The sequence below is a fragment of the Arachis hypogaea genome, chromosome 4 (assembly GCF_003086295.3).
Source record: "Arachis hypogaea cultivar Tifrunner chromosome 4, arahy.Tifrunner.gnm2.J5K5, whole genome shotgun sequence".
Taxonomy (NCBI): Eukaryota; Viridiplantae; Streptophyta; class Magnoliopsida; order Fabales; family Fabaceae; genus Arachis; species Arachis hypogaea.
The window spans coordinates 103,403,912-103,476,000 of record NC_092039.1 but is presented as its reverse complement, the minus strand read 5'-3'; the positions used below and the strand labels follow the sequence as shown (position 1 = coordinate 103,476,000).

General features: G+C 34.5%; 1 protein-coding gene and 1 non-coding gene across 3 annotated transcripts; both read left to right on the top strand.

The window, feature by feature from the left end:
• Window positions 1-6,471: 6,471 nt before the first annotated feature.
• On the top strand, window positions 6,472-6,579 carry LOC112798463 (small nucleolar RNA R71). Its single transcript, XR_003200074.1, has one exon. It is a non-coding gene; the product is annotated as a small nucleolar RNA R71 (small nucleolar RNA).
• A 56,396-nt stretch (window positions 6,580-62,975) lies between these two features.
• On the top strand, window positions 62,976-67,343 carry LOC112797107 (uncharacterized). 2 transcript variants are annotated; one of them, XM_025839868.2, is made up of 6 exons: window positions 62,976-63,448; window positions 64,090-64,272; window positions 64,365-64,499; window positions 64,853-64,972; window positions 65,287-65,391; window positions 66,992-67,343. In XM_025839868.2, the coding sequence occupies exons 2-6, from the start codon at window positions 64,123-64,125 to the stop codon at window positions 67,154-67,156; spliced, it is 675 nt and encodes a 224-aa protein (XP_025695653.1). In that variant the 5' UTR covers window positions 62,976-63,448; window positions 64,090-64,122; the 3' UTR covers window positions 67,157-67,343. The 2 variants fall into 2 exon arrangements, with proteins under 2 accessions (XP_025695653.1, XP_025695654.1); XM_025839869.3 differs by having other exon boundaries at window positions 62,994-63,448; window positions 64,101-64,272.
• The last annotated feature ends 4,746 nt before the right edge of the window (window positions 67,344-72,089 follow it).

Here is a 72,089-nt window from a genome sequence, read left to right as displayed (position 1 = left end):
AATAAATACTAAAAATAGAATCAACAACAGTAGAAGAAAAAGCACACCCTAGAGGAAGGGCTTACTGGCGTTTAAATGCCAGTAAGGAGCATCTGACTGGCGTTCAACGCCAGAACAGAGCATGGATCTGGTGTTGAACGCCAGAAACAAGCAGCATCCTAGCGTTTAAATGCTAGAAATACACCCTGAGGAGAGCTGGCGCTGAACGCCAGAAACAAGCATGGAACCGGCATTCAACGCCAGAATCATGCTATAAATGGGCGTTGAACGCCCCAACCAAGCATGAAGCTGGCATTCAACGCCAGAAACAAGCATCAATCTGGCGTTAAACGCCAGGATTGCATGCAGAAGGCGTTTTACACGCCTCATTGGTGCAGGGATGATAATCTTTGACACCTCAGAATCTGTGGACCCCATAGGATCCCCACCTACCTCAACTCACCTTCTCTCCTCTTCACACAATCCAATAACACTCTTCCTCAAACACCCTTCACCAATCACCTCAATCTCTCTTCCCCATCACTTATTCACCGCTCATCAATACCACAGACAAGGTTTAGACTTTTCGAATCTCAAGAATTCTTCCAATGGATTCTAGCTTATACAACGAAGACTCTGATCTCAGAGAATGGGAGGCTCTGTTGTCAGGCGAGGCAACCATACATCGTGGGTTAGGAATCCAAGAGATACACACTCTAGCTTTCGCAGGTAGAACGGAAGTATTTGTCAGGCACACGTTCATAAGTGAGAATAGTGATGAGTGTCACGGATCATCACATTCATCAGGTTGAAGTGCGAGTGAATATCTTAGAATAAGAATAAGTATGAATTGAATAGAAGAACAATAGTACTTTGCATTAATACTCGGGGTACAGCAGAGCTCCACACCTTAATCTATGGTGTGTAGAAACTCCACCGTTGAAAATACATAAGTGATAAAGGTCCAGGCATGGCCGAATGGCCAGCCCCCAAATGTGATCAAGAGATTAAAAGATAATCCAAAGATGTCTAATACAATAGTAAAAAGTTCTATTTATACTAGACTAGTTACTAGGGTTTACAGAAATAAGTCTAAGTGCAGAAATCCACTTTCGGGGCCCACTTTGGTGTGTGCTTAGGCTGAGCTTGAGCTTTACACGTACAGAGGCTTCTCTTGAGGTTAAATGCCAAGTTGTAACGTGTTTTTGGTGTTTAACTCTGGTTTGTGACATGTTTCTAGTGTTTTACTCCAGAATGCAGCACGGAGCTGGCATTGAACGCCAGTTTACATCATCTAAACTCGAATAAAGTATGAACTATTATATATTGCTGGAAATCCCTGGATGTCTACTTTTCAACGCAATTGAGAGCGCGCCATTTGGAGTTCTGTAGCTCCAAAAAATCTATTTCGAGTGCAGGGAGGTCAGAATCCAACAGCATCTGTAGTCCTTTTTCAGCCTCCTATCAGATTTTTGCTCAGGTCCCTCAATTTCAGCCAGAAAATATCTGAAATCACAGAAAAACACACAAACTCATAGTAAAGTCCAGAAATGTGAATTTTGCATAAGAACTAATAAAAACATCCCTAAAAGTAGCTAGATCCTACTAAAAACTACCTAAAAACAATGCCAAAAAGCATATAAATTATCCGTTCATCACAACACCAAACTTAAATTGTTGCTTGTCCCAAGCAATTGAAAATCAAATAGGATAAAAAGAAGAAAATATACTATAAATCCCAAAATATCAATGAATATTAATTCTAATTAGATGAGCGGGACTTGTAACTTTTTGCTTCTGAACAGTTTTGGCATCTCACTTTATCCTTAGAAGTTTAAAATGATTGGCATCCATAGGAACTCAGAGTTTAGATAGTGTTATTGATTCTCCTAGTTAAGTATGTTGTTTCTTGAACACAGCTACTTTTATGAGTCTTGGCCGTGGCCCTAAGCACTTTGTTTTCCAGTATTACCACCGGATACATAAATGCCACAGACACATGACTGGGTGAACATTTTCAGATTGTGACTCAGCTTTGCTAAAGTCCCCAGTTAGAGGTGTCCAGAGCTCTTAAGCACACTCTTTTTACTTTGGATCACGACTTTAACCACTCAGTCTCAAGCTTTTCACTTGGACCTTCATGACACAAGCACATGGTTAGGAACAGCTTGATTTAGCCACTTAGGCCTGGATTTTATTTCCTTGGGCCCTCCTAGCCATTGATTCTCAAAGCCTTGGATCCTTTTTTACCCTTGCCTTTTAGTTTTAAGGGCTATTGGCTTTTTCTGCTTCCTTTTTTCGCAAGCTTCTTCTTTTTCACTGCTTTTTCTTGCTTCAAGAATCAATTTCATGATTTTTTGGATTATTAATAACATTTCTCTTTGTTCATCATTTTTTCTAGAGCCAACAATTTTAACATTCATAAACAACAAGATAAAAAATATGCACTGTTTAAGCATTCATTCAGAAAACAAAAAGTATTGTCACCACATCAATATAATTAAACTAATTTCAAGGATGAATTCGAAACTCATGTACTTCTTGTTTTTTTGTATTAAAAACATTTTTCATTTAAGAAAGGTGAAGGATTCATGGAATTATTCATAGACTTAAGACATAGTTACTAAATACTAATGATCATGTAGTAAAGACTCAAAACATAGACAAACATATAACATAAAATCGAAAAATGAGATAAGAAACAGGAAGTTAAGGAATGAGTCCACCTTAATGAGGGTGGCGTCTTCTTCTTGAAGGACCAATGGTGTCTTTGAGCTCCTCTATGTCTCTTCTTTGCCTTTGTTGCTCCTCCCTCATAGCTCTTTGATCTTCTCTAATCTCATTGAGAATGATGAAGTGCTCTTGGTGTTTCACCCTTAATTGGTTCATGTTATGACTTAATCCTTCTAGAAAAGTGTTGAGTTGTTCCCAATAGTTGTTTGGAGGAAAATGCATCCCTTGAGGCATCTCAGGGATTTCTTGATGATGAGCTTTCTCATGCGTCTCTTGAGATCCATGAATGGGCTCTCTTGTTTGCTCCATCCTCTTCTTAGTGATGGGCTTGTCCTCTTCAATGGGGATGTCTCCTTCTATGACAACTCCAGCTAAGTTGCATAGATGGAAAATGTGATGAGGAAAAGCTAGCCTTGCCAAGGTGGAGGGCTTTTCGGCTACTTTGTAGAGTTCTAGAGGGATGACTTCATGAACTTCTACTTCCTTTCTAATCATGATGCTGTGGATCATGATGGCCCGATCCACAGTTACTTCGGATCGGTTGCTAGTGGGGATGATGGAGCGTTGGATGAACTCCAACCATCCTCTAGCCACAGGCTTAAGGTCCAGTCTTCTCAATTGAACTGGCTTGCCTTTTGAGTCTTTTTTCCATTGAGCTCCTTCTACACATATGTCCATGAGGACTTGGTCCAACCTTTGATCAAAGTTGACCCTTCTAGTGTAGGGGCGTGCATCTTCTTGCATCATAGGCAAGTTGAACGCCAACCTTACGTTCTCCGGACTGAAATCTAAGCAGTTTCCCCGAACCATTGTAAGCCAATTCTTTGGGTTTGGGTTGATGCTTTGATCATGGTTCCTTGTGATCCATGTGTTTGCATAGAACTCTTGAACCATTAAGATTCTGACTTGTTGAATGGGATTGGAGAGAACTTTCCATCCTCTTCTTACAATTTCTTGTCGGATCTCTGGATATTCGCCCTTTTTGAGCTTAAAAGGGACCTCAGGGATCACCTTTTTCTTGACCACAACTTCATAGAAGTGGTCTTGATGGGCTTTTAAGATGAATCTCTCCATCTCCCATGAATCAGAGGTGAAAGCAATTACCTTCCCTTTTCTCTTTCTTGAGGTTTCTCTGGCCTTAGGTGCCATCAATGGTTATGGAAAAACAAAAAAGCTATGCTTTTACCACACCAAACTTAGAATGTTGCTTGCCCTCGAGCAAAAGAAGAAAGAATAGAAGAAGAAGAAGAAGAAGAAGATGTGGAGGAGAGGAGAGAGGTGTGGGTTTCGGCCAAGGGGGAGAAGAGAAGGTAGTGTTGTGTGAAAATGAAGAAGGATGGAGAGGTTTATATAGTGGAGGTAGAGGGGTTCGAGTTCGGCATTTAGAGTGGGTTTGGGTGGGAAAGAGATTTTGAATTTGAAGGTAGGTGGGGTTTATGGGAAAGAGTGGATGGATGTGATTGGTGAAGGGGTAATTGGGAAGAGAGATTGAGGTGATTGGTTATTGGATTGTGTGAAGAAGAGAGAAGTGGGGTAGGTGGGGATCCTGTGGGGTCCACAGATCCTGAGGTTATCCTGTGGAGTCCACAGATCTTGAGGTGTCAAGGATTTCTCATCCTTGCATCTTTTAGGCGTGTAAAATGCCCTCTGTATGCAATTCTGGCATTTAACGCCAGGCTGCAGCTTGTTTCTGGCGTTAAACGCCCAAATATAGCCTGTTTCTAGCATTTAACGCTAGCCTGATGCTTGTTTCTGGCGTTAAACGCCAGCTTGGTGCTTGTTTCTGGCATTAAACACTAGACAGATGCTTGTTTCTGGCGTTAAATGACAGACAAATGCTTGTTTTTGGCATTTAAATGCCAGACATCTCTTCCTCCAGGGTGTGCTTTTTCTTCTGCTATTTTTTATTCTGTTTTTAATTTTTGCAATTATTTTGTGACACCACATGATCATAAACCTAATAAAACATAAAAGAACAATAGAAATATAGATAAATAAAAATTGGGTTACCTCCCAATAAGCGCTTCTTTAATGTCAATAGCTTGACAGTGAGCTCTCATGGAGCTTCACAGGTGTTCAGAGCATTGTTGGGACCTCCCAACACCAAACTTAGAGTTTGAATGTGGGGGCTTCTCAACACCAAACTTAGAGTTTGGTTGTAGCCTCCCAACACCAAACTTAGAGTTTGATTGTGGGGGCTTTGTTTGACTTTGTATTGAGAGAAGCTTTTCATGCTTCCTCTCATGGTTGCAGAGGAAGATCCTTGAGCTTTAAACACAAGGTAGTCCCCATTCAATTGAAGGACTAGCTCTCCTCTATCAACATCAATCACAGCTCCTGCTGTGGCTAAGAAGGGTCTTCCAAGGATGAAGCATTCATCTGTATCCTTCCCAGTGTCTAGGATTATAAAATCAGCAGGGATGTAAAGGCTTTTAACCTTCACTAACACGTCCTCTACCAATCCATAAGCTTGTTTTATTGACTTGTCTGCCATCTCTAATAGATTCTTACAGCTTGTACCTAAAAGATCCCCAGTTTCTCCATTACAGAGAGTGGCATAAGATTTATACTTGACCCCAGGTCACACAGAGCCTTCTCAAAGGTCATGGTGCCTATGATACAGGGTATTAAGAATTTACCAGGGTCTTGTTTCTTTTGAGGTAGAGTTTGCTAAACCCATGTATTTAGTTCACTAATGAGCAAGGGAGGTTCATCTTCCCACGTTTCATTACCAAACAACTTGGCATTCAGCTTTATGATGGCTCCTAGATATTGAGCAACTTGCTCTTCAGTTACATCTTCATCCTCTTCAGAGGAAGAATAGTTCTCAGAGCTCATGAATGGTAGAAGAAAGTTTAATGGAATCTCTATGGTCTCTATATGAGCCTCAGATTCCTTTAGGTCCTCAATAGGGAACTCCTTTCTATCTGGAGGGCGTCCCATGAGGTCTTCCTCATTGGGATTCACGTCCTCCCCTTCCTCTTTGGATTCGGCCATTTTGATTATATCAATGGCCTTGCACTCTCTTTTTGGATTTTCTTCTGTATTGCTTGGGAGAGTACTAGGAGGAGTTTCAGTGATTTTCTTACTCAGCTGGCCCACTTGTGCCTCCAAATTTCTAATGGAGGACCTTGTTTCATTCATGAAACTTAAAGTGGCCTTAGATAGATCAGAGACTATATTTGCTAAGCTAGAGGGGCTTTGCTCAAAATTCTCTGTTTGTTGCTGAGAAGATGATGAAAAAGGCTTGCTATTGCTAAACCTGTTTCTACCACCATTATTAAAGCCTTGTTGGGGCTTTTGTTGATCCTTCCATGAGAAATTTGGATGATTTCTCTATGAGGGATTATAGGTGTTTCCATAGGGTTCACCCATGTAATTCACCTCTGCCATTGCAGGGTTCTCAGGATCATAAGCTTCTTCTTCAGAAGATGCTTCTCTAGTACTGTTGGATGCATTTTGTAATCCATTCAGACTCTGAGAAATCATGTTGACTTGCTGAGTCAACATTTTGTTCTAAGCCAATATGGCATTCAAAGCATCAATTTCAAGAACTCCCTTCTTCTGAGGCATCCCATTACTCACATGATTCCTCTCAGAGGTGTACATGAATTGGTTATATGCAACCATGTCAATGAGTTCTTGAGCTTCTACAAGCGTTTTCTTTAGGTGAATGGATCCACTTACAGAATGGTCCAGTGACATCTTAGAGAACTCAGATAGACCATCATAGAATATATCCAAAATGGTCCACTCTGAAAGCATGTTAGAAGGACACTTTTTGGTCAACTGCTTGTATCTTTCCCAAGCTTCATAGAGGGATTCACCATCTTTTTGCTTGAAGGTCTGAATATCCACTCTAAGCTTGCTCAGCTTTTGAGGAGGAACGAACTTGGCCAAGAAGGCCGTGACCAGCTTATCCCAAGAGTCCAGGCTATCTTTAGGTTGTGAGTCCAACCATATTCTAGCTCTGTCTCTTACAGCAAAAGGAAAAAGCATGAGCCTATAGACTTCAGGATCTACTCCATTAGTTTTAACAGTATCACAGATCTGCAAGAACTCTGTTAAAAACTGATAGGGATCTTCTGATGGAAGTCCATGAAACTTGCAGTTCTGTTGCATTAGAGCAACTAGTTGAGGCTTCAGCTCAAAATTGTTTGCTCCAATGGCAGGGATTGAGATGCTTCTTCCATAAAAATTGGAAGTAGGTGTAGTATAATCACCAAGCATCCTCCTTGCATTGTTGTTGGGCTCGGCCATGTCTCTTTCTTTTTCAAGATTCTCTGCAAGATTTTCTCTGGATTGTTGTGCTTTAGCTTATCTTAGCTTCTTCTTTAAAGTCCTTTAAGGTTCAGGATCTGCTTCAACAAGAATGTCCTTGTTCTTGCTCCTGCTCATATGAAAAAGAAGAGAACAGAAAAGAAGAGGAATCCTCTATGTCACAGAATAGAGATTCCTTTATGTGAGTAGAAGAAAAGAAGAATAGAAGAATGAGAAGAGAAAAATTTGAACACAGAGAAAAAGAGAGGGTTCAAATTTTTAAGATGAAGAGAAGAGTGTTAGTAATTAAATAAATAAATAGAAGAAGATGAGAGGGAGAGAAATTCGAAAATTGTTTTTGAAAAACGGTTAGTGATTTTCGAAAATTAAGAGAAGAAATAAAATTAAAATTAAAATTTGAAACAATTAGTTAATTAAAAAGAATTTTGAAAAAGGGCGAGGAATTTTCGAAAATTAGAGAGAGAAAAGTAGTTAGGTGGTTTTGAAAAAGATAAGAAACAACCAAAAAGTCAATTAGTTAGTTGAAAAAGATTTGAAAATCAATTTTGGAAAGATAAGAAGTTAGAAAAGATTTTTTAAACTGATTTTGAAAAATATATGATTAAAAAGATATAATTGAAAAAGATTTGAAAAGGAAATTAAAAAGATTTGATTTTTAAAATTAAAATTAATTACTTGACTAACAAGAAACTAAAAGATATGATTTTAGAATTTAAAGATTGAACCTTTCTTAACAAGAAAGTAACAAACTTTATATTTTTGAATCAATCACATTAATTGTTAGTAAAGTTTTCGAAAATCATGAAATAAAGATAAGAAAAAGATTTTGAAAATCAATTTTAAAAAATTTTCGAAAATAACAAAAGGAAAAAAAGAAAAGATTTGATTTTGAAAAAGATTTTGAAAAGATAAGATTTTTAAAATTGAAATCTTGACTTGACTAACAAGAAACGACTTATTTTAAAAATGTTTGACTAATTCAACCCCAAGATTTCAAAATTTATGAGTAAAATGAGAAAAAGATATATTTTTTATTTTTGAATTTTTAATGAGGAGAGAGAAAAACACAAAAATGACTCACAACATGAAAAATTAAGATCAAAACAAAGAAAACATGCAAGAACACTATGAATGTCAAGGTGAACACTAAGAACACTTTGAAGATCAAGATGAACATCAAGACTTATTTTTGAAAAATTTTCAAAAGAGGAAAACATGCAAGACACTAAACTTAGAAATTTTCAATGTTTAGACACTATGGATTAAAAAATACATATGAAAAACAACAAAAGACACAAAACAAAAAAATTTAAAGATCAAACAAGAAGACTTATCAAGAACAACTTGAAGATCATGAAGAATGCAATGCATAAATTTTTAAAAACATGCAATTGACACCAAACTTAAAAATTGACACTAGACTCAAACAAGAAACACAAAATTTTTGGTTTTTATGATTTTATTAATTTTTTTTGGATTTTTTGAAAAAAAAATTTTGGAAAAACGAAAACAAATAAAAAATTTTTGAAAGATTTTTGAAAACTTTTTGAAAAGAAAATTACCTAATCTGAGCAACAAGATGAACCGTCAGTTGTCCAAACTCAAACAATCTCCGGCAACGGCGCCAAAAACTTGGTGCACAAAATTGTGATCTCAATAGCGCCAACAACTTGGTACGCACAATTGTAATATCACTCTTTTCACAACTTCGCACAACTAACTAGCAAGTGCACTGGGTCGTCCAAGTAATAAACCTTACGTGAGTAAGGGTCGATCCCACGGAGATTGTCGGTATGAAGCAAGCTATGGTCATCTTGTAAATCTCAGTCAGGCAGATTCTAATGGTTATAATGGTTTTCGAATGTAAAGATAAATAAACCATAAAATAGAGATAGAGATACTTATGTAATTTATTGGTGGAAATTTTAGATAAGCGCATGAAGATACTGTGTTCCTTCTGCATCTCTGCTTTCTTACTGCTTTCATCCAATCATTCTTACTCCTTTCCATGGCAAGCTGTATGTAGGGCGTCACCGTTGTCAATGGCTACTTCCCATCCTCTCAGTGAAAATAGTCTAAATGCGCTATCACAGCACGGCTAATCATCTGTCGGTTCTCAATCATGTTGGAATAGGATCCATTGATCCTTTTGCGCCTACCACTACACCCAACACTCACGAGTTTGAAGCTCGTCACAGGCATCCCATCCCAGATCCTACTCGGAATACCACAAACAAAGTTTAGACTTTCCGGATCTCAAGAATGCTGCCAATGGATTCTAGCTTATACCACGAAGACTCTGATCTCACAAAATGGGAGGCTCGGTTGTCAGGCGAGGCATCCATGCGTCGTGGGTCAGGAATCCAAGAGATACACACTCTAGCTTTCGCAGGTAGAACGGAAGTGTTTGTCAGGCACGCGTTCATAAGTGAGAATAGTGATGAGTGTCACGGATCATCACATTCATCAGGTTGAAGTACGAGTGAATATCTTAGAATAAGAATAAGCATGAATTGAATAGAAGAACAATAGTACTTTGCATTAATACTCGAGGTACAGCAGAGCTCCACACCTTAATCTATGGTGTGTAGAAACTCCACCGTTGAAAATACATAAGTGATAAAGGTCCAGGCATGGCCAAATGGCCAGCCCCCAAACGTGATCAAGAGATTAAAAGATAATCCAAAGATGTCTAATACAATAGTAAAAAGTTCTATTTATAATAGACTAGTTACTAAGGTTTACAGAAATAAGTCTAAGTGCAGAAATCCACTTCCGGGGCCCACTTTGGTGTATGCTTGGGCTGAGCTTGAGCTTTACACGTGTAGAGGCTTCTCTTGAGGTTAAACGCCAAGTTGTAACGTGTTTTTGGCGTTTAACTCTGGTTTGTGACGTGTTTCTGGCGTTTTACTCCAGAATGCAGCATGGAGATGGCGTTGAATGCCAGTTTGCGTCATCTAAACTCAAATAAAGTATAGACTATTATATATTGCTGGAAAGCCTTGGATGTCTACTTTTTAACGTAATTGAGAGCGCGCCATTTGGAGTTCTGTAGCGCCAGAAAATCCATTTCGAGTGAAGAGAGGTCAGAATCTAACAGCATCTGTAGTCCTTTTTCAGCCTCCTATTAGATTTTTGCTCAGGTCCCTCAATTTCAGCCAGAAAATACCTAAAATCACAGAAAAATATACAAACTCATAGTAAAGTCTAGAAATGTGAATTTTGCATAAGAACTAATAAAAACATCCCTAAAAGTAGCTAGATCCTACTAAAAACTACCTAAAACAATGCCAAAAAGCGTATAAATTATCCGCTCATCAAGCGTCACCTCTGCTAGTATAAGGGATCTCTCAATTGCAAAGACATATAAGACAGGTACAGAAAATATAGATATGATGCAATTGCAGCAAGTAGGACAAATAGTAGATAGGCATGGCTAATCAATTAGGCAAACCAAAGTAATTCACACTCAAGCAAAATATTTTACATGATGTATGTCTACCCTATGGCCGATGAATCTCATCTGTCGGTTATCCAGTCAAACTCAACATGTTTGGTAGCTAACCTTGGACAGTGCCTGCGTGCAATCCCCAAGCTCAAAATTTTAATCATTCAATATATATATCCATGGGGGAGAGTTCATCCAGAAAGGTATAAGTGTCTGGCCACACTTATGACACAGGGTCAAAAGAATGAGATGCAATTAATTTATAATTTCTATTCTGGAGCAAGTGGGGCGACCTTCAACCCTTGTTACTATCCAAGAAGCTCAAATCATCATAATCTGGAGCAAGTGGGGCGAACCACACCCTTATATCTACCCGAGAAGCCTCAATACTAACCAACCTAGAGCAAGTGGAACGAAACCACAACCCTTGCGTCTAACTAGGAGGTACGTTCTCATATGTTAAGGAGGAACAAAGGAGGGGATCCTAACCTTCCACATCTCGCTGGAGGCAATTTTACAATACCAGGAGGAACAAAGAAGGGGATCCTCACCTTCTACCATCTCCTGGGATCGCACTTTCAAGAAAGAGTGCTCAGATGAAACAGTTATTTCTTTAAAAATCAGTTTCATAATATTAGAAATATATTTATGCAACCCTATCTTTTCTATACTTTGATATGTTCTCCTTAATCTACTTAATACACCCCACAGACCCACTCTGGTTAATCTACCCACAATACTCTGTAACCCTAAGTCATTAGCTCTAAACTATAATAGAAAATACTTCTTTTATTTTACCAGTACACTTTCACTTATCCCAAAAGTCTAAACACTATCTAGGAAAACTCAAATGATAGTTACAGAGGTTTGAAAAGTTTAAGGAATGGTTTAAAGCTTAAAAACACCATTTTCAACCAAAACAGGATTCCGTGTATGCATACCCTCTACGTACGTGGGACATCTAGGCAAAGCCCAGGGTCTCTGTTGCATGGTACATGTTCACGTACGCACACCTCCAATTTGATAGGTCTGTGTACACACGACCATACCGTGTACACGAGATCACAAAATAGTGGGAAATCCTCATGTCACGTGGCATGTCGCATACGCATGCACCCTTTTTTTCTCAAAAAGCTACTAAGTCTCAGAAATCATATTTTTGTACCAAACTTCGAACATACATAACTTTTTTATTAAAAATTATTTTTAGACCATTCTTTGAACATCATAAACTTCACAAACTCAATTTTTATTCTAAACAAATTGCACAAAATTCAGGGATCCGGAAGCCAAGTTATGGCTTGCCGAAGTTTGTCAAAAGGTCAGTTTTTACCAAAAGTTCAAAACCTCATTCTTTCCAAAACCTCAATTCAAAATCATTTGCTCGACAACGAAAATAGCACCAATCCTATCCAAACCACATTTCTCACACTCTCCATTCATGCTACAATATATTAACATACAATTTCTTCAATCTATTCCACAATTTCTTTCATGATTTCTAACCAACTTCAATATTAAACATTAACAAATCACATTATATACACATACTATTTTCTAATCAACCAAACCAACTTCAACATTAAACATTAACAAATCACATTATGTACACATACCATTTTCTAATCATTCAAACCTATCCTAAGGCAATTAGCCTAAATTTTCACGCAACATTATACATTAACTATGAGAAACCAAAATCATACATTGGCCGATTTTTTCCTAAGCCAAAAGTGCCTTAAAAGTCCTCTCCTCCACAAGCTCCAAGTCTCCAACTCCACATGAAACAAAATTCTCAGCTTCCGAGGCTCACTTCAAGCATCTAACATCCACCAATTTGATTCCGATTGCTCTAATTTTTGCCAATTCAACTCCAAGTCAATACATTATCAATCTAATTCATATAATTCCTCAAGATTAGTACTAGGGCACACAAAATTAGACAAACCACAAGGGTTTAGAATTTTCTTATCTTACCCATTAATGATTGGAGTAAAATTCAACAATTATCCAATGTTAGATTGTACCTAAACCACTAAAATAATCAAAATTACTCAAAACTCATACTAAAACGCAAATCCAGAAATGGGAAAGAAATTGGGCACAAATTACAAAATTTCTTACCACTTTTTTTGGATAAAAATGAAATTAGGGTTTGAAGCAAAGCTTCTCTTCCCAACGTGAAATGAAGTTCTTGGGGAGGGGGGAGAAGAGGCTGAACTTTATATATATATATATATATATATATATATATATATATATATATATTGGGTCTTGGGTCCAATGTGGGTTCAGTTCAATTGGTTTGGTTTATTGGCTCAATTTGAACCAAAATCTTTAAAATTAGTGTTGAAATTTGTATTTTAAATATTTCTACTCCTCTAAACTACAAAATTTAATTTTTTAATTTTTTTGAATAATAATTAATTTATTGACTAATTATTTATTAATTTCGCGAGGTTTACAGAAGAACAAAGCAACAAGACAAGTGTTTGCAAATTAGAGAAGTCACTATACGGTTTGAAACAAGTTAACAGGAAATGAAATACAAAATTGGCAGCAACACTCAAGGATTGTAGATTCTCTTAATCAAAGTCATACTACTCTTTATTCACCAAATGCTTGGAGAGCTCATTCACAACCATTATAACATATGTTGATGACTTAGTCTTGGTGGGTGATGATATCGAAGAAATTCAAAGAATAAAAAGGGTGCTAGATGACAAATTTTGAATTAAGGATTTGGGAGATTTGAGATATTTTTTAGGCTTTGAAGTTACTTGAGATGAGAAGGGTATCACAATGAACCAAAAAAAATATGCTTTGGACCTCATAAATGAATACCACATACTTTATGCAAAACCTTCCATCACCCCAATGGATTACAGTAGCAAATTATCAAGAGACTCGGGCACTCCCTTAGTAAATTCATCAGCCTATAGAAGAGTGATTGGTAGGTTAGTTTACCTGACAAACACTCGCCTGAACATTACCTTTGTGGTAGAAAAACTAAGTCAATACCTTGAACATCCAACTGACTTGCACATGAAGGCAGCTCTTAGAGTTCTCAGGTACCTAAAGGCATCACCAGCTTCTGTACTTTTCTTTTCTTCCCAGCTGCAAATAGTGAGCAAACTTTGGCAAGATATGCAGATGCTGATTGGGCACAACTGCACAATGTCCAGATTCACAAAGACTAACCACTGGTCTTTGTTTTATTTTTGGGGGACTGCACTGATTATCTAGAAGAGTAAGAAATAAAACATAGTGCCTAGCTCATCATCAGAAGTAGAGTATAGAGCTCTTGTCAAGGCTACTTGAGAAGCACAATGGCTTCGTAATCTTCTTACTGATTTAAATCTCCTCCCATCCCAACCAGTAACAATCTACTGTGACAGTCGCTCAGCTCTTCACGTTGCTACAAATCTGGTATTCCACAGCAAACAAAACATATAGAGATAGACTGTCATGTTATACATGATAAGGTGCTAGAAGGAGTCACTCATCTCCTCCCTGTATCCTCAACAGAACAAGTAACAGATTTCTTAACGAAGGCTTTAGTGCCAGGCCCTTTTCAGTCTTGTGTTAGCAAGCTTAGAATGCTTAACTCCCACAAACCGAGCAATTCTGACTTGAAGGGGCATATTGAATGATAGATTGTCTTCTGTTTTTTAGAGTTCAAGCCATACTGGCTTGAGGGGGCATGTCAAATATGCCGCGTGAGTTAGTTAGCTCTAGGTGAAAATTAGTTAGGCAACCCAACTTAAACCTAATGTATATAAGAAAAATTCAGTTAGTGTTAGTAGTGCATTTGAGCATTTTGTTTCTCCAGAAGCATCTCAGCTTCTTTCCACCTCAAGCTGCTTCTTCCTTATCTCTCTCACTTTCTCTTGTATCTCTCCTCTTCTTGATCTTGTAACTTGTTATACACTTTTATATTAGTGAATCAATACACCAGAATCACACCATTAATTTTGGTTTATCATCTTTACTTTGTCTTTCTCTTAATCTCCTTGCATCAACTATCGTTTAAGAACTTCACACTTAGTTCAATTGCAACTAATCAAATGATTAGAGTTGTTTGAATTGTAAAATTATTTATGATAAATAATTTATAAGATGTCTATAATATGCTACAACTAAAATGAAAAAAGCTTCTTTAAGAGGATCGCATAGCGCATAGCATTTTAATTTGGTAGTATCTGTGGTTATAATAGCTAAATAACATTAATAATACTTTTTAAATAATACTAAAATTAATTTTATATTTGATAATATTTAATTTTTATTTTTAAATTAAAAATTTACTAAATAGTAAAAAAATATTATTTAAATTTAATAATAATTTTAAAACATTGTTAAAATTAAATAGTCACCGTGACCATAACACATGCACCTTTTAATTTTATCCTAAAAGTAAAAAAATAAGTATTTTGGTGTTTCACATATGAATTTTGCCAATTATATTAGGTAACTAATTAGAATATCAACCAATAATAACCAATTATTAATTGGACTGCAAACAAGTTAATAAAAATATCCAAAATTAAATGAAAAAATACTTAAAATTAAAAAAATATATTCTAAAAATAAATAAAAACAAACATTTAAAATTATTGTAAAAAAATATCTAAAATCTAACAAAATAAATATCTGATGTAACAAAAAGAAATATAAAAAATCATTATAAATGATTATCTAAAATCTAATAAAAAAATCTAAAATTTGAACAAAATAAAACTATTTTAATTATGATAAAAAAGAACGCATACATTTTTGGATATTTCTTATATTTAAATTTCAAATGTTTAAATTGCAGAAATTTCAGTTTTTTTAGAATGTAAAATAAAAAATAAATAAATAAATTATTAAAAAAGACGACATCATTTTGGATGTTTCTTATATCCGAATTTTAGATATTTAAATTTTAAAAGTATCGGATATTTTTTTAAGAATGTATAATTAAAAGTAAATGAAAGTAAACTATTAAAAACGAAGATATCATTTCGGATGTTTTTTATACTTACGTTTCGGATGTTTAAATTTTGGAGGTTTCAATGTGTTTCTAATAATGTATTCATCGTCGTCATCATCACGTTTGTAGATATGGTAGCAAATGGGTCGAAATCTGCAGAGTCGACCTGCGTAACCCGCCAAAAAAGACAGACTAAATCGCTAAAGTTAAAAAGTCTGTCTAACCCGCACTGCCTAATCCGTGAGATTTGGCGGGGCGAAGCGGACTTTTCCAGTGGGCTAGACATTTTTTTTTTGTCAGAGCCATTTTTTTACAAATTTCTATGATGTTATTGATCTACAAGAGGATGAAGATGATAATTGAAGATGTTCTAAGTTATATTTTGGATTATATTTTATGTTTGATTGATTATAAACTTGAATATGTGTAATTATATATTTTGGATAATGTTTTTCTTTTGACAATGTTAGTTTTATTATTTTGTTTTAAAAAACTTGGTTTATGATTATCTTTATTACATATTTATAATTATAAAGACTTTAATGTTTGTAAATTTAGAAATTATATTTTTTTATGTCTTTAGAAATTATAAATTTATTGAAATGCTTGTGAAATTATATATATTTAATATTTAATGTTTATAAAAAAAATTTGGCAGGCTTGGCCCACAAGCCCGCTGTTAGACGGGGTGGGGGAGGAATTCAGAACCATCTCACTAGGCGGGCCAAATGGTGGACTTTTGGTGGGGCGGGGCGGGACGAACTTCCTCGTTTATCACCCCAATCTGCAGGTGTCTTGCCATCCGTCGTCATCCCTTTATTTATCTTGCTGTTTAAAAGAAACGTCCAACAAATCACAAAGAGAAACCCCAAAATTATTATAAAAAAACATCTAAAATCTAATAAAGAAAAATATTTGAAATTTAATAAAAAAACATCTAAAATATTAAAAAAATTCAAAGCCAAACAAAATAAAAATTCAAAATTATTAAAAAAATCCAAAACTTAATAAAAGGAAACATCAGAAACTTTACAAAAAAAGAAATATTTAAAATTATTTTAAAAACATTCAAAATATAATAAAATGAGACATCTAAAATTATTAGGAAAAAAATATCCAAAATATATGTAATAAAAGAAAACATTTAAAATATACTAAAAAAAACATACGAAAACTAAGAAAAACATCTAAAATCATTAAAAGATATCTTCCAAAATTTATAAAAAAGACACATCTAAAATTTTGAAAAAAAATTTTAAACTATTAAAAATAATCATCTGAAGCTCAACAAGAGAAAGAAAAGAAAAGGAGTGTACAAAAGCTACTTCAAAAAAAAAAGAAGAGAAGTGGAAAAAGAAGACAAAGAATAGTAGTAGCAAGCAGCGTAAAATGTTAAAATTTTTACGTTTTTTAGAAGGAGATGAAGGAAAATGAGAGTGGTGCGTATTTTTTGAAATTTTAAAATAAGAATTTTTTTAAAAAATTATCTGCTATATTATTTTTAAATAATGATACACATATATTTAGTGACGGAGTTTGAATGAAACTTTTGAAAAGGCCAAAAATTTTAACAAAAAAAATTATATAATAATATTTATATTAAAATAAAATTTATATATATAATTATTTTTAAATTTATTATTAATATGTAAGACTGCATAAAGTTAAAGTTAACTGAAAAACTAAACTTGATTTTGGTTAACAACAAATTTAGTTTAGGTTAATAAATAAACTAAACTAATTTTAAATAATAAAATTAACTATTAACCGATTATAAAATTAATAAATTAATTTTAAAATAAAAATTAATTTTTAAAAAATAACTAATTTTTGTATGAAAAAATCGATTTTTCACATAAAAATTATTTTTTAATCTAAAAAACTATTATTTAAAAAAAAGCAGGTTTTTTTAAATTATACAAAATTAATTATAATTTATAAATTAATTTTTGATATTTTAAACAATTAATTTTATCTTTAATTATATCTATCTCTCAAAAATCTCAAGATTATTTATTTTTGTTGTTATTTTTGTTATAATCAAATAATATATTATTATAACAAAATAAAATCTTAACTTATAGCAAATAAAATATCTAAATTCATTAATGTACATAATGCTAATACTTCAATGACATATTTAACTATTAATATTGATTTAAAAATAAAATAAAATAATAATTTTTTATTAACAACTAGTATTTCTACTAGTTATATTATTATTGGTTTAAAATTAAAATAATACATGAAATAAAACTGTATAAGAAAACATAATATCAGAGAAAATCTTTTTATTTCAATATCAACACACAAAAACAAGTGAAGGGTGAAGGTGAGTATTGAATACGAATAAACAAGATGAGAAAACAACAATTTAACTAAATGAGTTAACTTTATTTTCTTTAGACAAGAACTACTAATATTTTTATAAAATTTTTGGCGATCATAAATCCTCATTGTCTACACAAAGCTAAACTAAATACAACAAAGTTAAACAAAAAATGAAGTAATGTATTTATAACTAATTTTTGTTGATTTATATCAATTTAATTAAATTTAATTAACAAATATATTTAAATATATAATATTAATTTAATAATAAATTGACTATATATATATATATATATATATATATATATATATATATATATATATATATATGGATTTGGATCTTCTAAAGTTTGAATTTTATTTTAGAGAGTAAAATATGATCTCTTACTATTTATTTCATATGTGTGAGACTAAGAATAAATATGAAAAAAAAAACTATTTAAGGATAGAAAAATGTGAAATTCAAATTTTAGAAAATTTAAATCCTATATATATATATATATATATATATATATATAAGAGAGAGAGAGTTTTCTATATTTTCGGGTTCTGTTATCTGCTCCTGTAGTTCATTTCTATGTTGCAAGTTCAACGGCACCACCATCCACCACTAATCCACTATATACATGCCTACAGCCCTATAGTAGTACTGTAGTAGGAATTGAAACTTGAAAGCACCAACAATTTGCTTTGATCGAACATCACTCATAAGTCCAAAATTAAATAAATAAATAAATAAAACTCTCCAAATAAATGATAGTTTTTGGGATTTATCCCTTTCACTTTGACTACAAGCTTTATTACAAAAAAATGCTTCAGAAAACAATAAATCACATCTTCAATGTTGGGGATATATTTATTCTGATCCTCAAGCATCAGTCAAAATATAAGGCTTTCAACTTCTTTGTCCAGAAAAAAGGAGGGTTTTTTTTATATATAGTAGAGTTCAGATGACATTAGTATACTAATATACGATCGATTAGAGTATTATAATATATTTATATTCTTAAACAATAATCTCAAGTACTAAATATAGGATTATTTCTGATAAAAAGTACGTACGAATAATTCAAAGATATACTCAATCTTGTGTATTGATTTATAATTAGATCTATGACTTACATAGTATATTGTCTATCTAATTGAACCCTAGATGCGCTTTCTCATTAAAAATAAATAATAAATACATATAAATTTGTCAATAATAAAAAAAGATAATAACTATAAAAAAATAATAAATTCTGATAACTAAACTAAAGAAATTGATGAGTTGATAGATAAATAATCATAAAAAAATAATAAATTCTGATTTTTTTGTATTTTTTATAACTAAAATTATCTTATTTAATTTAATATTTATAAGTTTATATATAATTTTTATAATTATATACTTATTATATTTAAAATTACATTATTATTTTAATAATAATTAATACATATTAAATAAAATAATTTTAAACTATTTAAATTGATATTTTATTTTTTCTTAAACATTATTTTAATTTGTATATATTATTCATCATGTCTACCTTGACTTTTAGACTATAGGAGTTGATATCCACCATCTTGCATATCATCATATCCACCTTAGAAACAATAAGAAATGGAGCACTATGTACATAACTAAGGAATAGAAACATATTGTCACTTTTAAGCCAAGCTGGTGTCTCCTCTAATTATCTCAATTCACAACAACATATATGTCATGATGATTTTTTTTTTCTTTTTTAATAAAGCTCCAATAGAAAACACACAAATAAAGCTCCAAATAGAACAAAATCTAAACAGACAATTAACACGTTTTAAAGGAAAGATTGTTTTAATAGAATCAATATTAGATCAATTAGTATTATTTATATTTATATAACATATTTGTATATTAATTATAAGATTGTATATGTTTATTATTCTAATTTTTCTAGCATCTATATATATTCTTTCTACATTATACTTTTTCACAACCTGAATAATATATTCTTTTAGATTATTCTCTTATTTCTAATATGGTATCAAGAATATAGGTTCTTTTTTTCCATGTAAATTCGTTTATAACCCCTTTGTTTCTTTACCTCTAGCAGTATTCTTTAGCCTTGTTTTTTGATCCTTTTCCGACGCTTTGGTTCGTCATAGCCACTCCCACCATGTTCGTCTCATCGTCGTGATTCCAACGCATCCAGATTCGCCGCTGGACGCACCGCCACGCGCCGCTGCAAGACGCTACCGCGACCAGCGTTCTTCTCCTTCCAGATTCATCTTGCACCGTCAGATTGGGCTCTGCGATCAACGGTCCAACGCTCTCCACGTGTTGCTCGCCTCTTGTTTCGCGCTGACCCGGAAGCTCGCACCCGAACCCGACCCGGTCCGCCACTTGACCCGCGTTCCAGTTCGCCTGCAGGTAGCCCGAACCCGACTCGGTCCGCCACCTGACCCTTATTCCAGCTCACCTCGCCAGCGTGTCATCCCCTTCCACTCAGATGTTGCCACGTGGCATCCATCTACTGACATCGATGTTGACTTGGCATTGACGTGGTGCTGACGTGGCAGACAGTAGGACCCTCCCTAAAGTTTTTGGTGAGCTCTTCCGATTCTGCACTCAGTTTTCTCATTTTTTGCTCCGAAATTGAAGTTTTCTCTCCTCTCTTTGATCTATGTGTCTACTATTATGAAAAAGTCAGATGTTTTTACTGCTATAGACAGAAAGGACAAATTCTATCGAAACTGTAATTGTTCCGGGTACCTCTTCTCCGACTGTCCTTCTATTGAATGTCGCACATGCCACAAAAAAAGTCACATTACCTACCATTGTTCACAGCTGTTCTGCCATTATTGCGAGCTCTCGGGACATTTGATTACTACCTGTCCTACTTGTCCACCACGTCCTAATCAACTTAAGTATTATTCTCGTCCCAACTTCTCCAATATTGTGCCTGCCTCTGCTGTTGCTGCTACTACTGAATCTACCACCTCTACTCCTCTCAACCCGTTTCCTGTCTCTCTATCTGATATTGCGTCTCTTCTTCAGCATTTTTTCTCCCTTTCTGGTAATACGCCTGCTGCTTTTTTGACTCCTCTAAGTAATTTTAAATGGTATTTTGACCCGGGTTGCTTTAATCACATGTCTTCATTGTGTAATCTTTTCTCGTCTCTGTCTACCACTACAAATGCACCTTTTGTCAATACTGCTAATGGTTCTCTCTTGCACGCAACACACAAGGGTTCTATCTCTCAGTCGACTCTTAATATCCCTGATACTTATTATATTCCCAAATTAAACTTTAATCTTATTTCTGTTGGTCAACTTGTTGTTCTGGATTTTAATGTCACCTTTTCCATTTCTGGTTGTCGTGCTTAGGATCGTCGGACGGGACAAATCATCGGGATTGGACGTAAGGTCGGAAGGTTATTTGAACTCGAGAATCTTCATATTCTTCCTGTGCCAAATTTATGTGCTGCTTCTTCTCCATCTACCCTTCACTTATGGAATCAACGTCCTGCCTACAGCTCCTTAGGAAAATTCCATCCTCTTGTGTCTCAGGGTGTTTTGGGTCAGGTTCCTAATGAGTCTTTTGATTGCATTTCTTGTCAAACTACCAAACAACCTGCTTTATCTTTTCACAATAATTTCTCTCTTGCTTGCTCTCCTTTTGATCTTATCCACTCTGATGTTTGGGGCTCCGCTCTCGCCACTTCTATGGGAGGAGCTCGATACTTTGTCATTTTCATTGATGATTATTCACACTTTACTTGGGTTTATTTGATGACTAATCACCATGAGTTACCTCAGATTTATATTAACTTTGCTACTATGATTAAAACTCAGTCCTCCAAGGTCATTAAGGTTTTTCGACGCGATAATGCTATGGAATATTGTGATTCCAAACTTTTAAGCTTTCTTGTAGAATAGGGTACTTTGTCTGAGTTTTCTTGTCCTGGTACGTCTCAACAAAATGGACGAGTTGAACACAAACACCGTCACATTCTTGACTTTGTTCGTATGCTTCTTTCTTCTTCGTGTTCTGAGCGTACTTGGGGTGAAGTTGTTCTTACTGCTATTTATGTTATCAATAGAATTCTTTCTTCTGTTCTTGGTAACGTTACTCCCTTTGAGCGTCTTTATCATACCTCTTTAGATTATAGTTCCCTTCGAATTTTCGGTTGTGTCTGTTTTGTTCTTCCGCCTTCTCCATCTCCCGATGGATCCATACCGGATGATGATCCTGCTCCTACAGTCATGCCTCCTCCTTCCACTCATTCTTCTAGGGTAAGAAATCCACATCCTCATCTTCTTGATTATCATTATTTTTCTACTATTTTTCATCAACTTGAACCTAAGTCATTCAGAGAAGTCTTCACAAATCTAAATTGGCAACAAGCAATGTAGGAAGAAATACAGGCACTTGAGAAAGCACACACCTGGGATTTGGTTGATCGCCTTCAAATTAGGAAGTTATGGGAAGTAGATGGGTATACAAGATCAAGACTCGCTTTGATGGTTCTATTGACCGTTATAAGGCACGTTTCGTTGCTCAAGGTTGTACGCAAGAGTATGGTATTTACTATGAAGAGACTTTTGCTTTTGTTGCTCGTCTCACATCTGTTCGAGCTCTTCTTGCCATTGCTGCAGTCAAAAAATAGTCTCTCAGTCAGGTGGACATGAAGAATGCATTTCTTAATGGAGACTTAAAAAAAAAGGTCTATATAAAATCCCCTCCAGGTTATCCTTGTCCTTCTAGCAAAGTTTGTCTCCTTCGCAAGGCACTTTATGGTCTTAAGCAAGCTCCTTGCGAATGGTTTGACAAGTTCAACACTACTATATGCAATCTCGATTTCACTTCAGCCCTCATGAGAATGCTCTCTTTATTCATAAAAGTGAACGTGGAGTTGTTCTTCTGCTTTTGTATGTTGATGACATGATCATTACTGGAGATGATGTTGATGGTATCTCTGATCTCAAAGCCTCCCTTTACTGTATTTTTGAGATGAAAGATCTTGGTTCTCTCAATTATTTTTTCGGTCTCGAGGTCATATTCATAGATGATGGTATCTATCTCTCTCAAGCTAAGTATGGTTCGGATCTTTTTGCTCGAGCTGGTATTACAGATAGTCGCACTGAGTTTACTCCTCTTGAGCCTAATATTCGTTTTACTCCTATGGATGGCACTATTTTGGATAATCCTACTCTTTTTCGACAGTTAGTTGGATGACTAATCTATTTAACTGTCACCCGATCAGACATTGTCTATCCGGTTCATGTTCTTAGCCAGTTCTTGTCATCTCCTCGTACTACTCACTATGCAGTAGTTTTTTGCTACATCAAAGGCACCCTATTTCATAGCCTTTATTTTTCTGCCCATTCATCTTTATCCCTTTAGGCGTACTCAGATACCGATTGGGCTGGTGATCCCACTGATCGTCGTTCTACTACTGGTTATTGTTTGTTTCTTGGTAACTCTCTTATTTCTTAGCGAGTTAAGAAGCAAACGTTCACTACTCGATCAAGCACGGAAGCTGAATACTGTCCTCTCGCTGACACCATTGCTGAGGTTCTCTCGATTTGTTGGCTTCTCGAATACTTGGGTGCACCGTAGTTGTCCTCCACTGATATTTTTTGTGGCAACCGCAATGCTATTCAGATTGCCCATAATGATGTGTTTCATGAGCACACCCAACACATTGAGATTGATTGTCACGATTGTCACTTTGTTCGACAACGCATCCTTATTAATGTTGTTCGTCTCATCGCTGTTCGAACACTTGATCGGATTGCTGATATATTCACGAAGGCTCATCATTCGACTCGTTTTCAGATTCTGGTATCCAAACTCAAGATAGTATCCTTAACTCCCACTTGAGTTTGAGGGGGGATACTAGAGAATGAATTAGAATCAATATTAAATTAATTAGTATTATTTATATTTATATAGCATATTTATATATTAATTATAGGATTGTGTACTTTTATTATTTTAATTCTTCTAGCACTTATATATACTCTTTGTACATTATACTTTTTCACAAGCTGAATAATACATTAAAGGAAAGATTGTTTTAACTAACTCAAGTATCAGTTACACAGAGTTTTCTATATATATATATAATGAAATTTTTGAAATGTTTTCTACAATAATCCAAGTTACTGCACAAATATTAAATTTCTAGAAAGAGTAGGTGAGAGGTGCGTTTGTGCAAAATACACATACACGTGTTGAAAAACACAAAAGAAGAAGAACAACTTCAAATGATGCATAATAATCAATTGAAGTTACCGTACAAATTTGAAAACAAAACTGAAGCTCGCCTATATATAGTTGATGATTTCCTTTTTTTCTTTTCCATTGCATCAATTGAGAGTGAAAAAGTAGTTAATAATTAAACTATTGAGAAATTAATTATATATCTCTGAGAAAAAAAAAGAGTTTGAGTAATTTTTTAATATGGTAAAATGTAAATTTATATACCAGAATATTTTTTAATGAATATATATTATCTCTATTATTTTTTGGTACTACAATTATTATAAAATTATAGTATTTAAATAGGAAGATTTTACTAAAAAATACTATATTTACCTCTTATATATGTAGAATATAGTAAAACTTTTTGTATAATATTTTGATAAAAATTTATATTATATAATAATATTTTTAACAAAAATAATTAGATAGGTAATCAATTTTGAATAGAATAAGCTAATATTTGTCAAATAATATAAAATAAAATTTAATTATTTTATATTTTTATGTTACTGTTTAAAATATTATTTTAAAATAATTTTTAATATTATAAAATTTTATTGCATAATAATTAATGTTTAATGAATAAAAAATATTTATATTTTTTGTATTTATATATTTTATATTTATTTATTTAAAAATAAAAAATTATATTATCATTTAAAATATTTTATATTAAAAAATATTTATTTATATATTAGAATATTCTGTATTTAATAAAATTTATTAATATTTTTGTATATTAATTTATGATTTTTATTTAATAAATGTGTCACATTTAATAAGAATAAAGGCTCTATTTGTGTTTAAGATCAGGATAAGGTAAGACACTGAGAACAAGATATAGAAAATAAAGACATAAAATTTAGTGTTTTTATATTTTGTTTGATGATAAATAAAAACAAATGATGAAAATATAATTTATTTTCATTTTTTTATTCAAAAAATTTGAGAAAAAATATAATAATAAAAAGGTATTTATAAAAAATTAACAAGAATAATAAAAAAAATAAAAAATAAGTTGTGTCTTTTATTAATATTTCTGTATTTTTTCTATTAAAATGAATACAAAATATACTAATTCGATATTTATATTTCTATTTATATTTCATCATCTGTCAAATATAATTTTATATACTAGTATCTCTGTCTCAATATTCTATCCTTATAAATAAATGCAGCCAAAGTTATTGTGTTTATTTTAGAGGAATCACTTTTTTCTTTTTTATCAAAAAGACATATCCGATAGCTGACGAAAATTTTGTAAAAGCAATTTGTGACCATGAATACTAATTATTATTAGGTGTCTTCTATGGTACCTATTATCTTATTGTATCTATGGTGACTATAAATAAGTTTATTAATTAGTTGTGGACATTTGGTAACTGGAAGCGTATCACTAAAAGTGTTGCTTAAAAAGAAAGTGTTACCCTTAATCGTTAACTTGGCTCTGATATCAAATTTGCCAAATTTTTAATTTGGATTTTTCTTTTAATTTCTTTTTCGAAATTTCTATTTGTATAGGTGCTTTATAAAAAGTATTGACCATAATTTTTCAATCTTGTTTTAGTTTATAATATTCTTTTTTGCATGGATTATTGTATATAAAATCTTTTATCTGTTTGTCTTTTTCTTTAATATAATTTCTCAAATCCTCAATAACTTCTTTTATTTCTTCACTTTCTCCTGTTTCTAAATATCTATTTAATTTTTCAATTTCATTCTCCATTTTTTCTTTTAATAACTTTAATTCTTTTAAATCATAATATGGTGTTCCAGGCATTTATAAATTTTTTAAGTTTAGCTCCAGCTTGTTTATGTTTATTCTTATTTCTATCCTTTTTATTATAAGGTCATTAATTTTGAATTGAAGATTATTTAATTCTCTTTTATATTCCTTTATTTTACTTTTTAATTTTTTCGCCCTTTTTCTTTTTATTTTATTTTCTGGTCTTTCAATCTTTATATACTTCATTAGTTATCTTAGAATTTCTGCAAATTCTATCATCGATTCATCATTATTTTCTAGAGATTCTATTAATTTTTCTAACTCTTCAACTTCTCCTTTCAATTTGTCATAGATTATTTTTAGAGTTTCAAATGCTCTTTGATTTATTTCAGAAAACTGTAAATAATTCAACCGATTTTTTCTTTCAAAGAGCTCTTGTTTCTTGTCTTGATAGGTTACATATATTTTCTCTTTATTTATTGTCATAACTTAGTGTTTAGGGTTTCATTTAATCTTTCGACCTTTTTTGTTAATTCTTTTATTTCAGAATTTTCTTCTTTAATCTTTAATTTAGATAAACTTAAAGGGCTATTAATTTTGGATTCTCTTATTTGAAAATTCGATGAAACTAATTTTCCTGATGGTTCTTTTAGTAAAAGAACTGGGTTTTCAATAGCTTTATATTTTGGTATTTCTGTTTTTACAATTTTCTGAAATAATTCATCGACATAAATTCTTTCTCTGTTTTTAAATATTATACTATGATGGCTATTTGTTAAAGCATAATTTATTGCATATGTAATTGAAAATGGTTCATCGTCTTGTTCCATTAGATTCTTTCTGTGAAATTTATAAGCCAAACTTATAGATCTTCCAAGATTTTCAGTTGATAAAGGTATAGCATATCCAAGATGGGCATTGAATTTAACATTTACGTTTGCCAAGTTTCCATGAACAATTCCAATTATTTGATCTATTGGGTCATCAGTAATTCTTTTGTCACAGATTGCTAAGCTTATTGGTGAATTAATTCCTTTCATATATGTAGATTTGATTAAGACTTGTATAGTACTAATATGAATCCATCCAATTTTAGATCTTTTTTGTTGATCCTTAATTTTCTCAATCTGTTTACTCAATTCTTCATCATTTATCAGAGCTATTTCAAGTTCTCCATTAGCAGATTTTATCTTTATAGGGGCTTCAAGTTGAATTTTTCCATAGTATATTATATTTTTTCTATTAAAAACTTCTTTTAAAAAATTTTGTTTATTAAAATTTTCATTTGATTTGAGATTTAATTCTGTTTTTAGAACAGCCTGTTTTTCATTATCTAATAACGCAGATAGTCTATAATAATCAAATTCTTCCGTTAATTCTAAACTTTCTAAATAATTCATGACTATGAGATTAAGATAAAGGCGTACCTTTCTGGAGAAAAACTTCCTTTATTTAGAATATTTTACATAAGATGTTTTTATCTCCAGAGGGGAGATTGTATATACTAACTCCAGAGGGGAGTTTAGAATTGGTTTTTCCTAAGGGAATTCTTCTTCAAACTATAGAATCGCCTCGGCCGCTTCCTCCTTGCTCTCCTAGCATATGAGTACTCTTAGCCTTCTGCTTTCTATTGTTTGATTCCTTCTACAATTGCCTAAGCAACCTATTTATAATGGTTGGGTCTGATGGACAATTTCCATCCTTACCCTTCTTATGACGTCATTGCTTACGTCATTGTTTATTATCTTGCACCAGCTACATTGTTGGTGCTCTATGACCTAAGCGCTTACGTCACTATGCAATAATGTTGAGAGATGCTTCAGATGTGCTGTCCTCCTCTTTCATCATGTGACCTTCAGATGCGTTGTCTTCTTCCTTTATCATGTGGGTTGATTCCGTTTTATTATTGCTTTCTTCAGATAACTCTGAGACACATAGCTGGCACTTGTGGTCTTCTCTGTCTTTTATCAAATAGCAGAGATTCCTCTTTATCCCTTCGGGGAGCTTTTCTAAGAGTCCAGATAAGTTGTAGAATGCTGATTCAAATTCTACTAAGAGTCTCATCTCTCTTTCTTCAATTTCATTCCTTTTACTGGACACAAGCAAAGTATTTCTGCTTTTATAATTGATTCTTGTGTGAGATTCCCTTGTTATCTTTTGAGTTCTTTCGAAGACCCTTGCTAGTGTGCTGGCTAGTCTTCCTTCATGATTGTAGATTATTAAATCTTGAACTTGATCAATTGGCTGAAAATTTCCTGGGAAGACGGACATGAAGATCACTTGATGTGCTGGAACCAAGCATTCTTCTTCTTCATTAAAAATAGGTTGACTATTCGTAAATTTTAGGGATATATCCCTTGGATTTACGTTGTCAATCATATTTTTAAATCTTTTTACTGCATCAATAAATCCTGCAGGAAACTCACTAATAATTTTCAAATCATTAAAAATTAAGATTGTATCAATTAATCCATACTGGAAAAACTGATAGGTGTCAGATGGGGAAGCCTTTGGAAATATAACCATCTTTGTTAGCTGTTCTTTGGCAATAGGATAATATCCCAAGATCGCCCTTTTTTCTGCAGTCCAATTCAAGACTATGTTAAGGGTTTCTCTGAGATTTGATCTACAAACCCTTTTCTTTTCCTTGATTTCAGCCCTTGTAGGAATGTTTCTTATTATCCATGTTCTCTGGGTTTGAATTGGAGCTTTATCTGCTCTTTTTAGGGTTTGCTCTGGATGAAGAGCTTCATATTCTCTAAAAGATTCCTTTGCCTCTTCCAGTGTTAAAAATCCTCCTTTATGAATTATCCTTGATTGCTGTGTAAATGGTGCTGCTTTTTCCCAGGCATCATATACTCCTTTCATGGGGCCATTATAAATTACATAATATTTTTTATCTTGGGTGGATTTTTTGATAATTTCAGCAATTGTTTTATTTTCTGGAATTTTTTCCTCACCTGATTTGTCCACCACGCTTAGCTGGCTGAACTCTGATGGTTTTGGTTGTTGTGTTGATTTCATTGCTTCGATGGCCTTCTTGAGGGATTGGATCTGTGTCCTTATTTGCTGACAATGCTTGCATTTTTCGAGTTCTTGTTCGTATTTTTGAATTTCTTGATTTAATGCGTTGTAGACGAACTCCATTCTCTTATTAATGTATCTGCAATAACATTTTTTTCACCCTTAATATATTCAATTTTTATTGGATATTGTAATAAAAATAATTGCCATCTTACCAATCGTCCATGATTATAATCAACTTTTAAATTATATCGTATGAAACCTGTTAAATAACTTGAATCTGTCCTTAATGTAAATTCTTTGGGTAGTAAATCAATTTTCCATTTCTTAAGAGATTTAATTGCTGCTAGAGTTTCCCTTTCATGAGTAGTATATCTCTGTTCTGTTGGAGTAAAAGTTCCTGAAATATACCTGCAAAGTAATTCCTTTGGGGGATATTTAGAATCTAGTGATTCTTTTTCTTGTTCCAAACTTTTTATAGCTTTCTTAGCTTTTAGACATCCTAACCAGGTTATGTCTGAAGCATCTGTTTCTACTATTAAGTAGTCATTTTCTTCTGGAATATAAAGTTCTGGAAGTTTTTCACATAATTCTTTAATTCTTTGAATTTGTATGCTATCTTTTTCATCCCATTTCCATACTTTTTTAGTACTTATTTTTGGAAATAAGCTTTTAGTGTATTCTGTTATATTCTTTAAAAATCCCTGATCAGAAATATAATTTATACACCCTAAAAATCTTTGTAATTGTTTTCTATCTTCTATTTTATTAGGAAATAAATTTACCTTTTCTAGAACATTTGGTTGAAGTTTTAGCTTTCCTTGAGTAGATAGAATTAATCCAAGGAACTCTATTTCTTGTTTTGCTATTCTTGCTTTCTTTTTACTAAGAACTAATCCTTTTTCCTTGCATCTTTCTAAAACTATTAATAATTTTTGAAGATGATCTTCTTTATCCTGTTTTGTAAAAATTAGTATATCATCAATGTATACTAGAACAAATTCATTTAACTCTTTTAGATTTTCTTCCATAAATCTTTGATAAATACCTGGGGCTTGCTTTAATCCGAATGGTAATACATTCCATTCATAAAGCAACACACTCGTTGATTCCTTTGTTGGGCAAGTAAAAGCAGTTAATTTCTTTGTTTCTTCGTCTAAAAGAAGTTGCCAATATCCTGATTTTGCATCAAGAGATGAAAACCAAGTTGCTCCTTTGATTTTTTCTAAAATAGAATCTTTTCTTGGAAGTTTATGAGCATCACCAATAGTTGCTTCATTCATTTTCTTATAGTTTATTACCATTCTTCGTTTTCCCCTTTTAATTTCATTATTGTTTTCAACGTAAAAAGCTGGAGCCGCATGAGGACTTTTACTTAATCTTATAATTCCTTTTTCCAAAAGATCTTTACACTCTAATGAGAACTCTTCTCTATCTCTCGCGGAATAAGGAATTTTATTTGGAACATTTATCTCTTTTGTGGGATCTTTTAATTTAATGCTTACTAATTCGTTATTTGTATTTTTAATATCTAAAGGATTTTCAGCACAAATTTCATCCAAGAGTTCTTCTATCTTTATTTCAATATTATTTTTTGGAATATTTATCTGAAAGTATAGATTTAAATAACATGTTTCTAATATAGAAAATATTTTAAACTTTAAGATCTTATCTATAGTAGTAGTTGGTATTTTTATACGTTTTGATTTTTGATTTATTAAAGAATCGTGTGGAGCTTTTAAAACTATATATGTTAATTCTTGAATGAATGGATGATATAGCTTTAAAAAGTTATTTCCTATGATAAAATCCATTCCAGAATCTAACATATATATAGATGGAACAATGAACCTATAATTTTGAATAAAAATTTCAACCATCTCTGCTTTTTGGTCAATTTTATGTATTGATTTGTCAGCTGTTCTAACTTTTAATGGTTTCTTTAATTTTTTCCAATCAAGTTTTATACTTGAACTAGCAAAGCATTGTGTTGCCCCAAAATCTATGAAAGCATTTATAAACTTTTCTGTTATTTTTATAGTAATAAATGTAGCATTATTACTCAGTCTCTGAGTCTGTTTCCGAGACATATTCAAAAATATAGTCTAAGTTATCATCAGATTCTTCTAATGGTTCCATGAAACAAGATTTAGCAATTTCTATTTGTTTAGTAAGATCCTTTTTATCCTTCTTTTTCGGGCATTCATTTGCGTAGTGTCCTTCTTCTTGGCAATACCAACATTTACAATTTTTTTTTATTTGGGCAATAGTTATTTCTTTGTCTTTTGTTTCTATTGTTATTTTCTTTTCTAAAATATCTCTTTTTTCTCCCGTTTGGATAGTATTTTCTTCTTCTAAATTGATATTTTCTTTTTCTTTGAAGATTTTTATTAAGACCATATTTTTGAGGTATTTCCTCATTATCCTGACAGCAAATTTTGATTATATTTGCAAATCTTTTTTGAGTTTCTTCTTGCATACAACGTTCTTTTATTTCCTCTCTTATAGCAGAGGTTGCTCCACCAAAATTATTTTCAATTGTTCCTCTATTTATTTCTCTTATAAATCTTCCCATTATAAATTCATTAGCAGGATATGGAAGTTTTGTTATGTACATACTAAGATAATGATTTTTATCTTCTTCTTTTAGTTTGTAATAATATATTCTATATTCACATATATAGGACTCCACATTACATAAATCATATATCTGAATATTAGCTAAATGGTTTTTTGCTTCTTGATATTCTTTATTATAGACTTCTTGTCTATGATTTATAATATTTTTTCCAAAAAATTCTTTATATAGAATCCTCATTATATATAATATCTTATCATAAGCTGTTGTTTTTGTTTCTAATTCTTCTATTATTTGGTTTTCTATTGATGTCATATAATCTCTTATAGTTCCTTTAGTGTGAAACCCTATGTAATTCCAAATGTCCCTTCCAGACAATTCACCAAGTTTTGGATTAGTAAAGGCTTCTAATAAGAAGGAATTCAACCAGTTTTCGAAAATTTCTTTTTCGTTCTTTTTGCAGTCTAAATCGAGCATTCTTTCTCCTTCTATTTCCTGGATTTTAGGAACGTATTTTGATGGTATTTTTGCATATTTTGAATCTTTATTTATAAACCCTTTTTTAAAAGGATAATTATCAAAACCTGTTTCCCATTTAAATTGAGATTGATTATCCTTAGATGTTCCAGCTTCATTTTTTACTTGTATTGGAATAGCTGGTTCTTCGTCACTTGAATAATCTAGAATGTGTTCTTCATTTTCTATATTTTCAGAATTTACTAATTCTTCCTCTATTTGAAAACCATGTTCCATAATATTATTTTCTTGAGCCATTTTTAATTGTTTAAAAAGCATTGTAACTTCTTCTAATTTTTCTTCAATATTCATAATTTTAGTAGTGGTTTTACTTTTAAATCTGTTATGTTAATTATGTTTTGGAATTTTTCTTCTTTGGGATTCTCTTTTTCCTTATTTCTTTGAAATTTTATGGATGTTAATATTTCTTCAAGCATATCTACTATAGAATTTAATTGTGGGTTAAAAGTATGATATAGATGTGGGGAATCATTTCCATGGTAACATTTTTTAGAAATTCCATGTGAAAAATAAGTTTTTTCAGGTTTTTGAAGTCCTTCAATAAAACTTATAGTAAAATAAAGATTTTGAGAAAAATCATTTTGTATTGATTTTAAGAATTCGGTGTCATTACAGTTGACATTAGTTAAAATCATTAATTTTTGATCTATTAATTTTGATAACTTAATTATTTCTTCTCTTAAATCTTCTAATTTACTTTTTTTCATTAGGTGACGCTTTTCTTTGTAAAAGATTACACTTTTAAATTAAAAGTATAACCTTAGCCACAATTAATTACCATAACCATAGCCACCAGAGACTTGGCTTTATTATTATTCGAAGTCTTTTTATCATTTTTCTGTTTTCCTGCGGCTGGTGTAATCTTTTGTGACATAGAAAAGTCGGCGTAATTGCATGCCATTCACATTACAAATGAAGAAATAATACTTGCATGATTAAATTGTTGATCTCATTTTCAATTATTCAGATAGATGTATATTCCGAAACTAAAAAATAAAATGGTGAATTCTATCGTATAGAAGAAATTTTTTTTTATATGTGTAGAAATTTGTTGTCATTTTTTTAATAAAGGAAAAAAAACAGATAGGTTTCTGACTTTTCAAACTTCTGACAAATACATCCCTGACAAAATTTAAATACAAAGAAGTTCTTGACTTTAATAAACGGAGGACAATTTAGTCCTTCCGTCTATTTGCTTCTCATACACCTAACGGAACTGGCTGACGTGTCTGAAACGATGTACAGGTGTCCGTTACGGTACCACGTTGGAAGGAGAAAAAAGTTCGAAGGACAAATAAGTCCTTGACGTCATTTTACAAATAAAGTTCGAAGGACAAATAGGTTCTTGAGAATTTTTTTTCATTATACTTCTATTATGCTTCTATTATGAGAATTTAGTTTATAAAATTAGGCTAACTTTTTTTTGTATGGAAAAAATATTGGTGTTTTTGTTGAAAATGGGAGAATGTAGTGTAATTATAGATAGGTGGATTTTTTTTGTGGGAAGTCAACACGTGGGGGGCGTGGTGAACACGTGGCATCATTCTGGCCAACACGTGGGGGTGTGTTGAACACGTGGCAGCATCTTAGCCAACACGTGGGGCGTGTTGAATAATTTTTACAATACTGTAATACACTTCAAATGTCAATATTCAACCAAAACACCAATTTTCTTTCCATATTAAAAATAATTTCTGATAAAATTATGCTTGTATTTTGAAATCTAGTTAACTTGTTTTATTCTATAATTTAAATTATTTGTATTAAAATTGTAGAAATTGGGCTTGTTATGTTTCTACTCTTTTTCTTAAATTGCATTAGTTTAGTTTTAGTGCATTTGTGTATTATATTAGAATTTGTTAAATTGCATTAGTTCAGTTTTCATCATACCAGTGGCATTAGTTAGCATCAATTCATTTATGCATCAAGTTAGCATTAGTTCATTTGTGCATCATTCATGTATTAAGTTAGCATTAGTGCATTTGTGTATTATATTAGAAATAGTATTTTTATGCATAATAACATTACGAGAATATATATTTTTTTTAAATTATAGTTCACTTTGTTCTAACAGTATAAATTATGCATGACACAAAAGATTTATAAAATCAAACTACTTTTACAAAAAAGTCGTAAGTTGACAAAAATTTTTGACTAAGAAGACCAAGATATCTACAGATAAAAAATTAAATAATAAGATTTTTAGTTATTATTTTTATATGAAAAAGTCTAATTTTTTATTAGTAATTAATTTTAACATTCGTTATCTAAAATTTAAAATAATTTAATGTGTATAATTTTACAATTAAAATATTTTAATTGTAAAAAAATATCGAATGACATATTTTGATTTGTCAAATTACTAATATAAAATATAATTATATATAGAGTAAAAATAGTAGAGAGAAATATAAAAATGGAGAGAGATAGATGAGAGAATTTAGGAAATGAGTTTATTAATTTTGAAAAAAAAAATTCTCAAGGACCTATTTGGCCTTCGAACTTTATTTGTAAAATGACGTCAAGGACTTATTTGTCCTTCGAACTTTTTTCCCCTTCTAACGTGGCACCGTAACGGACACCTAGACACCGTTTCAGCCACGTCAGCCAGTTCCGTTAGGTGTATGAGAGGCAAATAGACGGAAGGACTAAATTGTCCTCCGTTTGTTAAAGTCAGGGACTTTTTTGTATTTAAATTTTGTCAGGAATGTATTTGTCAAAAGTTTGAAAAGTCAGGGACCTATTTGTCTTTTTCCCTTTAATAAAACAAGTGTCTAGAGAGAGTATAACTAAAATTATAGTAAAAGACAAAAGTTGAGGTTGGTGCAGAATGTAGACTCCACTGCAATAAATTAATTTCACCTTTATTAAATGATATAAAATAGATTAGTTATTAATTATAAATGTTAATGATGAGCTGATTTTTTTTTAATGGATTTAAGTTTCTGGGTCAGGTCAAATTTTTTTTTCTAAACTTGAGTCTTAATTGATTTTATTTATGAAAAATTAAAATAATAAACATAATATCTTATGGATTTGGAAGTTATTTGAATTTTTTTTGTTTGGGTCTTAATTAATTTTTTCTGTGTAAATGTAGGTGTTGATTGATTTTTTTTATAAAAAATGGACACTTTTTTTTTTGTCATGAAAGATGTATTTTTGTGTTCTTGAAAATATTAGTTTAGTCTTTTCATATATTATTTTTATTTTAATACTGTCAATAATCTTATTCTTAATAATATTTTAGAATATAATCATTCATTAGTTATGATTTTATTATTAGTTATATGGTTAATTTTTGTAGTAAGATAAACAATTTACGTTATAAAAAATTATAACAGTGCACAAGAATAAAATACTTTAGCATTTAGAATTTAATTTTGGTTCGTTTAGGGTTTATTTTGATAATATTTTTGGTATGTGATAAAATTTTTGTATTGTAACTATTGTAAATCGATGATAGAATTTAGTGTTTAATTAGAGTTGTTTTCGTAAAACCTCGGTAAAAATTTTGAATATATTTAATTAATATAATTGTTGGAATTTCTGAATATAATTTATAATTTTTTCTAGAATCTGCACCTTGTATTTCACATCACACAAGAATGTCATTTCGTAGCCTTTCTTTCACGGCCTATGCTATCTATGCTTCTAAAGGGCAATTTTTTAAGTACTCTTTTTATAATAATTTTTTTATTTATTAAATTAAAAATAACATATAAAATAATATATTTTAATATTTTTTTAAATATTTTCAATAATCTTATTTTTATTATTATTATTATTTTAGTTTAAACTTTTTACTAGTTATGCTTTTATTATTATTTATGAATAATTTTATTTTTAAATTATATTCAGAAATTTCAACAACTATATTAACTAAATATATTCAAAATTTTTACCAAGGTTTTACGAAAACAAGTCTAATTAAACACTAAATTCTATCATCGATTTACAATCGTTACAATACAAAAATTTTATCACATATCAAAAATATTATCAAAATAAACCCTAAACAAACCAAAATTAAATTCTAAATGCTAAAGCATTTTATTCTTGTGCACTATTATAATTTTTTTATAACGTAAATTATTTATCCTACTACAAAAAATAACCATATAACTAATAATAAAATCATAACTAATGAATGATTATACTCTAAAATATTATCAAGAATAAGATTATTGACAGTATTAGAATAAAAATAATATATGAAAAGATTAAACTAATATTTTTAATAACACAAAAATACATTTTTTATGACAAAAAAAAGTGTCCACTTTTCATAAAAAAATCAATCAACACTTATATCTACACAGAAAAAATTAATTAAGACCCAAACAAAAAAAAATTCAAATAACCTCCAAATCTATAAGATATTATGTTTATTATTTTAATTTTTCATAAACAAAATCAATTAAGACTCAATTTTAGAAAAAAAAAATTGGTCTGGCCTAGAAACTTAAATCCATTAAAAAAAAAAACAAAAACCAGCCCATCATTAATATTCATAATTAATAACTAATCTACTTTACATCATTCAATAAAAGTGAAATTAATCCACTGCAGTGGGGTCCATATTCTACACCAACCTCAACTTTTGTCTTTCACTATAGCTTTAGTTATACTCTTTCTCTAGACACTTATTTTACTAAAAAAATGACAACAAATTTTTATACATATAGAAAGAATCTCTCTTCTACATAATAAAATTCACCAAACAAAATAATATCGTTGATGCTTGTGATCTTGATAACATTCAAATTAAAGTCAATCTTTTGTTTAGAAAATATAATATATATATATATATATATATATATATATATATATATATATATATATATATATATATATATATATATATATATATATATATATAGTTCAATTTATCTGGCTATATATTTTTAAGTGCTTTATATAATGTTAAAATAAGATGAGTCGTGCAACTTGACTAGCTGAATTTATATTTGCATGAGAAATAAGATTAGAACATGACAATGCACGGGAAGATGAAATTTTAAAAGGCAGATTCAAGTTACTTTCAATATTCTTGACATAAAGTGACAACATCTTTAATCTAATTTTAAATTATTTTCTCCTAAACTGACCCTACAGTCATAGTCTTATATACTTGCTCAATGATAAGGTTAGTGACATAAGATCAATGTAGATTATCATAAATTAAGCATGCAAACAGATCATTAATTAGTTAACTAGTAATAACTCTTTATATATATAATCTGGAAATGTTTGTGTATTTAGTTTACTAGTGTTTTTTCAAGAATATAAAGAAAAAAAAGATAAATAAGTTTTTGACTTTTTAATTTATAGATATTTAAGTTTTTGAAAATTTAAAAATATATTTAAATTTTTAATTTTTTTAAAATTTGAACATATCGATCTCTCATGTTCACTTGGGTCTGTCAGACCTAACGAAAAAGTTAAACATGATTCCCATTGTACTGACTTGGTTGATACGGATGCACACGTGAGAGAATTTTTAAAATGGGATAAATTAGACACAAAAATCGATGTGTCCAGATTTTGAAGAAATCAAGGACGTAAATATATTTTTTGTAGACCAAAAAATCAAAGATCGATTTGTCCTTTTTTCTAAATTTTTTGAAATTATGTCGGCTTTATCTTGATATTATAGATTACGACAGAAAATATTTATAAAATCCAACTATTCTTATAAAAAGGCATTAAGTCAAACTACTCTTGAAAGAATTTAATGTTTATAATTTTATATTTGATTAGTTGTTAAGTATGTTGCACAAATAAAAATAATTAATTTTTATGTTTATTATTAAAAAATTTCTCTCTTTATATATAAAAATATAATTAAATATTAGTATAAAAATATTTATATTGATAGTTATAAAATTAACTTAAAATTAATTTTTTTAAACTGAATTTTGATTCTAATTATTAATCACAACATTAGTATTCTCTCCAAATTATATGTAATAAATATTTGAAAAAAGAGAAGTAAAGATAAAATTTAAAACTAAATAAAAAATACTAAAAAAATATGTATATAATAATATATTTTTATTTGAATAATATTATAGATTTTTTAATTATATTAATTATAAATTTACTGTATTCTTTATAATTTTATGAATTTATTTGAATTATATTATTTTATTAATTTTATTTTTGAGAGAACAGAAATGTTGAGAGAGATACAGAATGAGAGAGTAAAGAGAGAAAAAGATAAAGAAGAATGAGAGAGTGTGTGTTTGTTAATTTTGGAGAAAATAAATTTTTTTAATTGTAATGAAAGAATATCCTGTGACATATTTTAATTTATCGAATTAGTAATGTAAATTATAAATTATAAGTTTTATATAAAGCAAAAAGAGTAGAGAAAATGGAGAAGAGGAAAAAGGTAGATAAGACTATAAGAGAAGCGGAGGAAAAAAATTTATTATTTTTGAAAGAAAATATTTCATCTTAATTTTAATGAGTGTCATGTGATATATTTTAGTTGTTAAATTAGTAATGTAATATAGTATATTTCAATATTTTGATTTCAATTTTAATTGCAATTAGAGAATGTCATGTTGTATACTTTGATTATTAAAATTATAATTAATTATTAATAATGATGTATAAGAAAGATAGAGTACGTGAGAGAATGAAAAAGATAAAAAAAGGAAGAGAAATGAGAAGAGAACTTATTACTTTTAGAGAAAAAGATTTGATTTTAATTATAATAAAAAAGTGACATGTAACCTATTTTAATTGTAAAATTAATAATATATAATAGATAATAAAATATATAATAGATTCATATATTGCAGATTGCTTTGGCTTGATTTGATCCCATGTTATTATAGAAATGTGAAACTTTTAAAGTGAGAAAGTTAGGAAAGTAATAAAGTAAAAGGTTAATTGTCATTAATTTTGTAATTTTCATAAAATATATGTCCTATTTTATGTAGTTTATGAGTTTCTTGATAGAATATATGAGATGTGTAACGTGAATTTAAAATAATATTTTTCTATACATAACAAATTTTGATAAATATTATATTTTATTAATTTAAATAAAAAAATTCTACACACAATACCAAAATTCTAAAACTGTATTTGAAAGAGAGATTCGGACTAAAAGACAGAGGATTAATCTTTGTATTATATTTGGTGTCAAGTATACAATATTAAATTATGTCTCCAAATCTTGTTTAATTTAAGATAAATACAGAAATTGAAACAAACAAAATTAATTAATTACCCTTATTAATAAAAAAATTAACACCAAAATAAATTTTTAGATGACCCTTTTCTACTTCCAATATAGTTGTCGAAACTGGACTGATCTAATCAATCGAACTGAAAAATCAATGAACTGACTACGAGATGAGTAGAGGATCAGAAGAAGAAGAGAATCAGTGAAAATCAGTTTGACTTGGCCAATTTTAGTAAAATTCGGTGAACTAGTGGGTTTGAGAAACCCAGATCGATTTTAAGTATTTTTTTAAACTCTCCCTGCAAATAGCGTCGTTTTATACTTTAAGGAAAAAACAACCTACCCCATTCCCATCTCCCCCTCATTCTCTCTGAACTCTGAAGCTCACTGCAGAGGCAGCCTCCCTCTCGCTCTCTCACACTGATAAATCTGCCACCGCCCACCGCAACCACACGGTTTCTTTCACGTTGCTGGCTCCTTTGCATCTCGTCCCGTCTCCTGTGCATCTCCGCACTGCGTCGTCTGTAAAACCCGGTTAATTAACGGCTAATTAACCCATAAATGAGAATTTATTCTAGAAAGCCCAAAATGTGATTTTTGTGGCTAAATGTGATAGAGGAGATTGAGACGAGAATTTTGGTACTAATTTTATAGAATTCGGACCAAGATTGGACCGAACGGGCCAAACCGGGCCAATTGGACCCAAAGTGGGCCCTTGGCCCAACATAACTTAACCAAAACCCTAGTTTTCAGCACTCTCTCTCCTCATTTGTTACACACACAAGCTGAAATTAGAGAGAAAGGGAGGAAGAACACTCTCTCAAGTTCTCTCCCTTGGTTGATCTTCAAACCACCATAACTTTTGATCTAGAGCTCCGATTGCCGCCCCGTTTGCGGCCACGCGTTCACCGCGGAGAGCTCTACAAAACCCATACAATTAATCTTGAGGTAAGCCACAAGTTTCTGTTCGAAATTCCAGCCCTTATTTTCGAGTTTCTTGGGTGAAATGTTGAGATTTTGGGTTCTTTGATGTTATAGGACCCAACTCTCTTGAAGGAGAAGGTTAATCTTGTCTCCTTGGATCTTGGGTGTGGTAAGATTCTCAACCCTAGTGTATTTTGTGATTTTATGATGTTTGGGTTTTGAGATGTTGTGTATGGGTATGATGGTTGTGGCTTAGGTTGTGTATATGTGTATATTGGAGCTTGATTGGTGATATTGAAAAGCTTGGAAAGGGTTTGGTGGTGAAAAATCTGTTCTTGGAGGTTTTGAGGCCTTGAGAGCTTGTGGATAAGTGATTTGGAAGTGCTCCGGTGGAGCTTGGGAAAATCGGCTAAGGTATGGTTTCGGTTTCCCGTATCTAATATGTAATGTGGTAGGAAATACTTAGGCTAGAGGCCCTAAGATAGGCATTGAATGGTTGATGTTGTTAAATGATTGAGATATATGATGTAGTCATATATGTGATGACGATTATTGATGCCTTGGTGGTATGATGTATGAGAAATATGCATGTTGTGATATATGCTTGATGATTGGTTATGGTTGAATTGTGGGTTGAACCATGTTGATGGTGAGTATGATGTTGATTGTGTACAATAATGATTTGTTGGAATTGGTGTTGTTGAAAATTGGCATGAGGAATAGTATATGATATGTCAATATGTTTGAGTTTGAGCCACTTGGGTGAAGTAGGCTAAAATGATGAGATAGTGATTTTGTATATTGTGGTAATGTGTCAATGTGTGAGTTGAGGAGGCTTGATGTCGAATTTGATACATTTTGATTGATTTCAAAGAAAAGGGATGAAATTGGCATGTTTTGATTGATTTTGGAAAGAGTTGAAAATGGTTTGTTTTGAAAATGGCACTTTGTGGTTTTGTATGAAACTATGGTTTTTGGGCATACTTTGATGGGACATAACTTGGACTACGGATCTCCGTTTTGTACCAAATCTGTTTAAAAAATGAAATTGGATCTGGGATGTCCATGCCGTTCGAAGAACGGGTGAAAAACGATTTAAATTGAGAAAGTTATGTCCGTTGGAAGATTGGGGTTTAAATTGGTGAATTCTGCAGCTTTTAACTTAGAAAATTTTTAGCAGAATGACCCCTTGCGCGTGGGCGCACTTGCTGCGTGCGCGCCGTTCTTCCCGAAAATGCCATGCACGCGTACGCGTGATGTGCGCGGGCGCGCCGATTGTGCTGCACCCAATGCCCAGCCATTTTCCAGAGACTTATGCCAGAACTGTGCCAGTGTTGTGCCTGGGGCACGAGAACGCCCACGCGTACGCGTGGTTGACGCTTACGCGTCGATTGGCAAATGTTTAATCCACGCGTTAGCGTGCATGACGCTTGCGCGTCGATGAAGTTTTGAGGCCATTCCCGCGTGCGCGTACGCGTGGACCTGTTTTCATCCCAAAGTTGATTTTTGAGTTTTAAAAGCCAAATTTCATACTTCTAAGCCTCCGATCTCACCACTTATACCTTAAATCATTATGATATGTCTAGCTATGAGAGAAGGAGCTAGTGGATGTGGTAACTTGCGAGTGAAGCAAGGGAAAATGAATAATCAATGAGGATCATTGATGATTATGTGAGATGTGGAGGATGGTGGTGGAAGTGCTTGTTATGCCATTGGCCGAAGGGCCGTAATTGTTTATGAATTGGCTGGGTCTGGATTGAACTGTGAGCCGGAATAGCTGTGTATGCTATGGATATTGGCTGGTTATGGATTTAACCGTGAGCTGGAATGGCTGATATGGATGCTGATCCATGGATGAGAATTCATGCATGTTTATGCTGAATTATTGATAATTGTGATGTGCACTTCCACTATCGGAGTTACGAGTTTCCCTGGGTAGTAGCAGTGGCTAGCCACCACGTGCTCCAGGTTGAGACTTGATACTCTTTTGACCCTATGTCATAAGTGTGGCCGGGCACTGTGAAAGACCCGGATGAGCTCGCCCCCGTATATATTCACCAGTGAGGGTGATGGATATAGATCATGATTATGATCAAGTTTATGACGAGTATAACTCGAGTTGGGGATGCATGACAGAGGGACAGTCCAATGGTTAGCTACCAGGACTTGTCGGGTTGGCTCTATAACCGACAGATGATATCATCGGCCACTAGGGACAGGCATTCATCACATGCATACTATATGAATTGTTTGGGATTGCCTATTTGACTGCATATTACTTGCTAATTGTCTAAATGCCTTACTTGTTCCTAATTGTATATTTCTTGCTTGATATAATTGTGTTTGTTACATTATACTCCTGTTGGTGGTTGGGAGGATCGAAGGAATTGGAAAGGGAAGTATTAGTTAGACTGAAGTATCTTTAGTCAGATGCCCTTTATGGTTTAGCTTGTTTATAAGCTTTGATATTATTTGGAGGAAGTTCTAGGATTGCCTTCGGCTTTCCTCCATTATTATGTATTATATATGTGGAAGCTGTTACCATGCTGAGGACCTCTGGTTCTCACCCATGCGGATTTTGTGGTTTTCAGATACAGGACGTGATGTTTCCCGTTGAGGCATGCTGGAGACTTCTAGATTTGCGAAGATCCTTTGTTCTCGGGGCTATGTTTTTGGTTTATATGTTTTGCTAGATACTTTTATCTCCATTAAATAATACAAACTGTGATGACTCCTCTTATGGGAGATTTTGGAGAATAGGTTTTATGTATTTGTGTCCCTTTGGGTTTCCTTTGGGGTTTTCCCTATTTTATCATATGTATATATTGTTATGCTCGGACCGGTTATCTTCGCAGCCGGATCTTGAGTCTTGATATTCCTGTTTTTGACACTCCTTTGTATATATATAATCTCGCGTTGGTTATCCTTGTTCGTTACGTTATCGATCGGAGTGTTGCGCTTTAAGGTTGCGGTTTTTGTTTACCCCTTTTTCTACAAAGGCTCCTAGTTATAATCAATTATTCATACTACTATACGTACTAAATTTTATTTTAGAGGTCGTAATACCTTGCCATCTCTGAATTATGACTTAAGCATAAGACTCTGTATGGTAGGGTGTTACATCGTCGCCTCCATCCGTGGCTCGCCTTCATTGTGTTGTCGCGTCTCCTTGCTCCTCTACCACTGTGCGTCTCTCATCATCGTCTTGCGTCCTCATCCGGCAGGGCTCGCGTCGTTGCTGCCTCCCCCCTCGCTAGTCTCTGTATTGCCGTGCTTGGTCTCTCCCTCTTGTCCCCTGCATTCTGCCTTTACATCATTGATGAGCGGATATTTTATACACTTTTTGGCAACATTTTCATATAGTTTTTAGTATGTTTTGTTTAGTTTTTATTGAGTTTTTATAGGTTTTAGTGTTAATTTCACATTTTTGAATTTTACTATGAGTTTTTGTATTTTTGTACAGTTTCAGGTAATTTTTTGCTGAAATTGAAGAGTTGGAGCAAAAGTCTGATTCAGAGACAGAGAAAGCACTGCAGATGTTGTCCAAATCTGACCTGCCTGCACTCGGAAGAGCTTTTATGGAGTTACAGAAGTCCAAATAGAGCGCCCTTAATGACTATGGAAAGATGACTTCCAGAGCTTTCCAGCAATATATAATAGTCTATACTTTGCTTCGAATTAGAAGGCCCAAAACTGGTGTCCAACGCCAGCTTTTTGCCGCCTTCCAGGTGTCCAGCGCCCAAAGAGCAAAGACCAGCATCCAAACACCCAGAGAGGACCCCTAGCCAGCATTCAATACCCAAATACTCACCAAGTGAGCTCCAAAAGTAGATTTTAGCAGTGAATAGACTATTTTATCCTTACTAGTCATCTGTTTAGTATTTAAAGTTATTTTTACATAATCATTGGAAAAACATATGGACTTTACACACCATATTCAAATTTTACTTTGTATTTTTCTTTTGGTATGAGTTTCTGATGAGCGGATAATTTATACGCTTTTTGGCATTATTTTTAGTATGTTTTTAGTATATTTTAGTTAGTTTTTAGTATAATTTTATTATTTTTTAGTTAAAATTCAATTTTCTGGACTTTACTATGAGTTTTTGTGTTTTTCTGTGATTTCAGGTATTTTCTGGCTGAAATTGAGGGTCCTGAGCAAAAATCTGATTCAGAGGCTGAAAAGGACTGCAGATGCTGTTGGATTCTGACCTCCTTGCACTCGAAGTGAATTTTCTGGAGCTACAGAAGTCCAATTGGCGCGCTCTCAATGGCGTTGGAAAGTAGACATCCTGGACTTTCCAAAAATGTATAATAGTCCATACTTTGCCCGAGATTTGATGGCCCAAACCGGCGTTGCAAATCAGCTTCAGAATTCCCAGCGTTTAACGCTGGAATTGGCATAAAAATTGGAGTTAAACGCCCAAACTGGCATAAAAGCTGGCGTTTAACTCCAGAAAAAGTCTCTACACATGAAAGCTTCAATGCTCAGCCCAAGCACACATTAAGTGGACCCAGAAGTGGATTTTTACGTCATTTACTCATTTCTGTATACCCTAGGTTACTAGTTCACTATTAATAGGATCTTTTGACATTGTATCTGTACCTCATGACACTTTACATGTTTCTCATTATACTTTCTACAGCATGAGTCTCTAAACCCCATGGTTGGGGGTGAGGAGCTCTGCTGTGTCTTGATGGATTAATGCAATTACTACTGTTTTTCATTCAATCATGCTTGCTTCCATTCTAAGATATCACTTGTTCTTAAACCTGATGAATGTGATGATCCGTGACACTCATCATCATTCTCAACTATGAACGTGTGCCTGACAACCACCTCCGTTCTACCTTAGATTGAGTAGATATCTCTTGGATTCCTTAATCAGAATCTTCGTGGTATAAGCTAGAATTAATGGCGGCATTCAAGAGAATCCGGAAGGTCTAAACCTTGTCCGTGGTATTCTGAGTAGGATTCAATGATTGAATGACTGTGACGAGCTTCAAACTCGCGATTGTGGGGCGTTAGTGACAGACGCAAAAGAATCATTGGATTCTATTCCGACATGATCGAGAACCGACAGTTGAATAGCCGTGTCGTGACAGGGTGCGTTGAACATTTTCACTGAGAGGATGGGAGGTAGCCATTGACAACGGTGAAATCCTACATACAGCATGCCATGGAAGGAACCTTGCGTGCTTGAAGAAGAAGACAGTAGGAAAGCAGAGATTCAGAAGATAGAGCATCTCCAAAACCTCAACCTGTTCCCCATTACTGCAAAACAAGTACTCATTTCATGTTCTTTTGCTTTTTACAATCAACCCTGATAATTACTGATATCCTGACTAAGAGTTACAAGATAACCATAGCTTGCTTCAAGCCGACAATATCCGTGGGATCGACCCTTACTCTCGTAAGGTACTACTTGGACGACCCAGTGCACTTGCTGGTTAGTTGTGCGGAATTGCAAAAGTGTGATTGCAATTTTGTTCACCAAGTTTTTGGCACCGTTGCTGGGGATTGTTCGAGTTTGGACAACTGACGACATATCTTGTTGCTTAGATTAGGACTGTTTTATTTTTGTTGGTTTAGAGTCTTTTATTTGAGTCTAGTTTCATATTCTAAGTTTGGTGTCTTCTTTGTGTTTTACCTTTAAAATTTTCGAAAAGTTGTGTTTGATTTTCTAAAAATTTTAAGTTTGGTGTCATTTTGTTGTTTTTCTCTTTCCTAATTTCAAAAATCAAATCTCTTTCAAAATAATTTTCAATCATATCTTTTCTATTGCTAATTCCAAAATCTTTTTAACTAATTAATTGATTTAGTTTTCAATTTGGTTTGATCTCATTTTCTTTTAGTTTTCGAAATTTATTTTGTTTTCATTTTGTTTTATTTTATTTTTTTCGATCAATTCAAAAAAAAAAGAAAATATATATATATATATTTTATTTTGCTTGTGAATTCATATCATATTTCCTTTCTCCATCATGGACTTAAGTGGAATTGAGCAGTCCAGAAGGACTCTGGGGTCATATGCTAACCCCATTACAGCTGCATATGGGAGTAGCATCTGTACACCTCCCATCAAAGCAAGCAGCTTTGAGCTAAATCCTCAACTCATTATCATAGTGCAGCAAAATTGCCAGTATTCCGGTCTTCCACAGGAAGAACCTACTGAGTTTCTGGCACAGTTCTTACAAATTGCCGACACAGTACGTGATAAAGAGGTGGACCAGGATGTCTACAAACTATTACTGTTTTCATTTGCTGTAAAAGATCAAGCTAAGAGGTGGTTGAATAACCAACCTACAGCAAGCATAAAGACATGGAAACAGTTATCAGACAAATTCCTGAATCACTTTTACCCTCCAAAGAGGATGACACAGCTAAGGTTGGACATCCAAGGCTTTAAACAAGAGGATAATGAATCCCTTTATAATGCCTGGGAGAGGTATAGAGTTATGCTAAGAAAATGCCCCTCTGAAATGTTTTCAGAGTGGGTACAGTTGGACATCTTCTACTATGGGCTTACAGAAAAAGCTCAGATGTCTTTAGATCACTCAGCTGGTGGATCTATACATATGAGGAAGACGATTGAAGAGGCTCAAGAGCTTATAGATACTGTTGCTAGAAATCAATATTTGTACTCTAGCAATGAGTTCTCTACAAAAGAAGAAGTTATGGCAGTAGCCACTGATCCTAATCCTTAAGAACAGATGGTTGAGCTTAATCAGCAATTACAACTGATGACAAAATAGTTAGCAGAATTTAAAGAAATGCTCCAAGAAACTGAAATTGCTAACAAGAATATAGAATCTCAGTTGAATCAGGCAAAACAGCAGCTATATAAACAGATAACAGAAGAATGCCAAGCAGTTCAACTGAGGAGTGGGAAGACATTGAATAACACTGCTCAAAGTAGCAAAAAGCCAAATAAGGAATAATTGACAGAGGATGACCAAATCACTGTTCAAAATCCATCTGAGGACAGTAAGAGCCCAGAGAGGAATACTTTTGGCATTCAAACGCCAGAAAAGGGGAAAAGCTGGCGTTAAATGCCCATTCCCTACCTAGTTCTGGCGTTCAAATGCCAGAAAAGGGGGAAAAGTTGGCGTTAAACGCCCAAACTTCACCCAATCCTGGCGTTCAAACGCCAATGGGGAATCAGACACCTGAGAGTGCTGATAGTAACCCCTCTAAAAAGGCTTCTCCAACCACTTCTGTAAGGAATAAACCTGCAGCAACTAAGGTTAAAGAATATAAAGCCAAGATGCCTTATCCTCAGAAACTCTGCCAAGCGGAGCAGGATAAGCAATTTGCCCACTTTGCAGACTACCTAAGGACTCTTGAAATAAATATTCCGTTTGCAGAGGCACTTGAGCAAATACCTTCTTATGCTAAGTTCATGAAAGAGATCTTAAGTCATAAGAAGGATTGGAGAGAAACTGAAAAAGTATTTCTCACTGAAGAATGCAGTGCAGTCATTCTGAAAAGCTTACCAGAAAAGCTTCAAGATCCAAGAAGCTTTATGATACCATGCACATTAGAAGGTGCTTGCACTAAGACAGCCCTATGTGATCTTGGAGCAAGCATCAATCTAATACCTGCATCCACTATCAGAAAGCTTGGGTTGACTGAAGAAGTCAAACCAACCCGGATATGCCTCCAACTTGCTGATGGCTCCATTAAACATCCATCAGGCATAATAGAGGACATGATTGTCAAGGTTGGGCCATTCGCCTTTCCAACTGACTTTGTGGTGCTGGAAATGGAGGAGCACAAGAGTGCAACTCTCATTCTAGGAAGACCTTTCCTAGCAACTGGACGAACTCTCATTGATGTACAAAAAAGGGAAGTAACCCTGAGAGTCAATGAGGATGAGTTCAAGTTGAATGCTGTAAAAGCTATGCAGCATCCAGACACACCAAATGACTGCATGGGTGCTGACATTATTGACTCTTTGGTGGAAGAGATCAATATGACTGAAAGTCTAGAATCAGAGCTTGAGGACATCTTCAAGGATGCTCAGCCTGATCAGGAAGAACCAGAGGAAACAAAAGAATTTTTGAAAATTCCTCAGGAGGAGGATAAGCCTCCCAAACCTGAACTCAAATCATTACCACCATCCCTGAAGTATGCATTTCTGGGAGAGGGTGACACTTTTCCAGTGATTATAAGCTCTGCTTTAAATCCACAGGAAGAGGAAGCACTGATTCAAGTGCTAAGGACACACAAGACAGCTCTTGGGTGGTCCATAAATGATCTTAAGGGCATTAGCCCAGCTAGATGCATGCACAAGATCCTGTTGGAGGACAATGCCAAACCAGTGGTCCAACCACAAAGGAGGCTAAATCCAGCCATGAAGGAGGTGGTGCAGAAAGAGGTCACTAAATTACTAGAGGCTGGGATTATTTATCCTATTTCTGATAGCCCCTGGGTGAGCCCTGTCCAAGTTATCCCCAAAAAGGGAGGCATGACAGTGGTTCATAATGAAAAAAATGAACTGGTTCCTACAAGAACAGTCACAGGGTGGCGTATGTGTATTGACTACAGAAGGCTCAATACAGCCACCAGAAAGGATCATTTTCCTTTACCATTCATAGACCAAATGCTAGAAAGACTAGCTGGTCATGATTATTACTGCTTTTTGGATGGCTATTCAGGTTACAACCAAATTACAGTAGATCCTCAAGACCAAGAAAAAACAACATTTACTTGCCCTTCTGGCGTGTTTGCCTATAGGAGGATGCCTTTTGGTCTGTGTAATGCTCCTGCAACCTTTCAGAGATGCATGCTATCCATCTTCTCTGATATGGTGGAGAAATTCCTGGAAGTCTTCATGGATGACTTCTCAGTATATGGAGACTCATTCAGCTCCTGTCTTAACCACCTAGCACTTGTCCTGAAAAGGTGCCAAGAGACTAACCTGGTTTTAAACTGGGAGAAATGTCACTTTATGGTGACTGAAGGAATTGTCCTTGGACACAAAATTTCAAACAGGGGAATAGAGGTGGATAAGGCAAAGGTAGAGGTAATTGAAAAATTACCACCACCTGCCAATGTTAAGGCAATCAGAAGCTTTCTGGGGCATGCAGGATTCTACAGGAGGTTTATAAAGGATTTTTCGAAAATTGCAAAACCTTTGAGCAACCTGCTAGCTACTGACACACCATTTGTGTTTGACACACAGTGTCTGCAGGCATTTGAGACCCTGAAAGCCAAGCTGGTAACAGCACCAGTCATCTCTGCACCAGACTGGACATTGCCATTTGAACTAATGTGTGATGCCAGTGACCATGCCATTGGTGCAGTGTTGGGACAGAGGCATAACAAGCTTCTGCACGTCATTTATTATGCCAGCCGTGTTCTAAATGATGCACAGAAGAATTACACAACCATAGAAAAAGAGTTACTTGCAGTGGTCTATGCCATTGACAAGTTTAGATCCTATCTAGTGGGATCCAAGGTGATTGTGTACACTGACCATGCTGCTCTTAAGTACTTACTCACAAAGCAGGATTCAAAACCCAGGCTTATAAGATGGGTGTTGCTTCTGCAAGAGTTTGATATAGAAGTAAGAGACAGAAAAGGGACAGAGAATCAAGTAGCTGATCATCTGTCCCGAATAGAACCAGTAGCTGGGGCGTCCCTCCCTTCTACTGAGATTTCTGAGACTTTTCCAGATGAGCAACTCTTTGCCATCCAGGAAGCTCCATGGTTTGCAGATATTGCAAATTATAAAGCTGTGAGGTTCATACCACAGGAGTACAGCAGAGTGCAAAGAAAGAAATTAATTTCAGATGCCAAGTACTACCTATGGGATGAGCCATATCTCTTTAAGAGATGTGCAGACAGAATGATCCGCAGATGTGTACCCAGAGAAGAAGCACAAGGATCCTGTGGCATTGCCATGGATCACAGTATGGGGGACATTTTGGAAGTGAGCGAACAGCCACTAAGGTCCTCCAATGTGGCTTCTACTGGCCTACTCTCTATAGAGATGCCCGAAAGTTTGTGCGTAACTGTGACAGCTGCCAAAGAGCTGGTAACTTACCTCATGGATACGCCATGCCTCAACAAGGGATCTTAGAGATTGAGTTGTTTGATGTATGGGGAATTGACTTTATGGGTCCATTCCCACCATCATACTCAAACACTTACATTCTGGTGGCAGTGGACTATGTATCTAAATGGGTAGAAGCAATTGCTACACCCACTAATGATACTAAAACCGTGCTGAAATTCCTCCAGAAACACATCTTCAGCAGATTTGGTGTTCCCAGAGTCATAATCAGTGATGGGGGTACTCATTTCTGCAATAAACAGCTTTACTCCGCTATGGTCCGATATGGAATTAGCCACAAAGTGGCTACCCCGTATCATCCACGGACAAATGGGCAAGCTGAAGTCTCTAACAGAGAGCTAAAAAGAATCCTAGAACGGACTGTAATAGCCCGAAGAAAGGATTGGGCAAGGAGCTTGGATGATGCTCTGTGGGCATACAGAACAGCATTCAAGACCCCAATAGGAACCTCACCATACCAACTTGTGTATGGCAAGGCCTGTCATCTGCCAGTGGAACTGAAACATAAAGCCTACTGGGCAACCAGATTCCTAAACCTGGATGCTAAGTTAGCTGGTGAAAAGAGATTACTCCAGCTAAATGATCTAGATGAATTTAGACTCAGTGCCTTTGAAAATGCAAAGATTTATAAGGAAAAGGCAAAGAAGTGGCATGACAAGAAGTTGTCATCCAGAGTCTTTGAGCCAGGACAAAAAGTTCTGCTCTTCAACTCTAGGCTCAGATTGTTCCCAGGAAAACTTAAATCCCGGTGGAGGGGTCCGTATGTGATTACAGGAGTGTCACCATATGGATATGTTGAGCTTCAGGATACTGATTCTGACAAAAAGTTCATTGTTAATGGATAGAGGATCAAGCATTATCTTGAAAGCAATTTTGAGTAGGAATGCTCAAAACTGAGGCTGGAATGATCCTCAGTGAAGGTCCAGCTAAAGACAATAAAGAAGCACTTGCTGGGAGGCAACCCAGTCATTAGCAGGTTATATGTTTTGTTTTTACAAGGGCAATTATCAAAATTGAAGGAATTCATAGAGTTATAGAAGGATTCACTGCAAAAAGCAGAGAAAAAGAGCTTACTGGCGAAAAAATGCCAGTAAGGGGTACTTTGGGCGTTAAACGCCAGAATGGGCACCATTCTGGGCGTTTAACGCCAGTAAAGGTGCCATTTTGGGCGTTAAACGCCAGAATGGGCACCATTCTGGGCGTTTAACGCCAGGTGTGCAGCATCCTGGGCGTTTAGCAAAATGCCCAGTGATAAAGGGATTTCTGGCGTTTAACGCCAGCCAGGGTACCTGGCTGGGCGTTAAACGCCCAAATTGGCCAACAAATGGGCGTTAAACGCCAGAACGGCAAGGGGAGGAGATTTTGTTTCCCACTTCAAATTTTTTCAAACTTTCTTGTTTTGATTCATATTTTTCTGCATAAACACATTACAAACTTTCATCATTCACCTTCCAATTTCAAAAATTAAAATCTTCTTCAAATCCATTTCAAATCCTTTCTTAGGCTCTTTCAAAAACTCAATTATCTCCTCAAATTTTTTCCATATCTTCTCAAATCTCCCTTAAATTTTCGAAAATCTCTCCTCCTCTCCTATTTAAACACGTTCGGCCACCCTATTTCCCCACACCATTCGAATTTGCTCTCCTCCTCTCTCCCCTCTTTCCTTTCTTTTGCTTGAGGACAAGCAAACCTCTAAGTTTGGTGTGCTTTTCCGTGATCACTAAGCCAAGATTCATCAAGATCATGGCTCCTAAGGGAAAATAAACCAATTTAAGAGGAAAGAAAGAGAATAATCCAAAGAATCTTTGGAATCAAGAGAAGTTCTTAACCAAAGAACATGAAGACCATTATCACAAAATAATGGGTCTGAGGTCAGTAATCCCGGAAGTCAAATTCGATCTGAAAGAAGATGAATATCCGGGGATCCAAGAGCAAATTCGAAACAGAGGATGGGAAGTTCTAACCAATCCTAAGATAAAGGTTGGAAGAAATATGGTTCAGGAATTCTACTCAAATCAGTGGCTGACAAATAAGCAGAGAATGACTGGAACTGCTTTCCATACTTACAGAACCATGGTCAGAGGGAAAGTTATATACTTCCATCTGGACAAAATAAGAGAGGTCTTCAAATTACCTCAACTGCAAGATGATCCTGAATCCTTTAATAGGAGAATGGTGAGAGTAGATAAGGGGTTGGATCAAGTTCTAGAGGATATTTGCCTCCCTGGAGCTAAGTGGATAACCAATTCAAAAGGTGTCCCAAACCAACTCAAGAGGGGAGACCTCAAACCAATTGCAAGAGGATGGCTAGACTTTATTGGGCATTCCATATTGCCTACTAGCAACCGTTCTGAGGTCACCATCAAGAGAGCAGTGATGATTCATTGCATTATGCTTGGAAAAGAAGTAGAGGTTCATTATCTGATTACTTGTGAGATCTACACAATTGCAAATAAGAATTCCACTGAAGCCAAACTGGCTTACCCAAGCTTGATCTCCTTGCTCTGTAAAGAGGCTGGGGTGAAGATGGGAGTAGATGAATTCATACCCATTGAACACCCAATCACCAAGAAGTCAATGGAAGGGCAAATGCAAGACAACTCTATCAAAAAGAGGGTGCAGGAGTTCCTCCCTAAATTTCCTGAAATTGACTACTGGGCCAGCCTAGAAGCATCTATCACCAAGTTGCAAGAAACTATGGAGCAACTTAAGGAAGAACAGCAGAATCAGAACTGCATGCTCTGCAAATTGCTGAAGGAACAAGAGAAGCAGGGGCGTGAACTTCAAGAGTTGAAACGCCAAAAGTTCTCCCCTCAATTTGAGGGAGCATCCACTTCTCAAAATCAAGGTTGTTGAGTCCTAACTCTGTGATAACCTATATCATTAAGAGCCTATTTAAATTTTTGTTTTCTATTCTTACTAGTCTCATCTTATATCTATTTTTGAGTATTGTTCTTAATTCATGATTAATAAAAATTAAAGTTCATGTCTTAAAGCTATGAATATCCTATGAATCCATCACCTCTCTTAAATGAAAAGTGCTTTAATCACAAAAGAACAAGAAGTACAGGATTTCGAATTTATCTTTGAAACTAGTTGAATTAGTTTGATGTGGTGACAATACTTTTTGTTTTCTGAATGAATGCTTGAACAGTGCATATGTCTTTTGAATTTGTTGTTTTAAGAATGTTAAAATTGTTGGCTCTTAAAAGAATGAGGAAAAAGAGAACTGTTATTGAGGATCTGAAAAATCATCAAATTGATTCTTGAAGCAAGAAAAAGCAGTGATTCAAAAAAAAAAAGAGAAATAAAGTTGTGATCCAAGGCAAAAAGAGTGTGCCTAAGAACCCTGGACACCTCTAATTGGGGACTCTAGCAAAGCTGAGTCACAATCTGAAAAGGTTCACCCAATTATGTGTCTGTGGCATGTATGTATCCGGTGGTAATACTGGAAGACAGAGTGCTTTGGGCCACAGCCAAGACTCATAAAGTAGCTATGTTCAAGAAATCATCATACTGCACTAGGAGAATCAATAACACTATCTGAGTTCTGAGTTCCTATAGAGGCCAATCATTCTAAACTTCAAAGGATAAAGTGAGATGCCAAAACTGTTCAAAAGCAAAAAGCTACTAGTCCCGCTCATCTAATTGGAGCTAAGTTTCTTTGATATTTTGGAGTCTATAGTATATTCTCTTCTTTTTATTCTATCTTGATTTTCAGTTGCTTGGGGACAAGCAACAATTTAAGTTTGGTGTTGTGATGAGCGGATAATTTATACGCTTTTTGGCATTGTTTTTAGTATGTTTTTAGTATATTTTAGTTAGTTTTTAGTATAATTTTATTAGTTTTTAGTTAAAATTCACTTTCTGGACTTTACTATGAGTTTGTGTGTTTTTCTGTGATTTCAGGTATTTTCTGGCTGAAATTGACGGTCCTGAGCAAAAATCTAATTCAGAGGCTGAAAAGGACTGCAGATGCTGTTGGATTCTGATCTCCTTGCACTCGAAGTGGATTTTCTGGAGCTACATAAGTCCAATCGGCACGCTATCAATGGCGTTGGAAAGTAGACATCCTGGGCTTTCCAGCAATGTATAATAGTTCATACTTTGCCCGAGATTTGATGGCCCAAACTGGCGTTGCAAATCAGCTTCAGAATTCCCAGCGTTTAACGCTGGAATTGGCATAAAAATTGGAGTTAAACGCCCAAACTGGCATAAAAGCTGGCGTTTAACTCCAGAAAAAGTCTCTACACATGAAAGCTTCAATGCTCAGCCCAAGCACACACTAAGTGGACCCAGAAGTGGATTTTTACGTCATTTACTCATTTCTATATACCCTAGGTTACTAGTTCACTATTAATAGGATCTTTTGACATTGTATCTGTACCTCATGACACTTTACACGTTTCTCATTGTACTTTCTACAGCATGAGTCTCTAAACCCCATGGTTGGGGGTGAGGAGCTTTGATGTGTCTTGATGGATTAATGCAATTACTACTGTTTTTCATTCAATCATGCTTGCTTCCATTCTAAGATATCACTTGTTCTTAAACCTGATGAATGTGATGATCCGTGACACTCATCATCATTCTCAACTATGAACGTGTGCCTGACAACCACCTCCGTTCTACCTTAGATTGAGTAGATATCTCTTGGATTCCTTAATCAGAATCTTCGTGGTATAAGCTAGAATTGATGGCGGCATTCAAGAGAATCCGGAAGGTCTAAACCTTGTCCGTGGTATTCTGAGTAGGATTCAATGATTGAATGACTGTGACGAGCTTCAAACTCGCGATTGTGGGGCGTTAGTGATAGTCACAAAAGAATCACTGGATTCTATTCCGACATGATCGAGAACCGACAGCTGAATAGCCGTGCCGTGACAGGGTGCGTTGAACATTTTCACTGAGAGGATGGGAGGTAGCCATTAACAACGGTGAAACCCTACATACAGCTTGCCATGGAAGGAACCTTGCGTGCTTGAAGAAGAAGACAGTAGGAAAGCAGAGATTTAGAAGATAGAGCATCTCCAAAACCTCAACCTGTTCCCCATTACTGCAAAACAAGTACTCATTTCATGTTCTTTTGCTTTTTACAATCAACCCTGATAATTATTGATATACTGACTAAGAGTTACAAGATAACCATAGCTTGCTTCAAGCCGACAATCTCCGTGGGATCGACCCTTACTCACGTAAGGTACTACTTGGACGACCCAGTGCACTTGCTGGTTAGTTGTGCGGAATTGCAAAAGTGTGATTGCAATTTCGTGCACCAGTTTCTAAACCTTCTAGGTTGAGGGGAGGAGCCCTGCTGAGTCCTATGAATTAATAAAAGTATTACTATTTCTTCTTTGATCCGTGTTTGATTTACTTTTAAGATGTATATCCGCTCTTCAACATGGTGAATAGGATGATCAGTGACAATCAGCTCTGTTCATCATACTAAGACAAATGTGCCTGACAAATACCTGCGTCTACTTGGATTCGTGTGAATATGTGACTGGAAAGCACGAGCCAACAACTATGTTTATACATCTCTCAGACGGCTAATCCATGACTTCGTTAGGGACTTCGCGAGACACTAGTTCAGCCAATTTCTGGGGAGATTAGGGTCTCCATGGTATAGGCTAGAATCCAAAGAAGTGTCACTCTCTGATCTGGAAGATTCAGCCTTATCTGTGGCATTTTGAGTAGGATCGCCAAGAGAATGATCTGCTAGAGCTTTACCCTCCATCAGATTGGATGACCATGGCCAATGGTGTTTGATCTAAAAACAGAGGAGATTGATGACCACGGCCCATGGCGTCAATCACATACAACCTACCATAGAAGAAATCATTCACAAGCAAAGAAGACAGTAATGCCAGAGTTAATTCAGAAAGACAAAGCAACTCCAATTTTCAACTATATCCTTATTATTGATTCCAATAATCTCACAAATATTTAACTATCAACCTTTTGATCTGCCTGACTAAGACCTGCAAGATAACAATAGCTTGCTTCAAACCACAATCCTCGTGGGATCGACTCTGACTTGCTCAGGTATTACTTGGACGACCCAGTGCACTTGCTAGTACAGTTGTACGAAGTGTGGGGATTTGTACACCAAGTTTTTGGTGCCATTGCCGGGGATTGTTGAGTTTGGACAAACTGACGAATTGTCTTGCTCCTTAGATCAGGTAATTTTTATTTTTTTTAAATTTTTTAATTTTATTTTCTTCTTCAATTTTCGAAAAAATTAAAAACTTTTTCAAAAATTTTTTATTTTCTTTGTGTAATTTTCGTTCTTAGTTTGAGTCTTTTTGTTTTGTTCTTGTTGAGTTTTTTGTTTTCTTTGAGTCTTTCTTTCAAAAAAATTTTCAAAAATTGTTTCTTTGTTTAAATCTTGTGTCAAATCTTTGAGTTTGGTGTTCTCTTGTTTATTTTCTTTAATTTTTCAAAAATTTATGTTTGGTTTTCTAAAAATTTTAAGTTTGGTGTCCTTTTTATGTTCTTGTGTTCTTTAAATTTCTTGGGTCTTGTTCTTTGTGTTTTTGTTAGTCTTCAAAATGTTCTTGAGTCTTTTTTTGTATTTGGATCTTAAAATTTTCATGTTTGGTGTCCCTTTGTGTTTCCCTCCAAAATTTTCGAAAATTAGGGACATTAGATCTAAAAATTTTAAGTTTTGTGCGTTTTGTGTATTTTTCTCTTTCATCATTAAATTCAAAAAAATAAAAAATATCTTTTCTATTTTCATTTTTACTTAATTTTCAAAATTTTTAAATAAAAATTCAGATTTTAATTTCAAAATTTTTAACTTATTTCAAAAATAAAAATAATATCTTTTTTAAAAATCTTATCTTTTTTCAAAATTTAAAAAATCTTATCTTATCTTTTTCAAATTTCAAGCTTTAAAATTAAATCCTTTTCAAAATCAAATTTCAAAATCTTATCTTTTTAAATTTTTTTTCAAATCTTTTTAATTTCTTATCTTATCTTATCTTATCTCTTTTCTAATTTTAAATTTTAATTTCAAATCTTTTCTTATCTTATCTCTTATCTTATTTTAAAATTCAAATATTTTCTTAATTAATATCTTATCTTCTCTCTCCTCTTTTTCAAAACTTCCTAAATAACTCTTCTCTTTCTCAATTTTCGGAAATTACTTCTTCTATTTTACTTCCCTCTTTTTCAAAAATTTAACATCTAAATTTTAAATCTTTTTAAATTAATTAACCTTATTTTCAAAAATTAATTAATTAATAAAGTAAAATAAAAAATATTTTGATTTTTATTTATCTCTTTCTTCTTTCTTCTACTTCTATTTATTCGAACTCTACTTTCTCCCATCTTCCATCTTCACTTTTATTTCTCTATTCTTCTTCTCTCTTCACATTTAACTGGAAGCTCTTTGGTCCAAGTAGCACAAAAAACTTTCTTCTTTCCTTTTCTTTATTCTCTTCTTGTTTATGACCAGGAATAGGGATAAAGAATCCTTCTTGACTCATGATCCTAAACCTGAGAAGACTCTAAGGAGGCATTTACAATAAGCTAAAGCACAACACTCCGGAAGAGACCTTTTAGAAAGTTTTGAACAAGAAAGGGAAGACATGACCGAACTTCGGGAGGAGCCAAGAAAGGTCCTTGGTGACTTCACCATGCCTACCTCTGACTTTTATGGTAGAAGTATCTCTATACCTGTCATTGGAGCTAACAATTTTGAGCTTAAACCTCAGTTAGTCTCTCTTTTGCAGTAGAACTACAAGTTTCATGGACTTTCAATAGAAGATCCACATCAGTTTTTAGCTGAGTTCTTATGGATCTATGATACTGTAAAGACTAATGGAGTTAATCCTGAAGTCTACAAGCTTATGCTCTTTCCCTTTACTGTAAGAGACAGAGCTAAGCTATGGTTGGATGCCCAACCTAGAGAGAGTCTTGATTCTTGGAAAAAGCTAGTTAATGCTTTTCTGGCTAAGTTCTTTCCCCCTCAAAGGATGAGCAAGATTAGAGTGAAAGTTCAAACATTCAGACAAAGAAAAGGTGAATCCCTCTATGAAGTTTGGGAAAGATACAAGCAATTGATCAGGAGATGTCCTCCTGACATGCTCTAAGAATGGTCCATCATAGGCGTGTTCTATGATGGTCTATCCGAATTGTCCAAAATTTTATTGGACAGCTCTGCAGGTGGATCACTCCACTTGAAGAAAACACCTGCAGAAGCTAGAGAACTCATTGAGATGGTTGCAAATAACCAATTCATGTATACTTTTGAAAGGAATTCTGTAAACCATGGTGCCTTTTAGAAGAAAGGAGCTCTTGAAGTTGATACTCTGAATGCCATACTGGCTCAGAATAAGATGTCGAATTAGCAAGTCAACATGATCTCTCAACATCTGACTGGAATGCAAGCTGCAACTAGCAGTACTCAAGAAGCTTCTTCTGATATAGAAGCTTATGATCCTGATCAACCCACCATTGAAGAGGTGAACTACATGGGAGAATCCTATGGAAACACCTACAACCCTTATTGGAGGAATCATCCTAACCTCTCAAAAAAGGATCAACAAAAACCTCAACAAGGTTTCAATAACAACCAAGGTGGAAGGAACCAGAATAAGTTCAACAAAAGACCACCATTCTCATCTTCTCAAGGGAATATAGAGACCTCTAAGCAGAGCCTTTCTGACTTAGCCATTCTAGTCTCCAGCCTTACTAAGACCACCCACAATTTCATAAATGAAACAAGGTCCTCCATCAGAAATTTGGAGGTATAGGTTGGTCAATAGAGTAAGAGGATCCCTGAGACTCCTCCTGACATTCTTTCTAATAACACTGAGGTGAATCCTAGAGAAGAGTGCAAGGCCATAACCATAGAGGTAGAGGCTGAATATGAAGAGGATGGGGGTGGCGTTGAACGCCAATGAAGGACATATCACTGGGCTTTCAATTCCCAATTTGGCAGCAAGCCTGGCGCTGAATGCCAGTGAGGAACCCCTCACTGGGAGTTCAACGCCCAACCAGGCAGGCTTTCTAGCGCTGAACGCCAGTGAGAAATCCCTCACTGGGCGTTTAACGCCCACACACCCAGGGAAGATGGCATTGAACGCCAGCAAGGACATCCCTGCTGGGCGTTCAATGCTTAAAAAGATAGAGGGACTGGCGTTTAACGCTAGTAAGGGTGGACAGCAAGGGCGTTCAATGCCCAAAGAGCTATCAGAGCTGGCGTTGAACGCCAGTAAAAGCATACCCTTTGAGTGCTTAAATCCCACTCAAGAACCCTCTATCCCAGAACCAAAGGAAGTCATAAAGACCATTGAAGTTCCTTTGAATGCACTTCTGCAGTGTATGAATTCTGACGACTACTCATCCTTAGATAAGGATAAAGACACTAGGGAAGGGCAAGTTGCTCGGTACCTAGGAGCTCTAATGAAGCTGAATGCTAAGTTATTTGGTATAAAGCCTCTGGAGGAAGAACCTCCACTGCTTACCAAAGAACTCCAAGCTTTGCTTCAGCAGAGGCTATCTCAGAAGCTTATAGATCCTGGACGCTTTATGATTCCTTGCACCATAGGCACCATGACCTTTGATAAGGCTCTGTGTGACTTAGGGTCAAGTATTAACCTCATGCCACTCTCTGTAATGGAGAAGTTGAGAATCCTTGAGGTACAAGTTGCACACATCTCATTAGAGATGGAAGACAAGACAATGAAGAAGCCATATGACTTAGTAGGGGATGTCTTGGTGAAGGTTGAAAACTACTACATCCCTGCAAACTTCATTGCCTTGGATGTTAGAGAGGATGATGATGACTCTGTCATCCTTGGAAGACCTTTACTAGCCACTTCCAATGCTATCATTGATGTGGCTAAGGGAGAACTAACTCTACAACTAGGGGAGGACCATATCTTGTTCAAGATGCTTCACCTCAATTCTCCCTTTAAAAGAGAGATAACTGTGCAACACCTAGTGTTCCAGCCCTCTCTTTTTGTGTAGAGCTTTGTAGAAACCCCAAACATCAATTCTAAGTTTGGTGTCGGGCTGCCATCAACAAGCTCTAAGCACAAAGATATTAAGGAGAAAGTACCTAATGGTTGGAGGGACAAGAAAGTCCCTATTGAAGGCCTCTCACCTGGCATGAGAGTTGTCTTCACTAAAAATTCAGTCTTACCACATACAGTGAGTCATGTCCTGTCTTTAGAGCATGTGGAGGTCATTCATGAGAAGACAGGAAGAAAATTCACTGTAAGGGGCGAAAATCTGAGCCCATACTCACCTCTGTATGGAGCAAACCGTCAAGCTAATGACGTTAGAGAGCATGCACATGAGCCTGTGCAGTAACCTTAACAAACACAAAGGAGTGATATTGAAGAGATCAAGCACTACATTGGATCCTCAAGGAGGAGCACTAGCCATCATCATTCAGGTGGATTCATTCTCTTTTATCTCCTTTCCTTTTATTATTTTTCTGTTTTCTGTTATGTTTTGTTTGTTCTCTTGTTCTAGTTGCATGATCATTTGCATTAATGTCTTAAAGTTGTAAAATATTCCACATATCTCTCATCTTACTTAAAAGAAAATTTTATTTGAAAAGAATTGAGAAATGCATGAATTTCGAGTTTTATAATAAGAATAGTTTAATTATGTTGATGTGGTGGCATTGCTTTTGTTTTCTGAATGAATGAATGAATAGTGCATATTTGAAGTTGAAATTTTAGAATGTTGGCTCTTGAAAGAATAAGAAAAAAAGAAAAGTATTATTGGTAATCTAAAAAATTCAAAAATTGATTCTTGAAGCAAGAAAAAGTAGCAAAAAAAAAAAGAAAAAGAAAAAGCATGTTGCAAAAGAAAAAAAAATTACATATGCATGCGAAAAAGAAAGAAAAAATGGCGAAAAGAAAAAAAAAGCAGAAAAATCCATTACTGCCCAAAAATGCAGGAAAATGAGGGCAGATTGAAAAAGCCAATAAACCTTTAAACTAAAAGGAAAGGGTAAAAGGACCCAAGGCTTTGAACATCAACGGATAGGACGGCCTAAAGGAATAAAATCCTGGCCTAAGCGGCTCAACCAAGCTGTCCCTAACCATGTGCTTGTAGCCTGAAGGTGTTAAGTGAAAAGCTTGAGACTGAGCGGTTAAAGTCGTGGTCCAAAAGCAAAAAGAGTGTGCTTAAGAACTCTGGACACATCTATCTGGGGACTCTAGTAAAGTTGAGTCACAATCTAAAAAGGTTCATCCAGTTAAAGTGTCTGTGGCATTATCGTATCTGGTGGTAATACTGGAAAACAAGGTGCTTAGGGTCACGGCCAAGACTCTGAAAGCCGTGTTCAAGAATCAAAAAGAGCTTAATTAGGAGAGTCAATAATATCATTTGGACTCTAAGTTCCTAAGGATGCCAACATCTCTGAATTTCAATAGATAGTGAGATGCCAAAATTATTCAGAAGCAAAAAGCTACTAAATCCCGCTCATCTAATTGTAACTAAGCTTCATTGGAAACATAGAAATTTATTGTATCTTAATTTTCTTTCTATCCTACTATGTTTTTAATTTCTTGGAAACAAGCAACGGTTTAAGTTTGGTGTTATGATGAGCGGATATTTTATACGCTTTTTGACATAATTTTCATATAGTTTTTAGTGGTAAGTTCACATTTTTAGATTCTACTATGAGTTTTTGTATTTTTGTACAATTTCAGGTAATTTCTGGCTGAAATTGAGGAGTTGGAGTAAAAGTCTGATTCAGAGACAGAGAAAGCACTGCAAATGCTGTCCAAATCTGACCTGCCTGCACTCAGAAGACCTTTTCTGGAGTCATAGAAGTCCAAATTGAACGATTTCAACAGCTATAGAAATCTGACTTCCAGAGCTTTCCAGCAATGTATAATAATTCATACTTTGCTTCGAATTAGAAGGCCCAAAGCTGGCGTCCAACGCCAGCTTCCTGCCCCTTTCCAAGCATCCAATGCCCAAAGAGCAGAGACCAGTGTCCAAACGCCCAGAGAGGACCCCCTAGCCAGCGTTCGACGCCCTTGGAGCCTCATAGCACGTGGATCTCATCAAAACTCAGCCCAAACACTCACCAAATGGGCTCCAGATGTGGATTTTAGCACTGAATAGACTATTTTACCCTTAATAGTCATCTGTTTAGTATTTAAAGTTATTTTTACATAATCATTGGAACAACATCTAGACTTTACACATCATATTCGAATTTCACTTTATATTTTCCTTTCCGTATGAGTTTCTAAACCTTCTAAGTTAAGGGGAGAAGCCCTGCTGAGTCCTATGAATCAATAAAAGTATTACTATTTCTTCTTCGATCCGTATTTGATTTACTTCTAAAATGTATATCGGCTCTTCAACATGATAAATAGGATGGCCATTTGTATTGTTCTATGAATTTATATTGTTGGATAGGGATAGGCTGAAATTGATGAGTTGTTGTCCCACTCCATTCAATCGGAGAAAAAGTTAAAAATCCTAGAACCAAAGTTCGAAAAAAGAACATCTTAGTTATATTGTTTTCTAGTTATCACTCTACCACCGTAATTTTTACTAATATATATGACAAATACTAATTATATATTAAAATCTTAAATTAAATAATTTCATAAATATCTAATTTAATTTTAATTTTGTATTATCTATTTTTAAATTAATTATATTTTTAATTATATACTATTATTAATAAAAGTATAAATTTTATTAAAAATTTATTAATTTATTTTAATATTAATATCGTGATTAAAATTATCTCTTTTGATATTAGTATTAAAATTTATTAATATTATGAATTATTATTCTTAAAATATTAAAGATAAATATTTTAAATTTAATAAATTTTTAATTATTTTATATTTTTTACTTATATAAAATTAATTTCAACCAATAATTTATCTGATTAAATCAATAAACTAATAAACTAACAATTTAATCAGTTTAATCACCAATTCAATTTTTACACTGTACTCCAAAAACAAACACTATCTGACAATCACTGTCAGTCACTCTCCTTAATCACAACTCAGAAGACAAACCCACATTTCTGTGCTCCTCCCTCGCGTCTCTCACGCTCCTCTCTCCCTTGATACACCGCACAGGCTGCCTCCCGCCGTTGCGCACGCACAAACACCACACGCCGCCCCGCGCTTGCACAGAGGAAGAATCACCGCAAACGCCGCCGTTTCCTCCTCTTCTCAGTCAAGCCGTCGTCCGCTTCTCAGGTGCGCCGCTGTCTGCTTCTCGTGACCGTCACGCCGCGTTCTCCTCTCGTCTCAGTCACGTCTCAGTCACACCGCGTCCTCCTCTCATCTCAGTCACGCCGCGTCTTCGTCGCCTCAATCACGTCGCCGTGCTACTCGCCGCAGTCCTCGTCGTCCTCGTCCCTCAGTCACGCCGTGTCCTTCTTCTTAGGGTTTGTGGCTTTCTTTTAATTTCTCTCTGTGTTCTGGTAATTTCTGTTAATTTGTGTTAAATTTATTTCTCTGTTTGGTTCTTTGATCCTGATTAAGTCTATGCTTTGTTCTACTTTTGGTGATTAAAAGTATTTAGATGTCAAAAATCTAACTATGAGAAATGGATTTATACCTTTTATTCTGTTTCTGTTGGATTATTATTGTTTTTGGTGATTATGTTGGATTGCTGGATTTGCAGATTACTTTATAATGTTTATGCCTTTATGGGATTATTAGAAGTTTAGAACTTTAGTTGTGTGCATATTCAGTTATTTACTATGTCAGGTAGCGTTATTATTGTACACTAATTTTTTATTTTTTATTTAAAAAATCGCAAATCCAATCCAATCCAAAACGCGTGTAATTGGATTAGATTGCATCGGATTGTCTGAAAAAAAAAAAAAACCATTCAATCCAAACTGCACTGCATATAAAATAAGTGTGCGGATTGGATGACTTTTTGCCTCAAAACTGATCTAAACCTCACCGCGAATATCCACGGATTTCAGTATATTATATGTTATTAATTTAAATAAAAACATCCAATTTGTTTTTGAAGAAATGGAATTTATTGTTTTGATACTAATAGCTATTTGTTTAGGTCTTTGACAGAGAGAAAGGCAGTGATTGCTAAATGGGTTGTTATCTTCGATATGGCAGACATGGAGTTAATCAGCTCCTTAGATTTAGAGATGCTAGTTATGATAGTGCTGCGGTAAATCCAATCTTGTATGCTTCTCAAGGACTTCGATACACGAGGAAGCTCCAAGTCATCCTCACCTCTGTAATTGTTCTTTCTTGGGTCTGATGTTTGTTTTCTTGGTGGATTCAATTCAATTTACTGACATTTCCAATATCCTATATTCCTATTCGAAGGACGTAGATAAGCTGGGAAAGGGTGGTGATACTGTCAAAGTAGCCCCAGGATATTTTCGCAACCACCTAATGCCAAAGCTCCTTGCTGTCCCTAATATTGACAAGTTTTCTCATCTCATAAGCGAGCAGCGCAAGGTTTTTTTTTAAGGCTTTTACCCTGTTTCATTTTGATCTCAGTTTTGCTTTATTCAACTGTGTGATTACTTGGTCAATGCCACTTATCCTCGTGTTTATTTTTCCTATTGTTATCAATTCTCTGTGTTGCTATCTACTCGAATAGGATGACGATAATATTGTCAGATGTCATTGTTAAAATATCAGCATCCTTTCCTTTTCATCTGGGTTTATGGGAATGCATGTCTTGTGGAGATTGTCAAAAATTTATACTTCCAACCTTGGGATGTAAACAATTGCGTACTCATACTGCCAATTTTTTTGAACCTTCTCTACCTTCAACAATCATTAGTGTTGCGTTTTCCATTCTTCAGATCTGTAAGCCAATTGAAGGAGAAGAAGAACAAAAGGATGTTATAGTAATTAAAGAGTCAAAGAAAGATATGATGAAAGAGTATGAAAGGGCTGCGCTTCGTCTTGATAAAGCTAAGCTGGTTTGTAGTTTACTCTTAAAAAGTTCTTTACTGCTGTTTGGGACCAAATCCACGATTCTTTTTAAGGATATCATTTAGCTTTTCTCGTTATTTGATTTTAGCTTAACTGAATTACAAAGGAATTATTTTGAGAATTTTTTTATGTGCTACTGGTTCAAACTTCAATTAGAGTAGTTATTGTGATGATACTCCCAAGTGCGTAGTTCATAAAGGTTGTAAATTAGAAACGTTTACTTGATAATTTGATAGTCTATCATGTTAAATCTTTCATGTAGATATATGGCATTTTGATGTGGATTCACATGTGCTGATAGGTCTTACGGCGTTTAATTGATGTTCAAAAAGCAAAGGCACGTGCATCAAAAGATGACCCTTTGGAGTTACGCTCACCTGTGACAAAAGATGCTCTTGTGGCTGAGGTAATGCTTTCTCTGCATTAGTTAAATGTTAATAGCTACATGAAAAATAATAAATATGAATATAGCATGTTAACAAAAAAAATGCAATTATTTTGTCCCCAAAAACAAAATGCAGTTAGTATTGATGCTTCAAGAGAAACATTCTTGGCCTAGTGATTGTTTTATTTTGGATATTTATACCTTTCTTACCATTATGATTTGCAACCTGGTCTGTGTGATGGTTCACTTTAGTTTGCCTGTGTCTTTGGTATGGACTACAATGGCTGCAGAATTCCTGTGTACCTATTCATCTTGATGTGATATTAAAACTATTATATACTCCCAGTCTCCAACATCACTTTCAATCCATGAAAAGAGGGTTGGGTTAGGTTAGGTATTTAAATCCTGTCATTTTCAATTGAGAACAAAACAGGTAGACCTCGTGATATCACGTTGATGGTGTGATTGAAGTTATATAAAATGGAGTCTATCTCTATACTATGGCAAGAATCCCTATTGAATTCATTGAAAAATAGGAAAAGATTGAAATCTTGAAGAGGTTTGAGGGTCTGTTCATCCTTACCTCTCTGATCACTTATCTTTGTTTCTTACCATTTTTTTTCCGTCTTCTCCCTCCTTCTTGCCACACAGGCAAGTTTGTTGACATCCAATTCCTTCCTTTGCTCCGTCGTCCTTTATTACCTATGACCTATTTTATTTCCTTAACTCAAGTAAATTGTGGTCACTTAGTAATAAATAGTTTCTAAGAAAGAAGTCCATGCATGCTTGGATAGATTACCACTTCCATCTGCTCATCTGTTTGAGAATGGTATACTGAACTATATATATGCCACCAGTAGATATAGATACCTATCAAACCTCGTGACTTCCATCTTTTCCTATGCAACACTAATCACATGGCTAAACATAATTCTAATTCTATAATTGAAAGAACTCGAAGTTTTAGTTTTTAGTGTTTCTGCTGCAAAACATAATTGATCGGAAAGTTATTTTCTTATGAAAGAAAATCAGGATCTGCTTAAGTATTGGGTTCTTGTATTATTTTCAACTTGATGAATGAAGAGCACTGCATCCAAATTTAATTATTTATGCTGAGATTATAAACATGTATATATGTCAAAATTTAATATCGAGTAAAGACTCAATTAAATTTAATATCGAGTAAAGACTCAATCCCAGAAATTAAATATTGTAACTCAATTTGTCATTATTCGGTCAAGGCCGTGTGACGTGTCAGCCGTGATGATGTGGTGTGATGGTTGATTAAAGGCCAAAATGAAGTATTTTCCTATCTTCCTCCTCCCTCTTTATCTTTGTACACATTTGGAGGAAGAGGTGATGGCGGTGTCAATGAAGAAGAGGAGGCGGAGGTGGAGGTGGTGATAGGTTTGCAATGTAAATTGATGGCATTGACAGAATAGTAATTGTAGGATCAAATTGAGTTGCAACGTTTAATTACAGGAACTAAATTGAGTCATCAAAAGTTTGGGATATCAGTTTCAGTCGAACCCCAAATTTCAGGACCATATTTGAGTCTTATTCTTTAATAGCAATTTATTTTCTCTATTACTCACTCTTTTAAGTGCTGTGGTAATTTTAGGTGGCAAGACAACTATGTGTGAACATTGCACCTGAAAACCTGCATCTCCCCGTGCCTTTAGCAACACTCGGAGAATATGAGGTGCCGCTGCGTTTACCAAGGTCCATTCCTTTGCCGGAGGGCAAGCTTAATTGGACTTTGAAAGTTAAAATTAGAAGTAGATAAGTTATTAGGCTTGTTGAATCTGAGTAATAAGTCTTGACAGTTTTGGTGTATGATGATTGATTGAACACCCTGGGAGCACGTATTGAGATTAATTCATCATTTATATCGAGCATCACATGGTTATGTTCAAAACCAATTTGAGAGGATGACAAATCTTTTATTTAAACTGCAGATACTTTTTCAACCATCTTCCTATTCCGTTACCACCACCAATTTATGAGAGAAATGCCTGATTTTCATCGAGGATATTTAATGGGTATTCGAGGAACAAGTTTAATCACTTATTTTTTATTTTATAATTTATAACATTTAAACAGCAGATATAAAAAATTAAGAATGAGTGATTGCATATATTTTTAGTATGTATTAAATATGTTTCAAGAGCACATAAGTCTTAACCTATTTTTTGGGATTTTGATGAACCAATTTGTAATATTAGATGGATAGAACTATTTTATGTGTAAACCTTCACTAATCATTAACTTTAATGTTAGAGAAAAATTAGCGAATCAAAATCCCAATCTAAACTTTTTTGTACCTACTATTTTTGCATATGCTAATAAGTTTGAGTTGGGGCATAAGTGCATAACGATTTAGTTGGGGCATAGGTCACGCTCAACAAGGATGGTTGATCTTAGCTTGTCCTCACTAAATTGTACTACTTTTCAGAATATGTTTCCACTTTGTGTGATTCACGCCCTAAAGCTTAAACACATCAATTGCAATATCAACATTCTAGGTTTTTTTTTAAATTTAAATTAATAAAATATAATAGTTATTGAAATCAAAATTATTATTTTAAATTGTCGTTATACATCTAGTATTCTTTCCAAAAACTCAAACCATACGAAATGGGTACTGAGTACCCAAGATAAGATACGTTTTAGAATATATAAAAAAAAGTGAGTACTAAGTATCCGAGCATATTTAATGCCAGTATTCTCAAGATACGTGTATTATTGTATATTACCAAAAAATTCCATATTATGCTTAGGTGAAAACTCATGTAGCTTTTATATAAAGTTTATAGTTGAGAATCTATATAATGATTTAATCAAACTTATTAAATTATTTAAATATGAATATATATAATAATAATAAGGATAGAAGATGTTTTGCCAACGAGCTATAACTTAAATGGTATAGTCTTTCCATACTCATTTAGAGGTTGCGTGTTTGAGTCTTCCTATTTTTGGTAAAAAATAAAAAATAAAAAATATTTTTTATTTATATAAAAATTCTTTATTTTGAATCCGTAATGAAAATTAACCCTAATATCTAAGAATTAAATTACACTGTTTGCCTTCCCGGAATCAAGCAATAACATCCTTTTTCTTGATAGAATTGTAATTAGAAAAGGAAGAAGCAGAAGCTGTAGGCACAAGATAGGTAGAGAAAGTATGAGCAGCATGAAAAAAAAGATTAAAAAATGTATAAAAAGATCACTTGATGTATTAAGAACTGAATAACGAAAAAAAAGTATATGATCCAATTACACATCGACCAAGCTTTATATACAGGTATGAGACACTCAAGAAAACTAAGATTCAGCATAACTAAACTTATTATGCCTCACTAAATATATCTTGTTTTTTCGTTATTTTAGAAACAAGATATAAAATGATAATTTTATCGTGTTAAAAAATTTGAATATTAGAAGAATTATACTATATTGACATTGAATATAAAAAAGACCAAGAATTCGTCTAAAAAATAGTGGTACTAAAATTATGGCGCTAAAATTATGGCACGCACTCATAAGACTTATTGGATTAAGTGAGAATAACAAAAAACTCATGAGTAAATTTATCGAGAGCGAGAGCGAGAGCGAGAGCGAGAGATAGAGATAGAGAGGGAGTGAGGTAGGGAAACACAGGGGGAAAGGGTTAAACACAGTAAATATGATAAGGATCCTAGGGTTTGGAATAAAGAAGAGTATCAACGATTGTAGCTTGATTCTTTCTTCGTCCTCGTCAACAATTTGCCAGAAGATATATCAAAAAGGGAGCTCTTTAATATGTTCAAATGGACAGGCAGAATCATAGATATATATTTATTGCGGAAGAATAAAAATGGACATATCTATATGTTTGTATTCGTGCGGTACACTACAAAAGGATGAGCCTTAAAAGCTGTTGCAGACATGAACAGCATGGTATTGAGAGGCAAAATATTGTTTGTCGGAGAAGCGAAGTATAGAAGGGAAGTGGTGCTACAGAATACAAGAGGCAAAGAAGTAAAGGTCATCACCAGGCAGGATGCGAGAGGAAACAACCCACAGACAGGTAGTGTCAGAGTAGCGAAAAGGAAAGAGATGAGGCAGCCGTCTGAGGCTCCCATCAAAGATCCAAATAATAACGGATGGACTAAGAAGGTAGAAGTACCAATAGTAAATGAAAATATTGTCTGGATACAGAGAAGTATCGTCGGAGGCATGAAGTTGGCAATCGATTTTAACGAACTAGAGCAACAGGTCCACAAGGAATGGCCAGGTGTAACACAAGTAAGGGAGCTGGGAGCATATAAAGCAATGTTAACATTCGACACTGTGCTTAGTGCTGAAGAAGCTTACACGTTTAGAATGAACGATTTATTAAATATGTTTTATATGGTATGGAGATGGGACGAGACGGAGAGAAGCGAGTCTCGAAGAATATGGTTGGAATGTTATGGAGTTCCAATGCATGCGTGGTCAGGAGACACTTTTTGCAGAATTGGGGAGCAATGTGGTGAGGTAGTGGAGTGTGATAAATTGACGGAATCATGTAATTCATTCAGTGTGGGTCGAGTACTGATTGATACATATTTCTTTGATATGATTAACGAGTGGATACACGTTACAATGGGTACAAGTGGGTTCGACATACAAGTAAGAAAAGTAGGGGGAGAGGTGTATCAGGGGGAGTGCTTTTGAAAGAGTAAGCAGGTGACAGGGAACAGACGTTTAGTAGATGGAGGGGAGATGCAGAACGAAGAGCTTGATGGCATATCGAACAAGTACGATGAATGGCTGGTGGTCGTTTGGGACCAGGCAGCAGTGCTAATGATGGCAGACAATAGAAAGGATGAGCAAGAAAAGGACAGAGTGGTAAATTCATGTGTTATTTTGAATGAATGCAATCATAAGAATTCAAATCCTTCTTACGGAAACGTTAATTATGCGGCATTAAAGGAGAGAGAGGATTCTCAGGGATCAACTCATAATAATAAGGAGGCAGATTCGGAGGAAACTGTATCTCACAATTATGTTGAACTTTATGCAAATAAAAGCTTTGATTCCAAAAGAGTTGGTTACGGGCTAGGAGCTAATAGGCCCAATAAGGGGAGTAACAGAAATGAAGCTTGGGGGAAGGAACGGGCTTGCTGGACTAGGGATCTGAAAGGCCTGCTCAACCGGACCGGACTTGACCCGGCTACCATGATAACCCGGTATGAGATGCAGGGCCTGGCTCATGCGTCTTCCATCACGACGCGTCCAGGGGTGAGTGGAGCTGAGCCTGAGACGCGAAACAGATGGGAGGACGGGCATGAACGGCCTGGTTTGCAGGTAGGGGAAGACGCTGCCGTGTTGTCCAGGCACAGAAAGCAACCGATTATCATGGATGTGGCGGGTGTGAAGCCTGGATCTAGGAGATGCGCAAAGACCGGGTCACGACAGGAAAGGGAAGGACGATGTGGCCATCAGCTCATTCAAGAGGAGGTCCCACGGGAGGCGGTGATGAGCGGATAATTTATACACTTTTTGGCACTATTTTTAGTATGTTTCTAGTACATTTTAGTTAGTTTTTAGTATGTTTTTATTAGTTTTTATGTAAAATTCACTTTTTTGGAATTTACTATGAGTTTGTGTGTTTTTCTGTGATTTCAAATAATTTTTGGCTGAAATTGAGGGACCTGAGCAAAAATCTGATTCAGATGCGGAAAAAGGACTACAGATGCTGTTGGATTCTGACCTCCCTGCACTCAAAGTGGATTTTCGGGAGCTATAGAAACTCAATTGGCGCACTCTCAATTGCGTTGGAAAGTAAACATCCTGAGCTTTCCAGCAATGTATAATAGTTCATACTTTACCCGAGATTTGATGGCTCAAACCGGCATTGCAAATCAGCTTCAGAATTTTCGGCGTTTAACGCCGGAACTGGCACAAAAATTGGAGTTAAACGCCCAAACTGGCACAAAAGCTGGCGTTTAACTCCAGAAAAAGTCTCTACACATGAAAGCTTCAATGCTCAGCCCAAGCACACACCAAGTGGACCCCGGAAGAGGATTTTTATGTCATTTACTCATTTCTGTATACCCTAGGTTACTAGTTCACTATTAATAGGACCTTTTGACGTTGTATCTGGACCTCATGACACATTACACGTTTCTTATTGCATCTTCTACGGCATGAGTCTCTAAACCCCATGGTTGGGGGTGAGGAGCTCTGCTGTGTCTTGATGGATTAATGCAATTACTACTGTTTTTCATTCAATCACACTTGCTTCTATTCTAAGATATCACTTGTTCCTCAACTTGATGAATGTGATGATCCGTGACACTCATCATCATTCTCACCTATGAACGTGTGCCTGACAACCACCTCCGTTCTACCTTAGATTGAGTGAATATCTCTTGGATTCCTTAATCAGAATCTTCGTGGTATAAGCTAGAATTGATGGCGGCATTCAAGAGAATCCGGAAGGTCTAAACCTTGTCTGTGGTATTTTGACTAGGATTCAAGGATTGAATGACTGTGACGAGCTTCAGACTCCTGAGGGCTGGGCGTTAGTGACAGATGCAAAAGAATCACTGGATTCTATTCCAACCTGATTGAGAACCGACAGATGATTAGCCGTGCTGTGACAGAGCGCGTTGAACATTTTCACTGAGAGGATGGGAGGTAGCCATTGACAACGGTGAAACCCTACATACAGCTTGCCATGGAAGGAGC

Coding starts and splice junctions, on each gene's coding strand:
- LOC112797107 (XM_025839868.2), top strand. CDS start 64,123: ATGGGTTGTTATCTTCGATATGGCAGACATGGAGTTAATCAGCTCCTT. Junction 64,273..64,364: donor TCCAAGTCATCCTCACCTCT/GTAATTGTTCTT, acceptor TCCTATTCGAAG/GACGTAGATAAGCTGGGAAA. Junction 65,392..66,991: donor AAGATGCTCTTGTGGCTGAG/GTAATGCTTTCT, acceptor TGGTAATTTTAG/GTGGCAAGACAACTATGTGT.